Source organism: Metopolophium dirhodum, chromosome 3, assembly GCF_019925205.1.
Source record: "Metopolophium dirhodum isolate CAU chromosome 3, ASM1992520v1, whole genome shotgun sequence".
NCBI lineage: Eukaryota > Metazoa > Arthropoda > Insecta > Hemiptera > Aphididae > Metopolophium > Metopolophium dirhodum.
Window position 1 is genome coordinate 35688637 of NC_083562.1, and position 72089 is coordinate 35760725.

The following is a 72089-nucleotide window of genomic DNA, read 5'->3' on the forward strand; positions in this document are numbered from 1 at the left end:
TTGCCCCCCTCTATTGAAAACTGAAATGACGCCACTGAGGACTAAGATATATCTTAGTGTAGGTATAAACTTATCAATAATAAATTATGAAATATGATTTAAAAAATGGTAAAATGTTGAAATATGATCTTCAAACTACAAAATCACTAAATGTTCAAAAATACCTATACACAATAAACGTTTATTTCTTTTTTCGTAGTGTCGTATAAATAATTTCAAGCTTACTTAGCAATACATCTAATAGCCTCCCCTGGCCCCTCCTAAAAAATAATTAAATGCAACAACTGCCAATCCTTAGAGTCATAATAACCCCGACGACAACTTACTATGATGGTAGTCTGTCATTATACACAACTGTCGCAGTGGCGAGGCGAACTAAAAATTTTCCAGAGGCATTAGTTACAAATATCTCAAGGTTTAAAAGTTATAATATAACTAATTATATTTCAGATCGTTATTGACTACCTATTTAGTATATCATATTACATTTACTAGGGGACCCAACGGCTACCACCCACCTCTATATTTAAGAAAAATCTCAGAGGCAATTGCCTCTGAAATTACCGTTTGCCACGCCACAGTGACTGTCGCATATTATTCGTTCAAAATGTCAGTTATTCGACCGATTGTTTTTAAGTAATAAAAGAACGATACAATTATTATATATTAGTTATTATTTGCTATTTGTCGTGTATTAACGATATTGAACAAATAACTAATAAGTAACGAAAAAATCGTGGAACGTCATATTATTTATTTTGTTTTGGTTTTGGCCGGTTATCAGTAATCTTTAATCGCGCCCACCTCCTTGGCAACTTGGTGATAGTGGGACGTTTACATTCCGCCGAGTCACCGCCGCCCCACTCCTAGATACACCAACACCTTGCCAGTCCCCACCCGCCGACAAGTCGAGTACAACAGACTACAGGTCCGACCGCCCGTCGGCCATCATCATCAATCGTAGTTCAATAGTTGGCACTTGGCGTTGGCGGCTCATTCGGCGTAATAGCAGGGCAAATAAGTTGTAACGCAATACTTTTTGTCCGTTTACCACTTTTTCCCATTCCCATCGCGTAGTTTCGTTCGAGTTCCAGATCTTGATCGTCGTGTGCGCGTGCGTACGTGCGCGTGTTCTGGTGTTAGTTGTGTACCTGTATTGTGTGTCGACTATTGCATTCTACCATTCTCGCCGTGTGCGACTGGATTGCGTTTGAGCGTGTACAGAATAATATGCGCTGTACGCCGCGGGACGACGTCTGGTGGTTGTAGCTCGACGACGATTTTGGGCGAATACAGACTCTATTGTGACGTGAGTATTACGCCGTGTCCAGCACAGAAATTTAGAGTTGTAACAATGGCCACGGACAAAAAAAAAAAATAATAATAATAAATGAACGACCGAAACCGACCGCCTGTGGACGCGCGTGGACATTGTGGCAGTCGGTCTTCGTTCGATCGCCATTTCCCCGGTGTCGACGTCGTGACGTGGACTAGAACGCCGACCGTAGGTATTTTGGTAACGAGCCCCAATGCGTCCCTACTTGCCCATCAATTCCTGTCGTGTTATGGTGAACCTATCATCGTCATATTTCCCAACATTAGGTAGTTCGATACATCTCCGTAAACCCTATGCGTTTCGTTGACGTTAGCCCCATCTTTTATACCTTCCGTCTTATATCCGATAGGTATTATATTATAATTGTGTTTCAAACTTAGGGCCGTTCTTACAGTGTCCGGTTAAAGTTAATCGACACTTAACCAGCCGAATTCTGCCGGTAATAAAATCTGTTATCAGTCGGTTAGCGTTAACCGACACTTTACCGGACATTGTAAGAACGGCCCTTACTACGTTTTTCCCCATTTGAATCGCATCATTTGTTTCCTTTACTCTTCCCAGATTTTACTATATTTCTAATACCCATGATTGTTTCGACACATCTTAACATCTACTAAACAGTTTAATTATTCAAATTTGCATAATATTATCTTTTGCACCTACAGAATGAATAATAATCAAACTGTTGGTATTTAAATGTTGTACTGTTAGGTGCATTATGTTATACCTATATGTAATACTTTGTTAGTAATGGTATATTACAGAGATATTAAAAGTTAGGCAATGGATACATATGTAATTTTGTTTTGTTCCATTAGAGAACAGATCCTTAAAAAAATCGACAACAAATTCACTCCATAGTATTAACATTAGTTAAACATTTTACTAAGGTACCTACATTATCATCATTTTATCTACTGTTAAGTACAAGTACCTATTATTTATATAAATATTTAATTAACAATACTTATCGGCTTTCATTTAAGTTGTTATTGTTATCGATATTCACATTGATATCAAATTTAAACCAGGACAATTTTCGTCCAAAAATATTAATTAGTAATTACTACTTTAGGTAGGTACCTAAATTAATTTTATATTTTAACAAGAATTAATGGTGTGGACTAAATTAGAACTTCCAATTAATGTCCGTTTAAGTTTATGTAAACTTTACCTTTCAACAATAAACGGTTACCTGCGTATTTTTAAATTTAATCTTGTCATTTAGGTACAAATATATATATTCAAAAAACAAAGGTTTTTTTTCCATGAACCCAATACATTTTAATATTTAACTTTTCTAATCAATATTCAAGGTAATAGTTTATTAGATAATTTATAATTTTTGTAAGTAGATACCTATTGTAACATAAATGGTTACAGGCACATATTGCGATGGACATTGTATAGATAAGGTGTATAGAAAATATTATAACATTAACTGTAATATTTTATTTATAATAGGTAGGTATATTTAGAAATCCTTCTGGATTTTACGGAGGTCATTAAGGGCACTTGCCTCGGCCACCACAAAGTTAAATCTTGCAATGTGTAAAAAAAGTAGTTTAAAATGTGTATGCAAACAAATCTATCTAAAATAAAAAGTTATTGGTACCTAATTTAAATAATCAACCCCCGATAATATTATCTATAATAAAAACATATGTAATTACTTAATACTTATTATATTCAATTGTTGATGTTTTGATAGTTTAATATCAACTTTGTTTTTTTAGTAAATTCAAAGTTGGTACATTTACAGTAAAATTGTTATCATCTGAGTGTTTGGTATTGATTTTTTTTATAATAAGGTCAAGGTATGATAATATCATGAAAACATAAGTAACTGATTACCTAAGTCATTATTATTTTAACATTGATCAAAAGTTTTATTTTTGGGACGTATACCTATTGTTTTTAACTTCCTACATAATTGCCTATTTAGGTATTTATTTGATTTTATTATATTTTATTAAATCATTTCTAGAACAAAAGTATTCTTATTGAACATTTAATAGTGTGAAATCAAATTTTTTTATAAATTGATTTATTTCTCATTGTTTGTAAAACCACACTTGGCACTTTAGTATAATACTGTATAAATTCAGGATAAGAATAAAATTGTAATACACTTTTTTGTTTTATTAAAAATAGGTTAAGTTACCTGAATGAAAACAATTTAAATCTCAACAATTATTTACCCAACTTATATTTTTATTATTAACTGTAGGTACACTGTTTCAAAAATCATCATAAATAATGTTTTGTATACATCATATGTTTTCTTTAATATTAATTTTAGTAAAAAAGTTTTATACCTACACTATCAAATGTAAATTTAAGGGAATTTATTAAGTATTTTCTTATCTTTTAATTCACTTATTACCTTAATAATAATAGTATTTCATGTCCAAAAGTCTAGTTTATATTGTTGTCTACTATACTATCGGATTTAAGTTATATATAATTGTATTTATAATATGTAAGTAATCATAAGATTGTTGTTTTTAAAAATGTAAGCCAAAAAACCTTTTGTAGCAACGTTATAATCATAATTTTGCGACTTAATTCAATTTTTTTTTTTATACAAGAACAAAAAAAACTGATCAAGTATGCAATAAAACTTTTTTTTAATTAAATGAATTACTCAAAATAATATCATTTAGTAATTTTTGATTACTTGCCATGACCTTGATATAAAAGTATATAAATTTATTATGAACCCAGATTTCTGCCAAATAGTTGGATATTACATTATACTTTGTTTTTATTTTAATATGAAATGTGTTGCTCTTGTTTATATTTTATCCATTAAATATATTTTTTAAATTATTTTAGAGTTCATTGTACGATTTTTCATAAAAGATGGCTGATGTTGATCCAGAAACTCTTCTGGAGTGGCTTAACATGGGCCAGGGTGATGAAAGAGATATGCAACTCATAGCACTAGAACAGTTATGCATGTTACTATTGATGTCTGATAACGTTGACAGATGTTTTGAAGTGTAATACATTAGTTTGTTTATTTTAATTTAATATAAAGTTTTAAATTATTAATGAATAAAACTTTATTTTTTAGATGTCCACCCCGCTCATTTTTGCCAGCACTTTGTCGGATATTTCTTGACGAAAGTGCTCCCGATAGTGTACTTGAAGTGACTGCTAGAGCGATCACTTATTATTTAGATGTATCTGCTGAATGCACTAGACGTATTGTGGCAATTGATGGTGCATTAAAAGCAATTTGCAATCGATTAGTAATTACAGATATATTTTCAAGAACAAATAAAGATTTAGCTGAACAGTGTTGCAAAGTATGTTCATTTTTAACTGTAGAGATTTTCAAATAAGTAATCCACTTTTATTGTTTTTGATAATCTAGGTATTGGAACTAATATGCACTCGTGAAGCAGGTGCTGTTTTTGAGGCTGGTGGCCTAAGTTCTGTATTATTATTCATTAGTGATGTTGGATCTTGTGTGCACAAAGATACTCTACATTCTGCTATGACTGTAGTTTCTAGATTATGTACTAAAATGGAACCAAATGAAGCATCATTACCGACTTGTGTTGAGTCCTTATCTACAATGCTTAAACATGACGACTCTCATGTTTCCGATGGAGCTTTGAGGTGCTTTGCTTCATTATCTGATAGATTTACACGCCGTGGAATTGACCCAGCTCCTTTAGCACAACATGGACTTCTAAATGAATTGATACTTCGATTGTCTTCAGCAGCTGGACCTACAGTAACAAATATAGGAACACCTGGTACATAATTTTTTAATTAATTCAAAAATATTTAATAATAATAATTATTTTCTGATTATTATAAAGTCAAAATATAACAATAAATTATTTATATTTACCATTTTCAGGTCTAAATGCAAATACTTCAACTACCGAGGTTAAATCTTCTCAGTCCATATCCACAGTTATAAGCTTGTTAACTACTCTTTGTCGTGGATCTAAGTCTGTGTCTCATGTATGTCATATTTACTAAAAATTACCTTTTGAATACGTTTTATGTTATGCAATTTGCTTTTAAAGACTATTTGTAATAATAAAGTTAAATATCTTTAAGACAGAAATAAAACTAAAAATTATCTAAATAATACATTTCTTTTAGGATTTATTTAGATCTAACTTAGCTGATGCAATTGAAAAGGCTCTGAAAGGAGACGAAAGGTAATTATTCAAATTTTATATTTTTATTCTTAAGTATATCTTTCAGTATGTAATTTAGTTATTGTTATAAATAATTTATACTAATTTATATTTTAGATGTTGTTTGGACACTATGCGTTTAGTTGATTTATTACTAGTGTTACTTCTTGAAGGACGTGATGCAGTATCATGGAGTACAGTAGCATGTACAAGTAATAATCCTTTATTACCAAAACTTCGACGTTTAGATTCTACTGCTGAAAAATCTCAACGCCATTTAATTGACTGTATCAGAAGTAAGGACACAGAAGCATTAATGGAGGCTGTAAATTCTGGTGGTATGTAACTTAAATCTACAGTTAATTTTATATTGTAATAAATAATATAATTTTGGTAATTATCTTAGCGATTGACGTAAATTTTGTGGATGAAGTTGGTCAGACTTTACTTAACTGGGCTTCTGCATTTGGTACTCAAGAAATGGTAGAATATTTGTGTTCTAAAGGAGCTGATGTCAATAAAGGTCTCAGGTCATCTTCATTGCATTATGCCGCTTGTTTTGGAAGGCCATCCATAGCTAAAATTCTTCTAAAAAACAGTGCTAATCCAGAACTTCGAGATGAAGAAGGCAAAACACCACTGGATAAAGCACGAGAAAGGATGGACGAAGGACATCGTGAAGTTGCTACTATATTGGAATCTCCTGGTTAGATGTTTAATAATAAGTTTTCAATAATTTAATTTAAGTTAACACTAAAAATAATTTTGTAGAGTGGTTGATGTCTTCCAAAAATGAAATTGTTCAGTCAAATGAATCCAAAGAACCAAAAGGAGATCCTGAGATGGCTGCAATTTATCTTAAACGTTTAATGCCTGTTTTTTGTCATACTTTTCAATCAACTATGCTTCCATCAATTAGGTAATTTTTTTAATGAATTTTAAAAATATTCGTCCATTTTTAATATATTTTATGTAAAAACAAATTTTTAGGAGAACATCTCTGTCTTTAATTAAAAAAATGGTTCATTACATTAAACCAGATTGGCTGGAGGATATATGTAGACCTGATTGTCCAAATAATCTTGCTCCTTTGTTGGTTGAAGTACTTGCTACTGTTCTTGATAATGAGGTAATATTTAAAATTGATTTTATTATAATGTACTATATTTTTTATTTATTTTGTAATATAGGTATTAGTGTTTTATTGATATATTTTACATTCCTTCTCATTAGTTTTTTTTAAATTCTGAACTATTTTATTATTTAGGAAATTAAAGTGCTTTTATTTTGCCAAATTCAATTTATTCCAGGATAAGACTTGGCTGTTTTACTGTGATATGAGTGGTGAGAGCCAGAAATATTTGCCTCGAAAACTCTACAAGATGTTAATTGTTAAAAAAAATTATAAATCTTTGATGGTAAAATAACCTAATTCTTTTGCACGCCTCTTAGACAATTTTATTTTAGGACTGCATAATATAATACATTTAATTGAATGATTGATTTTTCATAATAATATTATACTTTTTAAATCTTAAAATTGGTTATTTTACATACAAAGTTTTAAATTTATGTTTATGAATTATATTTATAGGGAAGTCCTTCTGACTTCAGAAGAACAAATATGTAAGTGCCCCCCTTCCCAGACACTACCTAGTGGTAATATAAAGTTATGAATTCTCAATTTCTAAAGAAAGAAAATTTTAATTTCATAACTTTCACTACAGTTATGTTGTACTTAGTTTGATTATATTCCTATTAGAACAAATTGTATACTTGTTTCAGAAAGTCAATGCAACTATAGATTTTCTTTTTTATTAAGAAAAACGAATATTAACAATCTGTTAAATCAAATACAATAAGTAATACCATTCATTATACATAGTATAGATGTCTCACTGGCCATAATTATGCATTGCGCTAAATTTTAGTTTATTTATTGACAATAGATAGCGTTAGTAGTCGTAATGAAAATAATAATTCAATTCAGTCAACACTAGGCTCATCCAACGGCAGTATCCGGAACGATTTTAACAACTAGTGCCAATCTAGCAAACAAATCCATAACTAGTAAACTTCTAGCGCTCATCTAGTGTTTCTATCCAGAACTAACGCCGCGACTGCAGTGATGCGTTATGGCTGTATCCATTTGAGCATAGCGTGAAATTCCGCCAGTGAGACATCTATACTATGTAATAATCAATGGTAATACACAGTATAATCCACTTAATTGGGGCGCATGGCAGTGCTATTTGTCACCATTATCCGACTGTCCCGGTTAACCGAATACATTTCGGGACTGCTAATTTGTCCCCTTTATGCATTGTCCCAACAGATTCTACTATATATATAAAAAAAAGTTATAAAGCTTGAGTGAGGGGTGTCCAGTAACGCTAGGTACTTCAACTGTGATAAATGCAATTAGATAAAATTATTTTTTTATTTTACTTAAAATAAATTGTTATTAATTGTTATTATTTTTAATTAATAAAGGACCTAATATCTAATAGTATTAATATAATATGATCTATTAAGGGAATTTGATACCGATTGTGATTTTAAGGATTTTACTCTGCTATTTTCTAAGTGCGTGTGTGCTAGTAAGTGATCATTATACCCTATTCAGAATGAGATTGTACCTCGGGATGATCAGTTTTTGTCCCTGACTGCCAGATGCTTCCTCCAGTAAGTTGAACCTGGGAATAAAGTCATTCTTGTTCGCAGAAGGAGGTCCGGCCGCCGAGATATAATCTCGTTCTGAATAGAGTAGATATTATATGTATATAACTTTATAGTATAAAAGAATTAGCTGAGCACTCTCAAACATATAAATATAGTGTTTAATGAATATTAATTATTTTTGCTAAAAGTGTCAATATGTTGCCAATCGTTTTAATTAATTTAGTTAAAATTTTTGAAAAATTTGAATTTGTCTATTAAGTTGAAATTAACTTTTTTAAATTCTTAATAATCTGAAAGTTTAAAGAAAATTTTAATTTCAAAATACTGTAATTGGTATAATTCTATTTTGGTAGAAAACATACCCGGGATCGAATCTCCTTAATAGATATAGTTGCAAGTGTATTTAACAATGTATTAATCCTTGCATTTTTATCTTAAATAATATAATGTGTTCAATATATTTTTATGTCAATTTGTTTTGATAAAGCATATTTAAAAACTTGATACTGTTTAATTTAGGAGGATGATGATGGACATGTCATCGCTTTACAAACCATTTATGATCTTTTGAATAAATGTCAAGATACATTTCTTGACCATTTTGCACGTCTGGGAGTTTTTTGTAAAGTACAACAGCTTATTGGACCTGATAATAATCCAGAAAAGGATAATGTTCCGCAAATTGATTCAAAAAATGTAGGATTTTAATTTGATGTATTAATAATAATTTTTTTATTGCTTTGATCGAAAGATCAAAATAGAGCGATTAAATTAATAATTATTAATTATTAATATAAACAAATTGCTCTCTATTGCTGTACACATAATGATAATGAGTTGTGTTTATTGATTACTCAGGTTCTAATTGAAGATGCTAAAGAAATATTGCCAGGTCATGCATATCATTGGAAAGATTGGTTTTTCTGTCGTGGTCGAGATTGTCTGTATGCTTGGAATGATTATGTTGTGTTGGAGTTGTCGAATGGTAGTAATGGTTGGTTTAGATTTATGATCAACGATAAATTGTCTACAATGTATTCCAGTGGAAGCCCTGAAGGACAACCTGATACAAGTAAATTTATGCATACAAATTATTTTCTTTTGCACTTTCCTATATGGCAATGTGTAAATTTTAAATTAAACTTGAATTTGATACAGATAAAACTAGAGTTTCTGATCAACCATCTTCTGATGGTAAATATGCAATTTAATTAATAACTATTATTATTAATTTAATTTAATGAACTTGTTAATCGTAATATTAAAATTTTTAAATTGGTTTAAGTTCCTAGTTTTAATTTAATAAAATATATTTATTGTTTAAATCTCAGACTTTTCTGTTACTATCAGCCCAAATATCCTACTTTTTCTAAGACTCAATTTTTATTTTTCTATTCTACAGTTTATTATCGTATATATAGTTGCCCATTAAAATATCAAATTATTTCATATACTCCAAAAGATTTTAAGTAATATTTTCTGTAACAATTTGGACATTGATGGTTTGTGCTTAATTTAAGACTTAAAATCACTATCACATATAATTGTCTCAGCCGCTTTTACTTTTGTTTTGTGTTCTTATTAATACATTGTGATGTCATTTGTATCACTTAATAAATTCTGCTCTTCAGTATTTACTTAATATCAAGAACGTTCTGATTTTAAATTGTAATAATAGATATTAACTTGTATTGTATAATACTCTTTGTTTTGATTACTTAGAAATAAATAAAGCTTTATATTATATTTATGACTACATTAATATTGCATTTTTATTATTTTTAGAAAACAAAACTGAGTTTATTGAAAAATATTTAAAAGCCAAAGTATTTGTTAAACTGAACACAGTTAGCCAACCAATTTTAAGTGTTCCTGGTTTAAATAGAATAGCAGTTGGTAACTGGATTCTTATTTCAAAGAAAGATTGTGAACTTAGCATACAAAACTCTGATGGCTTACAGGTAGATATATTTTTGGGGGTATTATTTATTTAAGAATTATTTTAGTGTGATACTTGTTTAATTTTACAGCAAATTACAACATTAATATTTGGAACCAATGGATTTTCCTTCCAATCTAATCGTGGCAATCAACATATGTTTACTGCTTTGATACCACTTAAAAGTGATTTTACCTCTGGTTGGGAAACAGTTAAAAAAGCAAATATAGTAGCAGCAACAGCCGAAAGTGTTGGACAAAAGGTTGGTTCCTTACAGCTTCTTGATTTTATTTATTTAAATAATTTTTCAATTTATTGTTTAGATTCGTAAACAAGCACAAGAAATATTTGACACATTTTTCAAAGCGGCCCAGGCTCAGCCAAGGGGTGTTGTTGCCAGGTTAAGCAAAATTGTTAAAGCCATTGAATTAGCTATTCATAATCAAGTATGTACATTTATTGTTTAAAATATGGCAATCTTGAATCTATAGAAATAGTTGCAATTGCTTAAGTAATAATTTTGTATGCTTAGTGCTTACCTTTAAATATACATTGTTTTAATAAAAAAAATAGTAACACGATTCTCTTCTTTCCCCATGTTTAATTAATAACATGTTTTAATAATTTCTCAGTCTTCTGTGGTCAAAGACAGCTCGAATAAAGATTTTTGGGCATCAGCTCTTTGCAAGGCAGTATTAGACTTGAAAAAATTATTAATGGAGGATGAAGGCAGTGTTTCGGCGTATGAAATATATAGCAGTGGTTTAGTTGAAGTTTTATTGAAGCTTTTAACTATCAGTAGTCATGAACAAGGTGATGAAGCTGTAGAACTGCAGAAACTTAGGATTGACATTTTTGTTAAATGTTTCAAAGTAAATAAATAATTATTTTATATCTAATTTAATCTAATTTGTTTTTAATTGTTGATTAGGAAAAGAAAAATGAAAAAGGATTAGAGACTTGTGCTTCTGTTTTAGTGCAAAAGTTAATATCTGTTTTAGAATCTATTGAAAGATTACCTGTGTACTTGTATGAATCACCTGGTGCTTTTCATGGATTACAAGTATAATAGTTGATTACTAATCCATGTAAAATGTTATTTTGATGTTAAAACATTTTTTTTTAGATATTGTCAAGACGTGTCAGATTTCGTTTGGAAAAAGCTGTTAAAGAAACCACTCTTGTTGACCGTACAGGTAGAGGTTTAAGAATGGAGCCTCTAACCACTATACATCAACTTGAAAAACATCTATTAAAAATGGTTGCAAAACAGTGGTATGATCATGAACGCATCACATATAATTATGTTAAAAAACTCAAAGATAAAAATAATACACCCATGAAGTTCAAACATTATTATGATTTTGATAAAAATGGGGTCTTATATTGGATTGGAACAAACGGAAAAACTACTGTAGATTGGGTTAACCCAGGTCAATATGGATTAATGCTAGTTCAGTCTTCGGATGGTCGTAATTTACCATATGGTCAAGTAGAAGATATTTTAAGTAGGGATTCTGTTGCGATTAACTGTCATACTAATGATGATTGCAAGGCATGGTTTTCAATTGACTTAGGATTATTTATAATCCCAACTGATTATACACTTAGGCATGCTAGAGGTTATGGCCGTTCTGCTCTACGAAATTGGTTATTCCAAGTAAGATAATCATTATATAATTTATATCAGTATTTTTTATTATTACATATTCAAATTTTAAACAGATGTCTAAAGATGGTACCAATTGGACTACATTATACACACACATTGATGATACAGCATTAAATGAACCAGGAAATACTGCTACTTGGTCCATAGAAATAAATGATAAGGAAGAAACTCAGGGTTGGCGGCATATTAGAATACAACAGAATGGTAAAAATGCATCAGGGCAAACACATTATCTCTCATTATCTGGTTTTGAGATTTATGGAAGTGTTACTGGTGTATGTGAAGACTTGGGTAGGTTAATATTTCATATTATTTTTTAACCATAAAATAAAATAAAATTATGTACTGTAGGTAAAGCAGCTAAAGAAGCAGAAGCTAGTCTAAAACGCCAAAGACGTATGTTCAAGGCTCAAATGTATAAGCAAATGGTGACTGGTGCTCGGGTTATGCGTGGTATTGATTGGAAATGGAGAGATCAAGATGGAAATCCACCTTGTGTAGGGACAGTTACTGGAGAATTGCATAATGGTAAATTCAGTAACAGTTAATTTATTATAATTATATGAATTTTAAGTCTTAAATTTAAGACTTTAATATTGGGGTCAGGTTGGATAGATGTTGTGTGGGATCATGGAGTTACAAACTCATACCGAATGGGTGCTGAAGGAAAGTATGATCTACGGCTAGTCAATGAACCCCAAACTACATCTGCCTGTATGTGATGAATATGATAGTTGTGTATAACCTCAACAATTTTGTCAGTTTTGTGTTTTATTTGTAGCATGCAGAACCCTTTGTATAAATGTATAGTTGAAATTTATCCTCTAGAATTTAGATTACCCGTAAGCATTTATACTCGATTTAAAATATGATTATAGCTTGCACCATAGCATAACCAGTGCTCGAATTAGAAAAGATACAGAAAAGAAGATACAAATAATTAAACACTTGTAATTCACAATAAGTGTGCTAAAATAATTTAATATGCTTTAATATTATGAAAATAGAATGAGTGGTACACCTTTCCAAATCAAGCACTATTAAGGCTAATTTGTTTAACATATTTATATTTATATATATTTTTAATAGAAAACCCGTTGTGTTAACCGCATGTTATTATTTGCAACCATTATAAAAAATCAAAAAAATCTGATTATTAATTATATATTTTTTGTTTTTATAGCTTCTAAAATGTTCAAAAATATTCCAAATACAACCTTATCTAGCATCATGACAAGAATGTCTAGTTCCACTCCTATTTTACCAGAAGCATCTAATGATAATAACACTGTTGCTTCTGTAACCAGTACTGATCAAATATCTTCTGCAGAGAACTTGGCAGTAAAGGTATGCTGTTGGAACCCATTATTATTTATAAATAAATTATTATTTTGTAAAATCTTTTGTATATATTAAATTATATTAAATATATTATAGCAAGCTGCTCAACAATTCACTGATAGTATAATGTCAGTTATGAGAATGGAACCCTCTGCTGTTACCCCAGTAACTACAAATTCATTGGATAATTCACTTCGCATTGTAGTCCACCCAACTCCTTCTGTTGATCTCGCCACAATTGTTGAATCTACATCAAATGGTTAGCAAAATAATATAGAAATCGCTTATATAATGTTAATATGTTATTTTAACCCTATTATTTTTTTTTCCAGATGAAACTCAACAAAATATTGAAAATAATAAGAAAAACAGTAATTGCTATGAAGAAGAATTTTTACCAGCTTTGGGAAGAGTGAAACCAACATACAGGCGTAGTTCTGTTACTAGTTTAGTTCACACTTTGCAATCCATTCAAATTGATACACCTCCTAACAATAAAGTAAGTTATTTATTTTTTTTTTTTATGTTTTGTATGTTGCATCTTCATTTACAAACTTAAAAAAATAATGTTCAATGTTTAATCTATGTTCTAGGTAAATTCAAAAGATAAGCCAATAATAATTATGCATCATAATACAACAGATGCTTCCAATGCCCAGACCCAAGATCTATCTACTGATACTTTAATAAACAATGCAAATAATTCAGCTTTTAATACAGAAATATGTAGTCCAAACAATTTAGGTATTGCTATTTGAAAATTCTTAAAACTATAAACGATGAACTGTTTTAAAATTTTAACCTGGTAACTGTTTGTTAGATTTAGTGAAAGAAAATAAAAAGGAAGAGAACCGAAATAATTCTTCAAATCACATGAGTGTCAGTGTACCAAATTTAGCATCTAATGCACCACCTAGATCACAAGGAGATATTCCATTACAAAAGCCGTTAGCTGAAACATATGCTCCATATCAAAAGTATAGGAATTTTGATCGAAACAATAGTCATAACAATCAAACTCAAGTCGCTAACCATATGCCTCAACGAGTACCTACTTCAGTATCTAGTCTTGTTCGTTTGGCTCTATCTACTAATTTTCCAAGTAAGTAATTATAACAATAATATATGTATTGAATTAATAATTCACTGAACCACCTTATTCACATCTATTACGGTCTATAAATAACTAACTAGCTTTTCCTTCTTGAAGAAACTATAAAAAAAGGTAATCTAAAAATCATCTCCAAAATACCTACAAAATCTAATATCCACTAAATTTATTAGGCTAGGTACTTAAAAGCTTAAAAATATTTAAAGTAATTTGTTGTGTTTGATTTAATAATAAGTATCAAGCCAATATTATTTCATTTAAGGTGTGCAAATTAAAAAATAAGTTTAGACTATTAGTATATTCAATATTGTATCAATAGTTATATCATTATTCCTGATTTGTTTATTTTATTTTTATATTTCAATAATAATTTTTAACACATTTAAACAAAATTATTTTTTCAATATTAAATTACTAAGATAGTAAATATTCAAATTTATGTTTTAGGTGGTTTGCTTCAAACGGCACAAAGTTATCCTAGCTTATCGGCTAATAATACTACTAATAATTCATGTTCTATTACTACCATTGCAAATAGAACCTTTTGTGTTGGCGAAGCTCTAACTATGAGCTTAGCATCTACATCAAGCGATAGTGAACAAGTCAGTTTAGAAGTTAGTGTCTGTTAATTGTATCGTGGTTTTTTTTATTTACTAATATCTTGTCTTTTATAGGATTTTTTGGACAGTGTTCGTGCCCCAGCTTTGTTTGCAGAACTTGAAGATGACGAAGAAATTGTTGAAGATGATGATATTCCAGATGATGATGAAAATGAAGATGAACAAGAATACGAAGAGGTAATGGTCTCCAGAAATCTACTAAGTATGGTAAGGATTAAATGAGCTGATTAATTATCATATTGATTTCTAGGCTTCCTCAACGATATACTTTTAAATATCAATATCGTTTTGTTTTGTGCAATATTGAATCACTATTAAAAAAATGTAGGTATCGATATTCCGAATTATCGATATCTTTATGACTAGTAAACAAATTGTTTTTAAAATATATTATATAAGTTCATTGGCGTTATAATCAGTTGGTTTCCGGAAACCCGAACTCCCAATAGCCGGGGGCGATTAATTAAAAATTAAAAATTATTTTTGATTAACGATATATTTTGAGTATTTATACGTTTATATATTGTACAATATATTACTATTATCGATATTGTTAAAGAAGCCTATTAATTTCTATTTTCTTATAATAATATCTGAAAGATATCTAATAATATACTTGATTTATATTAATATAACCTTTCTTTTTTTAGGAAGATGAAGCATTTGCAGCCCAACAGCATGCTGCCATTGAAAGTATTGTAGGTGCTGATAGATGTGGTAATCCATATAAAAGGCGCTCTTGGGATGATGATTATGTGCTTAGAAGAGAATTCACAGCATTGATACCAGCATTTGATCCTCGGCCAGGGCGTACTAATGTCAACCAAACATCTGATTTAGAAGTTATTGCTCCACCTGATGATGAAAATGATGAAATTCCTGATGTTTTTACTGAAAATTCAAGTACTGCTAACAATCAGACATCATTACCAAGAATTAAGTTGACTCTGAAAGGACCTAATTTGCCAGGAGTAAGATGTGAAACTTAATTTTCAAATCGTTAAATATTTATTTATAATCATATTTACAGATTAAAGATGTAGAAGTTGAGCTCAAAGATTCTAATTGGACTATTTTTCATGCTGTTCAAAAATTAGCTCAATTGGCAGACCTTGGTAGTCGCCAAGAAAAATCTAGACGAATTTGGGAACCTACTTATACGTGAGCAAAAGATTTAAATTATACTCGGTTCGCTGAAAAAGTTCGGTCATTTCACACAATGTGGGTCACTCTTATTTGTCACCCCCTACAAATCCCTTCCGTGATGTAAGATTGGTAGGGTTCAACACATTTATGTTCGTGGGCAGATGGAGTAAAAGTCTAATTAAGTTATTCCGATATATTAATTAATTATACTGCAAGCTTTTGAACAATAGTGAAATATATGATTAATAATTCTCACAACTAAACAAAAATTTTGAGATAAAATGAGCATTTTTTAAATTTTAGTATAAAGCTTATTTAAAAATTGAAATAAAGTAAAAAAATCCATCTTCAAATATGGATAATTTTCTTAACTAAGTTAAGTAATAGTTTTCACTCTAATAATAAAGCTAACAACACAAGGTTTGTTCTACAAAACGTAAATTTGCTATATGGCGCGGCAAGAGAAAAAAATCAAATAAGTGCACTGTCCTCTTAATAGTATTCAAGATATTTTTAATGCACACAATTAGATTCATAGTTCAATGTGGTTTGGTGAACTTCTGCCTGTAGAGTAATAGTGTATCTTAAAATAAATGTGATTTATATCTGCGTGAAAACAAAAACTGATTAACATTATAAAATTCATGCAGATGAGTCCAAAACTATTGACAGGTGTACTATACTCTACTAATTTTTTTTATTTTGAGACTAATGAATTAATAACTTTTAATGATGTAAAAATATAAAACCTTCACTGTTATGACAAATAATTTTATTTAATTAACAATAATATGATGTTTTGTACAAAAAAAAAATTTTACTCCATTCTACTTATAATGATAGGTGAAAATGCAATGACTGCATATAATCGGTGTATAAAAAAAATGTAATGTATTATATTATCTAATATTCGGTATGTCCTTGTAACTTGTGAAAATCATAGAAAAAATGTTAAATGTTAATACTTTTGTTTGAGATAACCAGGTACGTACTGTTGCAACATAAAATAATAACCCAGTATACAGTTTATTTTTTAATATTTTTAAATATTGTTGTTTTACTGTCAAAAAAATTACTCATGTAGTAATGTGATATAGGCATCTATATCTTTATAAACTGATAACAATTACAGTAATTGATCTCATTCTGATCAAAGTTACAACAAACAACTAGTATGTCTGCATAAGACGCTCTTTTGAGCTAGTCCCATGAAGAACGTATTAAACGTGTTTTACTGTATTTTAAAAGCTTGTTAATTTAATAGATAGAACCTTTTAACAACTATTCTACTTAATTTACTATTTAGACTAATCTACAGCGTATAAAGTTAATTAACATTTTTTGTCGATTTTGTAATAATCTCATTGTTAATATTAAAACATTGCTATTAATGTATCATGATAATACTCATATGCATAACGATCATTTTGATGCTTTTTTACAGAATATTAGCATGATATAAAATGTATTTTAATAACCTAAAAATCTAACCCCTGATTATAACTATATATTTATTATTATAATAATATACATATTTATAGAATCTTGTATGAAGAATTGACTAACAAAGATCAAAGACTCAGTGTGGGTCCTGATAATCAGTGGGATTCTGATTTACCTATATTTTCAACAAGAACTCAATTAAGTAATACGGGTTGCACTGTTGATCATGTACTTCAACTTTTAAGGCAGCTTCATAATCTTTCCATTAATCCAATGATCTCTTTACTTAAACCATACACTGATGACTTTTTTGAAGGTAACTAATTTTGTATAATACCTAAATGTTTATAATATTTTCAGGGTAGGGTTAAGCAAGTGAAACACACCCTCACCTGTATAAGATGGAAGAAAAAAGAAATATAAATATTTTAATACAAGTTTTTCATTAAAATATTTTTTCACATTCCAAAAATTATTTTCATGATTTTAAATTGTCTATAATTATTTAAATTTTTTTCCGATTATTCATAGTTTGAACTTATTTTATTTTTTTGTAAATTAATTGGTAGAAATAAAAAAAATAACTGAAGGTTCTGAAAATTTTATGATAAAACGAGACAGAAAATATTGCTTCCAGGGTTAGTTTACTAAACGACAACATTTAACCCTAAAAGAAATCTGTGTCTATGTCCCAATTCATGCAATTCTTAAACGATTGATCTTTATCATATATTTAGCATTCCTCATTATATCCTTATGGATTTATAAATGAGAAGTTTTTGAATATTTTCTTCCAGTAATTAAGCATATATCTGCCACACTACTTTTTAAATTTCATGAGCCACCATTGATTATATTATTAGTCTATAATGTATACTAATTTTCAGCACATATTAAAGATGATGGAGAGCTGATAAACAGCGAAATATTTAATAGCAAAAAAATGACTAATAAACTTGTTCAACAAATTCAAGATCCTCTGGTATTAAGTTCAGGTGCACTTCCATCTTGGTGTGAACATTTGAATCTTTCATATTCATTTTTGTTCCCATTTGAAACGAGACATTTGTATTTTAATTGCACTGCATTTGGGCCATCTAGGTAAATAAAAATATTATACAAGTATTTATTTGCTTCTAATTTCTGTTATATAAAAAAAATTCATTTTAGATCTATTGTATGGTTGCAATCTCAACGAGAGAATGTGGAACGACATCGCACTGGTTCAAGTCTTCCTCTCAGACGAGAAGAAGAATACAGAGTCGGTCGTTTAAAACATGATCGTGTACGTATACCGCGAGGAGAAAACATACTTGCATGGGGTAGACAACTTATGCGCGCTCATATTGATCGACAAACAGTATTGGAAGTTGAGTTCATGGGTGAAGAAGGCACTGGATTAGGTCCCACATTAGAATTTTATTCATTAATTGCTGCAGAGTTTCAGCGAAAAGATCTCTGTAAGTATTAAATATTTTAATAATTTTCTTATTTAATATTTATTATATAATAAAAATTTAATGTATTTGTATTATAGGCATGTGGATGTGTAATGATGAAATGCCTGAAGAGACCCGTCAATGTATTTGGCTTGAAGAAGGAGCCAAGCCACCTGGCTATTATGTTAGACAAACAGGTGGACTTTACCCAGCACCATTACCTCAAGATTCACCGTGTTGTGATAGAGTTGTAAAACATTTTTGGTTCCTTGGCATGTTCCTGGCAAAAGTTCTTCAAGATAATCGCTTAATTGACCTTCCACTATCATTGCCATTCCTAAAACTATTAACTAAAGCAAAAAATAATGAGTAAGTTAACTTACTAATAATATTATACAATTTGATATTATATTAATCAATACAATTATTTAATTAGATCGGGTAGAGTTCTAAATGAATCAGACTTGTTTGACATTGACGAAGATCAAGCAAAGTTTATAAAAGATTTAAAAGTGTTAATTTCGGCAAAAGAAAAAATTTTACTGGATCAATCATTGACCGATGAAGAAAAAAGTGAACAAATTAAAAACTTGCAATTTCAGTGTGGTGAAACTGGCAAAGTGCACCTAAAAAATCTAAGTTTGAGCATGATTTACTTACCATCATCTTACTGCTTTCCATTTACCTACATTAATTTAGTTGATGAGGGCCTCAGTCAGGATGTTAACATGGATAATGTAGAGCAATATGTTAGTTTGTTGACTGATTTTATATTGGAGACAGGCATTAAGAGACAAATGGATGCACTAAAGGCTGGTTTTTGCCGTGTATTCTCAAACGAAAAGCTAAATGCATTTACTCCACTTGAGGTTAGACGAATGTTATGTGGCCAACAAGAACCAGAATGGACCCGAGAAGATCTATTGAACCATACTGAACCCAAATTAGGATATAATAAAGAAAGGTATAAAAAAGAAAAAGTATTAATATATTTTAAATTTTAATGTATTTTAGATGTAGTTTAAATAACCAATGCAAGTTAGTAAATATTAATGAAATATAGTACAAACTTTTAACATAGATAATCAATATCTGAAGCATTGAAGTTGTTGTGTTTATAAATAACCACATACCTATTGAATTATTAAAAAATTTTAATCTATTATTAGACAGCTAACTTTCATCGTCATTAACAACATTAAAATTTTATTTCAGTCCTGGATTCTTACGTTTGGTGAACGTCTTAGAACAAATGAATTCTGAAGAACGTAAATCATTCTTACAATTTACTACGGGTTGTTCGTCATTACCACCGGGAGGTCTCGCCAATCTATATCCAAGGCTAACTGTAGTACGTAAAGTTGATGCCGGTGCAGGTAGCTTCCCATCAGTTAACACTTGCGTCCATTACTTGAAATTACCAGAGTATCCTGATGAACTTACTTTGAGGGAACGCCTGTTGGCTGCAACTCTTGAAAAAGGTTTCCATCTCAACTAATAACACTGTTGTTAATAACAATGTAATTATCCTTAACTAAACAATTATATAAGTATCTCGCATAATAGCATCTTTAAAATGATATTTCTTGTTGTGCACATTTTTTTTTATTTACATAATTTTAAATTTCTGTGGCTACAAACAAATAGTGTTAAAGGTCTTAGAAGTTCCCTCTCATATGTACCAGTGTGATAATATTTTTTTTATTGTTTCCGTATAATGATTTATCTAATACATATTGATATTGTGATGTTAAATATTAATATATATTTTTTTTTTAGTCTTAAGTGTAAGTGTTTTGTCATAATTATAGATCTAAGGTTTTAAGAAATTAAATATTAAACTGACGACTTTTTGTTTGTCTTGTGAACATTAGCAGAATTATTAAACATTTATAAAAATATAAATCATGATATATAATTTAATTTGTAGACTACAATATGTCTTATTTGCTATTATTTCTCTCATTTGAAATCTTGAATTTGCAACATCAATTGAAAACTATAAAATATTGATACTTAAATCACTATTTGAGTTGATTGCAAATAGTATTTTAAAGCAAACATTGTACAAACTACCATTTATTTATTTTAGTTGTTAAATATATTTGACCAAAATGTATTATATAAATTATATATGATAAAAGTTGGTAAATGTGTCAGCTGTCTGGTAGCTGACTCGTAAAAGCACATGTGACATCTGCCTTGTCTCGTAGCACTGTAACAGCGTTAAAAATCTGATTTTGCTACTACTTTACTAGGAACAATCCTTGAAATAATGTCATGGACGTCGGACAGACAAGTATACAGGGGAGATTTAAGGATTCAGTTTTCTCGTAAACCATTATTGACACCTCAAAATATATATTAATGTCTATAAATTGTTATTTTGGGGGACGGATCTAAAAATTCCCCATTGAGTGTTTCTAAGTAATACAAATTAATAAAATACATTTTTTCGTAGTTCATAAAAAAATTATTTTAAATGATTGTTGGTTAGTGAAATGAAGTATTTATAACATTTTAAACAAAGTGTATCTACTACTACTACCAAATTTGTGAACGATGATTTTTGGAAAACACCTAAATATTTAATGTTTCGTAACTATTGTGATAATAGTCAGTAGTATAGAAAATAATACAATAATATAATGGGAGTCTATGACCTTGACCTACTCTTTAGTTTATTGTTTGCAAATGATAAATTATTGTCGTTGCTACTTTATCAAATCAGCTGTTTGTTATCACTTATCATTTATCAATTTGAATTCACATTTCACTGCCATTAATCAATGGCACCTGGCATCTGGGGAGTTACGATTACATTTAAATTTTTAAGTATCGAGTACTATTTAGTATTTACTATTAATTACTAAATTACCTACTATTTTGGTTGTTTTTACTATATTATACCTAAATCGCATGATTTAGATGATTTCATTTATACTATGCCTAAATGTCTAAAATGCTATATACATAATAATATAATACATTCAAGATATTTTTCAATTTGTGATTTACAAGTTGATAGTTTAAAAGTGATTAGTTACTAGTTACTGATTATTTACACACCAAAAAGCATATTATAAGAGTTTTTTTGTTATAATTGTCCAACGTTAATAAAATATTCATTCTCAATACCTACACATAATATTAGTATATTATTATGTTTAAAATTTTTTATTAAATCATATATTTTAAAATAGAGTAAGTATGGACAAATCTAATTCTACGTTCCGTATAAAATGTCTTCCAGCCATAAATTTTGTGCAAAAAATTGGAGTGTATGAATCTAAAAATGTAAGTATATTATAATTTTGTTGTACAATTTGTAACTTATCAAATCCTTCAAATTAATGAAAAATTAATTAATTTCCATTTTCAGAGATATTTTATTGTTGGGTCCAATAATGCTCGTACAAAGTATCGCATTCTTAAAATTGATCGAACAGAGGGTCATGACTTGACAATTGTGGATGACCGGGTTGAGTACACTGAACTGGATATGATAAATTCTTTGAATGTTGGATTACACAGAAATACCAGTCTAAGTAAAATAGCATCAGCGTTCGGGATAGTTGGTAAAAATAATACATTTTTTATATTCAAAATAATCAATGTATATTACTATTACTATTATATTTATCATTTCTGTTAAGGTTTTGTTAGACTACTAGAAGGATATTATATGATTTTAATTACGAAACGTCGTCGTGTTGCTGTAATAGGACGTGAAATCATATATAAAATTGAAGATACGTCTATGATATATTTGCCTAATGATGCATATCGCATTCCTAATGTTAACGAACCACGTTATTTGAAAATATTTCAAAGCGTAGATTTATCAAGCAATTTTTACTTCAGGTAAGGCTGGTTAAATGTGTTAATGTAATGGCGTAAAATTATTTTTCTTCAGATGTATAAAACACTGTGAATGATTGAAACCATCCCTTGTATTTATAAAAATGAATAGTATACTCTGTCCAACGAGAGAACGCACAGGGTTGCGCATGTAGACTGACAATTGAGAGCTCGTCGAAGCTCCGTTTCCCCCTTTCAAGAACCCCAATCGTCCAACACTATATTATGTAAGTGCCACTCACGCAGCCAATTCTCTCCGACCGCCGATGGTTATGGTCATCAGCCGGTGGCAGGCATGGACATGCGCAGACCAAACCGATTTTCGTCGGGCGGCCTGTGCGTTTTCTCGTTGAGCAGAGTATAGGTATGTGTTATAATCTTAATTGCATTTAATAGTCCAATTATTTTGGAATACTTATATACATTTTAAGGAGGTATGTGGGAGGTGTCTTTCTTTCCCCTGTAAATTTGTGTCATCTGTGTATCTTATAAATTATTATAATAATCACTTACCTATTTATTTTTCTTTTATTATTTAGTTATAGTTATGATGTTACGCATACACTTCAAGTTAATATGTCGATTGCACAAAATATTCCAAACGGTTAGTTAATTGTTCAAACTATTTGTATTTTTACTAATATTGCTATTGTTGTGATTTTTTTATATTTTATCTAGAAATAATATATAAAATTACTAAAAGTTACTTGTAAATTTGTTTCTAATAAATTATAATATGAATAGGTATTTGAGATTTTTTTTGAACTTTTAGAACAAATTATGTTCAGTTAATTTTTATAGTGAATTTTTGCATTTAATATTTATTTTTTGAATTGGCATTAAAAATATATTTAATTATATTGTCTCATAAACATTTAATTTAAATTTATACTACTAAAGTAAATATAATTTATATCATTGTTGTAGATTTGTCTAATGGAGAAGGTGTATTTGTTACCAGAAGTTATCCAAATAAAATATTTGTTTGGAACGACTATTTATTAAAAGATGTGCGTGACAAATTACATCCAGATTGGATTTTAAATATAATGCATGGCTTTATTAGTCAATCGAATGTTTCAATTTTCGGACGTCCAATATATATTACATTAATTGCTCGTAGATCAAATAGATATGCTGGTACACGATTTCTGAAGAGAGGAGCTAATAAAAATGTAAATATTTATTTGTTCAATGGTTAATGTTTAACCATTGACATCTCACTAAGTTATTCCTGCAATTACTATTATAAGACAATATAAGGTTTTATTTTTAATGATTATAAACACCTTACCAATTCTATAACTTTTAACCCTGCATTACACGAGTCCAATTTTATCACATGCACACAATAATTTTGACCAGGCTACTCTAATTCAATATTTACAAAATTATACTTTTTTTTTTATCATTGTTACATGTTTTTTTTAAATAGTAGGCCCACACATTTACAAAATACAATTTGATAAAAAAAAAAATAAAATAGGTATAAACAATAAAAAATATTTACAAAAATTATTATTTTCAATTTTTATATAAAATTTAATTACAACTTTTTAACATTTTTTTAACTGATTTAATTATTATCTCGCATTATGTTTTGAGTTAAGTTGATAAAATACTGACTTATCAACATATTTTATCTACTAACAATAGTAACGTTGTTACAAACACCATTTGTCAAATAGATAAGTAGATAACTTTACTAACGTATGATTTGTGTTTCACTATAATAATTGAAAACACCAAATTCATAAAATAATATTTACAAATGTCTAATACAAGAAATTATAGTTGTATTAAGTCGTCAACAAATATGAGTTGTGTGTATAAAAACGACCTAACTCGGACATTTATACAAACGTGCATGTAATACACGGTTAAAGAAAGTTTTAAAAACTTAGTCCTTTATTCATAAAAATAGTATTAACTTTTCGTTTTAAATGACAACTGTACCTAATGTTTTGTTTGATGTTCAAATCATTTTATTTTATGAAGCTTCTGATGTAAAAAACTTAGTACATTATATTATATAATATATACATTATATAGGTAACAAACAATGTATTAATATAACTATTATTATTTAACGTTCAGGAGCATGTTAGAGTTCAAAAACAAATATATTATTATTTATTAAATGTTTACTTTTTCCTTTAGTCTATTTAAAAAAGCTAATAGTAATGCTATTTTTATGAATAAATTTGAGAAGTGAGTTTTTTTTGACTAAATTGAAATGCCTTATACATTTATACGAATATAAGAATAAAAAATTATACAATTTATTATAATATGTAGATTGATTAATGTGTTTGTAAATATTTTTTTGTAGGGAGAGGTTGGGAATGAAGTTGAAACCGAACAAATAGTTCAAGATCATGGAGCTAGTTGTCAAAATAATATGTATATAAGTTCATTTCTTCAAATGAGAGGTTCAGTTCCTGGTTTATGGAGCCAAGATATAAGTAAAATGGTACCAAAACCTACAATATCATTTGAATTAAATGATCCGTTCCATGAAATACCTGGTTGGTAACTTTCTCTGTATAAACATGTTGTTTCTTTTTTTCTTTAAAAATTTATATTTTAATGATCTAGCACAATGCATATTAATTTGTTGTGTTGAATATTTTGTTTGATTTTAATCAATCATCAATTCTTATTTACAAACTAACGCACACAGTTTTTTATCTATTCTAATAGATAAAAGTGTTAAAATGTTTCATAGTTGTTGGTATTTTAATAAATTGCTATCAGTAGATTCCATTTAATTTAGATGTTTGGTTTAATATTTTCAAGGTGCTCATTTTAATAATTTGTATAAAAGATATGGTTCACCAACAGTAATAATAAATCTCGTGAAAAAACGTGAAAAGAAAGTTCATGAATCACAACTAAGTGATCATTTGGTATCAGCTGTAAGATATTTAAATAAGTTTTTACCACCTTGTCATCACATTCAGTACATACATTTTGATATGGCAAGAATGAATAAAAGGTAAAAAAAAATTTTAAATTGTTTAGTATTATATATTTTGTTGGTACCTAAATATTTAATTTGTACATTTTATCAGTAAAAATGTGAATGTTATGAGACGCCTTGATGAAATTGCTCGTATGGCTATCTTTAAAACCGGCATGTACATTAACTGTCCACGGATTATGGAAAAACCTACTTTTGGGCAAGATAAAAATGGTACCATACTTCAAAATGGAATAATTAGAGTAAATTGTGTTGATTGTTTAGATCGTACTAACACTGCTCAATTTGTTATTGGGAAATGTGCACTAGCATATCAAGTATGTATCTATGTTGCATTAATAAATGTAGCTAATTAAAGCTGTAATTACAGACCAGTAGTTCAGTGACAACTACAATAGTCATATAGAAAATAAAGTTATAACATTTTTAAAAAATCGAACAATGTATGTTATATTTTAATAAGATGTACATAGATTGTTTCACAAGTATATAGATATTTTTTACAAATTGCTTAAGGGGCCTGGTGCCAATGCCATTGTGTCCTCAAAAATACACTCTGTGGGAATAAAGATACCGCCTTGTAGAATGAACCAAATTTCATAATTTTTTTTTTAATTACTAGAGAAAAATATTCTACAGCTCGCATCTATCTCTGTTTTTCAATATTTTATTCTCAAACTTTATAATATGTCTAAAAAGTACAAGATATAAAGCATTTTTTACAAATTTTTTAGTACATTTATTTTAAATAAAATACAAAATCAGAGATCGATGCGGGCTGTAGGAAGTCTTCTTCTTTCAGAAAAAAAAATAGCCATCAAAATCCGACAATTCTACAAAGCTTGAAAGTTATTCCCGTAAAGTCATTTTTTTGATAAGATACACCCTATCCCCTCCCCCTTAATAGGTATTGGATAGTAAATTAGTGGGAAAAGTTTTCTAATTGAGGTGGCAACTCATTTAATTTTCAAATTTTATAGAATTGTGGAAAATTTGAAAAACTGGCACCGGAACCCTTAAGGAAAAATGCTGACTAGTAGTATTTAGCCTCATTCACGACACAATGCCATAACTCACGACGTTTTCCAATTCCAGGATTTCATCGCCTTTGGATGGGATACCCATCACACATGCCCTTACATTCTGAATTTTGTTCTCATTAGTTATCAATTATTACCTTTTCACTAAGTTTTTTTGCAAAAAATATTTGTCTGACATTAAATACTGAAGATGTGTAAGAGACAGTTGTAAAAAATCTAATGAGGTGGAGTATGAGCTCCTTAACTCTAGTAACAAAATCTGGTGCTATGTCCACAAAAATGCAGAGATTTGAATGGTGATTATGTAGACAAATAACGTAATACCTATGGTAGGTACTTCCCTGTATATTTCATGAAATATATTCACTTTTTGATTTTTAAAAATGTTGTAACCTTACTTTTTGTACGACTCTTGTATATGCCGAGAAATTATTATTTTGGTTATTATATATTATATTATAATACCTACTCATTATAATTATAACTTTCTTTTTCAGCTATATTATTTAGGATTATTGCACAAACCACTTTTAGAGTATGATACTGACTGTGTTAGATTATTAGAAGTATCGTATGAAGATCATGGAGACACTTTAGCTTTACAATATGGAGGATCTCAATTAATTCATCGGATAAAAACTTATCGTAAAACCGCCCCTTGGACATCACAAGGCAACGACATTATGCAAACATTGAGTCGTTACTATAGCAATACGTTTTCGGGTTAGAATTTAGTTAAATGATTATTGCTTGTTCTTGAACTTTAGTGATAACATGTTATACAATAATGTATATTGGTTATGCATAGATACTGAAAAACAAAATGCCATAAATCTATTTTTGGGATTATTTTGTCCAAATGAAAATGAGCCTGCCATTTGGGAACAAAATTTTGATTACTATTTACATCATCCAGAAACAACTTCATTTCTCTCTAATGACTGGTTAATAGTGATTTTATAATTTCTTAAATGATTAAGTATTAAGAGGATGTCTACTCATTGTTTATTTTCTCTCTTTGGCCAATGCACAGCATTGACATGACGCATATTTTGTACAAAATCATTCTCATCATGTTTTTAAGTATAATCTTAGAGTAAAATCACACTTTACAAAAATTATATAGAATAATATTTTTGAAGATATAACTTTCATTTATCTAAATATTGTCTCAAAACAATTTACTATCCATTTAGCCTAAATTTACTAAGTTATAAAAATAAAGTGAAATTTATTATTTGAATAGTAAAAATATAAAACCAGTATGCCAAACCCTGAAAAATATTATCCTCTATAAATTTTGTAATAGATAGTTACCTAATTATTAATTACTAGGGCTCGGATTACAATGTATTTGCTTCTTTTTTTTGGAATGTCATATGATGCTTTCCAAACTACAAATATATTTATTATTCTCTGATTTTTATTTTTGAGGCATTTTTTGAATTTCAAGCAGTCTTTATACTTTTTGGGGTATTTTTGTTTTTAATATTTAAGTCAATTTTTTACTAAAAACATTGACTTCTTTGAAATATAAACATAGTATTGTGTAATATAAATAATTTTAATTTTGAACTAACATCAGGTAATCTGGTTTTAAATTAGACAAGGCTAAAATTTATCTTTATGTCACACCAACAAATTAGCCGATTTAATTGCATACAACTTTTATCAGAGTATCTATTACAGTGTAATACAAATGTAAATGTTTACTCATTTTTATATTTTAAACGTACCTACACAATTAGGTCATAAATGCATTTTTTTTTTTAGGGCAATTAAATCCGAGACTTAGTAACTAGTAATTTTATTTTAATATCACTCAAATTACCTTTAAAAAAACCGATTTTATTTGGTTGCGTTAATCTATGTTGTGTGTGGGTTTGGAGGAGAAAAAAATATTGTGCCGACTTGATTTTAAGTCTTTATTATTGTCTATAGCAGAGTGGTCTAATCCCATTAATATAATTCAAATTAATTTCATAAATATGATATAATTTATTTTTTCCAGTGTTCCATTGACAAGATGGTGGGATGAATGTGTTATGGACTGTTTGCCGTTATCTTGTATGGAAAGCCAAAAAAAGTACTTAGAAATATATCCAGCTAATACATTAAATATTGATGACTATGACAGTTTTAGTCACTTCTATAAAACAGATGAGTTTAGTGTAATGTCTGAAAGTTATACTTTTGAAATTAGCCATTCTGTGAGGTATAGTATTTGTAATTCATCAATCGCTACAATTTATAAATAATAATAAATAATTTTTTATTTAGAGATTTTATGCCAAACTGTGTAACAGATTTCAGTCCATTTTCTATGCGTATTAGACCTGGTAAAAAACGTGAACAAATCTCTGACAAAACTAGGAACCCTTCCATGACGGGCCATAGCTCTACAAATTCAATCAACACAAGTAGCAGGTACCTAATAAATTACTAAAATATAAAATAATATATACAATTGCATTGTTACATTATAACTTCTGAATTAATATGTTTATTTGTTAAATATTAAATAATATGTCTGTTAAGTTGTGGCAGTGGTGAAAGCGACGAAGATATTTCTTTTTCAAAACGTATTGATTCGATGAGTATTGCATCAAAAGATAATTCTATCACATTTGATCCTCTACAGACTGAACAAAGTATCTATGGAATTAATCTATCAGTCACAAAGCCATCAGAAATTGCTATTTATAAAAAGTAATTTTATTATTATATGATAAATAATAATAGTTAAACAAAACATTTAGTATGAGTAAGACTCTACATATAATGGGTATGCTATGCCACCATTTTGCAACTCATTTATCAATGATAAAATAAAGAGTGGAAAATTCATATTCACATAACATTATTAATTGCAAAATGGAGGCGTAGCATACCTACTACCTAGTATCTATAGTGCCCTAGTATGAGTTAATATTATAAAATAATCTTATAATTTTGATTATTTTGGTTAGTGGTTTATGGTTCTTCGGGAGAATATTTTGAAGTCTATGTTTTAATTATTTGATTAAACCTACAGAAAAATTAAATGTATTATCTACCTGATGAGGTGTAGGTCTTGAATGATAGATCAAAAAAATAATTGTCAATGGATATTGAAGACTTATACAAATTTAATAAAAAGAATTCTTTCTTACATTTCTTTACAAAATGTTTGAGTTTACACAGATTTTCTTTATTGAGACAATAAAAGATAACCCAATTGGTTACAATTAAATTACATTTTTAATCACAAGATACTTAAACGCTTAACCTTGGTTTAACTTACTACTTGAAAAAATGTCTACTAAAGAAAAAAATCTATTATTATTGCTTTTGCTTTGTTTAGAATCTAAAACTATAGTATCAGAACACACAGAAAAATTGTATTTACCTATACGTATAGATTGTATAAATTTGTTTTCAATTATTAAAAATTGATTAAATAACTAGAATTTATTATTACTACTTTACAGGTATATACTAATGGCAATAAATCCATCAAGTGTTTTGGTAGTAACTCCAAATAGTCAATCCAAATACAACAGCTCATTTAGTATTCCTGTTCCAGAAGTTAGTCCAACGAATATAACTCTATATGAATCGTATATTGAAAAAGGTTTAATTGGGGAACTTATTTGTAGCAACAAAATGATTTGTCAATATAAACATTATGTCCAGTGTAATTAACACATAATATATCATCATCAATGTACTATTTTTAAAAACAAGTAATAATTAATTGTATGTAACATTAATATTCTATAAACAGATTGTAATATAAATTATTAATTAATATAAAGCAAAATTATATTATGTATAATATAAATTGTATGTTGATAATAGCATTGGTTATGAATACTAGTATCCATAATCAATGGTAATAGGTATAGTATATTAGTATTCATAGACATAATAATGTATGGTAAGTAATCAAGAAGATACTGACCTCTAATGTATTGCTGGTGTTTAATATTCTATTATATTTGATATGCCAATATTTGATATTGTACTTTTAGCATATTAAATTAATTGTACATACAATTTTGTCTCTATTAAATTTGTGTACTTGTGTACAAATATTATGTTGCCCCTTGTTTATGTATTGTATACGTATAGAACAAATTATGTGTAGGTAATATAATACAATATATTTTGGCTTAGAATATTATATTATGATATACACAAACTTAAAAATGTTGTTTTTATTTTTTTTTCCAAACATGGCAAAATGTATACTTAATTGGCTACTACCATTGTTCATTTTTGATAAAAAGTACTAATTTTATATATATGTATTTATAAAAGAATAAAAATTAATAGATCTTTGAGGTGCACTGCTATCCTATATATTTTCATAATCACCACAAATAGGGACCTATAAATAATAAAATAGATAACTCATAATATAGTTGAAGTCAAAATCCACCTTTTTCGTGAGAATTGTGGGTTTTGTCACCAGAGCATTCTGGCCCCTGCCGCTACTACTTATTTTCATACTAATATCAAAAATAAAAGAATATCAATTAATTAGATTATCATTTTTTGTCATTATTAATTAGGTATTATATTATGATATGATCATATTTTTGTAGGTTTGTATACTGTTACTATGTTTGAATGGAATCACAATACAAACTTCTGAAATTTAAACATCTAAAACCAAAAAATAAACTAAATAAAATGCATGTTAATTTTTTTTTTCATTATGAGGCGAGTTATTTGCACGTGACCTGTTTTTTTGCTCAAAAACATGCCTTACACGAAAAACTCTCACTCCTCGGAGAGTGATTCGATTTCGATAATTTTTTTTTTTTCTGCAAGTGAAACACTTCTTACAGGGCGCATTGGACTTGGATTTTCAAAGTTCTATTTCTAAACCATAAAATACGATTTTGAATATGATAAATTTCCACAAGATTTTATTATTTTTATTATGTTTGTTATAAGCAACGAAATTGAAAATCGAAGTCCAACGCGCTCTGTAGAAAATTCTCCTCTTTCTAACAAAAAAAAAAAAAACAAATCAGACCCCTCTACGATGCGTGCGAGTTTTTCCAGTAAATCGTGTTTTGAGAAAAAAATCATGCATTTTATTTTTGGTCGGCGGTGCCGTTGACATGTGCGTAGAATGTAGATAGGTACCCGCAAACGGACTACGATTTAAGATACACCTAGGCAAAATGGTATATCCACCTTGCTTTCTCTCTTCCCGGTTCCGGTACAATTCCATCTATTTTATTAATATAATCATGGCCTATCCATTCTTTAATATCTATGGATACATTTCTATTTAATAGGTCTATGATACGGACGGATGGCAGTTGTCCGAAAAATTATATGAATGATAAGAATGGTTAAGAGAATTTCTATTATCAATTATTACCGGAGTAGTAAATTGCATACTTCACGCACATCAGAAATATCAAATATTATTAATTTTATTCTTCAGTGAAGTTCGCGTACATTTCAACATTTGAATATCTGATGCGTTTGCTGAAATCCTATTCGACTATTCGTACTTTGTAATTTTAGTTTAATTATTCGTCTCATTTCTTGAATGAAGCAATATTAATATTATTATGTCGTCCAAAAATTTTTTAGATGTCGACGAGTCGATTATTGAAAAAAGCCTTTTAATTCAAGTACACGCATATACGATATATTTGTACACCTACTTGCACATTTAAAACGAATACTAACGGGTAATGTGATAATTATTATTTTCAGAGCAACGAGGAACAAGAATTCGAACAGTTTGTGAATGGTTTCCTTAATCCCAATTCAGGCAAATTGGTCAAACCAGCTCCAGGTATGACTTTAATTATCTTTAGGTACTTAATTTTTAAAAAGTACTTACATTTATTTAAAAGTTTGATTGAATATTTTTAAATCTCGTATAATTACTTACAGGACTCTGTATAAAATTATTGAAAACAGATAAGTCAAAAGTGTTCATAAACCTCTGCCACCATGCAGATATTCCACCTCCAGATGATATTACAAAAGAAGAACTTGTAGAAGTTTTCAATTCTAAGGATCCTGAAAAATTCTGCATTCCGTTAAGTATTGGTATAGAACACCAAGAAACTGATAAGTGTAAGTATAAAAATGTAATGTCTATAACTATAGCTAAACGTTAGATGTATAACATACTTAAATACATAACATAATATTTTCAATCAAAAAATTAAACACTAATTAATAATTTGTATCTTTCATTTGAATATTACTACAATCATTCATTAAAGAATAGGTAGAAAATCTATAGATGAAGTTTTATTTTTTTCTCAATTTATTTAGTTTATTTATAGTGTAGGTACCTCTGCTGTATAATTTAATTAAGTTATATTTATGTATGAATTTATTTAATTAATAATTAATAAAAAAAAATATTGTTTCCCAAATGTTTTAATATTATTTATATATTTTAATTCAAAAAAAATTTTGATATGCAGGCATAACAGATACATTTAATATTAAAAATTATAACACATAGGTGTAGAGTGTAGGCCAACAACAATTTTTTCATAATTAGGAAATATGATATTTCATTCTAAATGTATTGAATGTTGTTAATTTTAATTTTATTTTTATGTTATAGCTAATGCACAAGTTAATGTTTACGATGTAGCAGTAAATTCAGAGTTTTTCAAAAAGTGTCAAAATGATGATGTCTTTCAAACATTCATTGTTTGTGCTACTATAGAGGGAGTTGCTGAAAAGTTCAAAATCGATATAAGCGCAGAAAGTATTTATTAGCTTTAATTATCTAATATCTATAATAATGCTTACCATTTTCTGGGGCTCTCTTATTTGCTATTTTTATTCTTAAAAACCTATGAAATATTATAGAACTATTGGAGTCACTGTTCGCATAGCCAATCATTCATTTTGAAAACTTATTCAAGTCTTCTGTATATACTAATTATTGTTGTAATTATTTTGTAGCATAATTACTAATTAATTACAAAATTATATACAGCCGGACTTTTATTTGATGTGTATTATAGTAGCGAGGAACTATGTTCCCTTAAGTGGTGATTATCTTGTACTTATCTATTTTAAATAACATGTTTTTAATATGGTTGTTTTTATGTTATGTTGTAGATCCAATTTTATTGAAGAATAGAAAATGTATTGGATCATTGCAGCAACACAGAATTCAACAACGACCCCCTAGACCATCAACATTTAAAAAAAAACCTTTGATTCAAGAATTAAATTCAAAAGCATCACTTTCTCAGTTAGACATACATGTCAAACCTGAGTATAGGATTTATGTGCAACCAGAAGATATTCCAAAAAATATCTTTTTAGATGTTTGGCTGCCAGATGTGGTAATTTCATAAAAATATAACATCTAACATTGTAGCTTTGAATTTTTATTTTATTTTTTTTTCTACAGCATAGTTCACAAGAAATTGATTTAAAATGTGGTGAAGACTGTCTACTGTTAACTACAAATAAACAAACAAAATATGAGTTGGATATTTTTTTACCATGCGTAATTAATCAAAAAAATGTTAATGTTACATTTAATACTATAACTAAAGTAAGTAATTTATACTTATAATAACTTTTATAATTAACTTAATTGTATTTTATCGTTATTTGTTTATGATAGTAACGAGACTAATACAAAACATTATTGTGTCTAGATGAAATGTAAAAACAAATAATAATAGTTATAGAAGTAATACATTTGGTTAGCCAAAGATAGTTGTAACTTAATTTTAGACATTTATTTTTTAATGTTACAATTTAATATTAAGGAAGATGATTTATTTGTGACATCAGTATACATTTTACTATGTAGGATTTATTTATTGTTTACCTAATAGATATGTTCAAAAATATAATTAAGTATTTATTTTTCAGTTTTTATCAGTTATGGCAACCATTATTCCAAGCAATTGATTTTCTCATAGTAAGTATTATAATACTTTTCAATTCTGTGTTTCTATGAATGTATGTATTTTTTTTTTTTTTCACTACAAATTATTCTTGTTTATATATATTTAAAGAATAACTAAAGAAATTCTTGTATTAAATAAAGAAACAAAATATGTAAAATTGTTTTATAATTTTAGTTTTGTTTTTTTAAATAACTAATAAATTATTGTGTGGCTCAGCGCAGCGCAGTGGCTGAAATCAATTATGCAATGTGATTGAGAGTAACTGGTATTCACTTGATTTTTTTATTTTTTTGTAATTCAAAAACGAATAACCGTAGACACTTGACATTTTTATCATATTATGTTTGTTTTATTCAATTCCTATACTTGATAAAATGTTCAAAACATTTTGACTGTTTTCGAACTGTTTACGGACATTTTCAATTTTTTTAATTTTTTTTCCTATCAATAAAACTATTTGTTGGGTTGAAAAGCATTAAAATTGAATATAAGGCTTGTATTGTTACAATAGTGGTTAAAAAATATTCAAAATACAAAAGCACAGTTATTTTTTATAAGCATTTAAAGTTTGATTTCTGACAACATTTATTAAATTTGAAATTTAAAAATGTATAAAATATTCAACTTATATAGCTATAATAATAATAATATTATAATCACGAATCATATTATTATAATGTTATAATAATATTTTTAGTCAAACATTTGCTGTCTGGGTAAGGATTGAAAATTTAAAACAAGGTTGTCCGTAAGTAGTTGTTTCTGTAACTAAAATATATTTATAAAAACATTTTTTTTATAGTTATCTTAAGTTAAAATTTGGACAAAATTACGTATTAAATATCCAAGAAAAACGATTTTAGTTATTTATTGTAATTTTATAAAATTAATTCAAATTACTGGCTACGGTATTAATAATAAGTAGTGACAATAGAAATATAGTATAAAATATCCTAGACTGACAAATCATCTCAATTCAGAATTGTTTTTCGTTTACAATATGATATTATGTCATTGAATTAAAATTTAATACCAAAATAAAATACCAAATACACAAAATTTGTTAATTTATATGGTTATCGAGTTATGACATGTGCATGCGCATACGAGAGAGGCAACTGCCGATACCTGCATGGCTGCATTTAATTTCACTCACACTAATAATTATTTACAACCAGTGTTTGTCGAGTTCCTTAAAATAAAAAAGAATTCGTTCCTTTGGAAAATAAACGAGTTCCTTTTTTAGTTTCAAATAAAATAAAAACTCTTATTTAATGTTTTTTTTTTTCATATGCATACTTCTTTAATTTTTAATTATAATATATAACTACAAGTAGGTACATATTTTATAATTCTATTTTGAAATTTTCTTCAAAATTAAATTGTTGGACAACGTATGTCGATTGTCTTAACGTCGATAGGTACTCGATAACGATCACTAATTAGCAATATACATTATACACATTAAAAATAATATACCTCAATTTCAATTATTTGGATAATTATTATCTGTGTAAATTATTGGAGCTAGAAAAGAACGAACAATATTTTGTTATTATTCCTTGAAAAAAAAAACTAGTTCATTTTTCTCGTTTCTTTTTTTATAAAAAGGAATTCGTTCATCGTGCCGTTCTTTAAAAAGGAGTTCGTTCCAGGAATCCTTTCCTTTTGGAACTCGTTCCTTCCAAACACTGTTTACAACTAACACATAGATCCCGGGGAGCTATGAGAAGATTATAAATTGCCTAAATATTGCCCCTTAAATAATGATACTTCTAGTTGTTCGATTTAAAAAAATGTAAAGATGTTTGAATAAGTATACAAGTTTATTTTGCATCGGTCGAAGCACTTTTCAATTGTAGAATTATTTTGATGGGAATAAATATTTAAAATTTTATAAATTTGTCAATTTTTAATACTATATAATATATTAAAATATATTAAAAATATGCTTCTACCGATGCAAAGTCAACCTGTATGTCAATTCAAACATAGAACTTAGAAGTACTTACATTTTTGTAAGGCGTATAGCTATTTTTCCTGGTAGGCAGAAAAAAAAGCCACGGAAAAAAAGGATTTATTCCATAAAATAAAATAAATAAATAAATTTATAATCCCATTTATAATACATAAAGCTTAAAATTTAACTCCCGTAATATTCAATTTTCATATAATATAATATATTGTGTTGTTATGTATTGTATTTATGTTTTAGGTATATTTATAACGACGAGATTTACAACTGATGAATGGAGACACCGAGACACGGAGTACGGACCACAAAGGAATTAGCACCCTTACAGACATACTGCAATACTTATCATATAATTTTATTATTATATTATGTGCCTAACTTCCCAATTACTTTTATGAACCATCATAAATCATAATTATAAAAATATCTTGGATTACACGTAAATGATTTAGTTCAATATTACGTGGGATGGCATAATAATATTAAACGGGTAAGGAGGACTATTTATTACTTATAAAATTGAGCTTTTCTATTTATATAGGTGCCTCATCGGCCTATGGTAGATACCTGCCTATTATAATTTTCAACCAAAACAAATTGTCGTGTATAAATAATTAGAGAAATGATTTATACATACCTATAATTATAAATTAGAGATGTAAAATATACGTAAATTTACCATACATTTTGTAAATGTAGTAAATTTTGATAATTTTGGTATGTTACCATAGGGACATCCCCAGGCACTCCTCTTTACTGCATTTTCAATAAATTATAACTATGGTAAAATTGATCTTGTTTATTTACTGGATAGTAGGGTGTTCAATTAGGGTGGTCCTTATTTTTAAATGTTTAAATTGTTGTGTCCGATCCCCTAATTAGGATCCAATATGTATTGAAATTATATATATAGGATATTTGAACATAATCAAATAGGTTTAACCGGTGCGGCAGTGCCCCAAAGCCCTCAAAAGTTTAACATCACTAATATTTCAAGGAAAAAACAAATTTTAATTTAATAAACAATTAATGATAATTTCTACATTTTTAATTAATTTTAGTTAATATTTTTTTTTGCTATGTATTATAATTATTCCATAAGTGCCTTTGTTGGAATTTAAATAGTTGGGGCGTTTTACATTTTATAATATCAACTATTCCATTCTATTAATATGCTATGACTGATGAATATTGGCCTCATTAAGACGTTTAAATTTAAGTGCCACATGCTAATTCTTTTCGGTAAAAAAATATTAATCTCTGAAAATATAGTTGTAAATTTACCGAGCTTATCTCTAATAATAATATCATGCCAAATTAAATAATATATAATAATTTCCTAATAATATATAATTATATACTTTAAAGTGTTAAAATTTCATTAAAACAAAAATAATATGTCCATCGTAGATTGTGGGTAGGTAGTAGGTACCTACCTAAGTAATTGATGCTTTAATAAAGGTAGGTTATATACTTTTCCAACTAAATAATTGACAAAATTAAAAAAAAACCATAACATATTTTGTAAAATAATATAAATGTATTTGTTTCTTAACATATTTTATCTTTACTATGTATATTAGTTTAAGTTTAGTTTATAATGTACATTTATATATCAAGCTATATACATATAATATCCATCACACGTTTATCAATAATACTTAATTATAATATTTTATACTATCTGTACACTTATAATTTTTACATAAATACATTACACATTTACCTATAATATTGACGTAAAAACAATTGTTATGAATTAGTTTACACGATTTCACCATAATTTTTTTTTTCATGGAATGTTCTTTATATTGTTTGCGAACGGTTGTGGGTCTGATTGGGCTTCACTGTTACTCCTCGTCAATCGTTCCATCGATGCGTTCGAAGCCTTTGTGTCTTCTCTCTCGTCATTTTCACTAGCCCCTTGCAGTGCTCGATATTTCTTTGCAATGGAATCCCAGTCCGTGACGGTCTCGATTCGGTTCGACAAGCTCGCAAAGCTTATCTGTGATCCGTACGGACTCAGATGTACGACACTGACCGATATCGATTCTACGCGGCACACGTTTAATTGATATTATAATATTATTATGCCCTACCGTTTGGTTTTAGCAAAATTTAATCGTTTTGTCTTACCTCTCGGAACTACTTGAGCTTTTTTCACTTTTGATAGCCATTTATTGCCCATTCGAGTTCTGGCACTTACTCGTCCTTTCGTTTTCATATCGACCATCTGTGATAAACTTGGGCGCTTTTTTTGCTTAACTGTATTTAACAGTTTAGAAAAATTCGTAAGTGTATCCTGAATATTTTTCTTTCGCGTATTTTTACCTCTTTTCTTGCATATCTCTAGTAAATACATGAACCATGTAGTAATTAAGTTCAAAGGCGAGGGCGTTGTAGTCGTTCTATGCATATTTCTAATCAATTTTGCCAATCCAAACTTCCATTCGATATCAGATTGTGCCTATAATTATTCAATATGAAACGTGTATTATATTACATCATATTGTACAACTAGTGCCTCCAACAGGTTATTTACATAATTAAATTGTTTTTTTAACAAGCATTATCTACTGTGTTCAATTTACCTGAATTCTTTGATAAGTATCACTCATCATAGCAATGAGCAAGTTAATTAGTACGACAACCGAAACTAACATATATATACCAAAAACAGCTTTAAATAAGTAAACCGTCCACGGAGGTTGATCCGTGTTAGTAGCCTGTCTCAAGTCGTTATGTGTTGCCATACCAAAAACAGCGAAAAAAAGTAATTCAAATGCATCTACTGGGCTCATTAGGACTATAAACAAAAACAAAAAATCAATTAATTTCAGTGGACGGTGAATATAATATATTTATTTTCGTAAAACTGTTTTTATTTTTCTATTGGCATTACCTTCTGTAAAGACTTCTGGTTTGTTTTTTTCTAATTTCTTAGTGATAGGATGGTTCATGGCAACAATTTGCATAGAAAACCCAAACACGAAAATGCTCAGTACAACGAGGAACCTCGCTAAATCCTTCATCAAATCGCCAATTATTATAGCCCATGGTCCGAACAGATGATGGAATGATAGGAAGTCCAGAATCTGGACGCACGCCATCAAAAATGATATAGCGAACATTTGGTTCCGAAGATACATGACAGTGGGAAGATATGGGTTGGAAACTAGGCCACAAAATCCGACTAGATGAAATGCTACTCCTATCACACTCCATAAGAGAACAGCCAACTTCACCCAACCCAATCCACTTTTGTCACTTGGATTAGTTAGTTCAAACAGTAGCAAACCACTCAACCAAACCTAATTAATTGATAGACACGTAAAAATGTTTGCAAATTGTATAGCTTTGTTAACGACGACTTACCAAGAGCAACCATTCGTACCAATATGGAAATAAATTTTGCCGCGCTGCTTTATAATACGGCGTGATTGCAACCATTTGTAATAGAAGCATCAAGTAAACATGAGACGTCAAGTACGACATAAATTTTATAATTGGAACTTTACTATAGTTGTGCCAAAGAGGTAACGTAAACACTATCCATAATGGAGGACACGCAATAAATCCTAAGAACATAAGTAGTGTTTTCCAACCGGCCCAATTCAGTCTTCCTTGCCAAAGTTCCTAAAATTCAACACATGTTAACTGATACATATAGGTATGTATTATTAATTATTAATGACTAACCTGTAGGTACCTTTGAACAACAGTATGAGCGATTACTTCTTTTTGCTCATTTTCAATAAGGACGTCTAAAAATTCAGTGTTTCGTCTGTCTGAAGCTGTTAGGATGCGACCTGCTGAGTCTTGACCAGCAGCTAAGGCTAAAAGTTCAGTTGCCATAGTTTCACATTGTTTTCCCGCAGCTATTAAGTCTTTTGCTCTCTCTTTTTCCTAGTTATTATACAATATTGGATAAAACTACACATTACATAAAATATATTTTTAATAATGCGTCTTGATAGAACACGTATTTAATATAGTAGGTATTTAGATATTGGCAATTAATTTTACAAATACGACTTCTAACTTAAGTAAAAAAAATACTTTAGGGTGAGTTAAAGATTTTAACCAACACTAGCAATTTACATTTTATAGTTACATATTGTATTATATTATATACCAGTGCTTCCAAAACTTATTTTTCTCACCACAGTGGGTACATTATTATTTATTATTACCTAGCTTAGGTACTAATAGTTGCAATGCACTTAGGATGAATATTTTGTACTCTAAAGGACCATAGACCATAGTGATTTCATAATAATTACACAATTATTAGGTCATGGAAAAAAAATACTCTGACGAAACGAGAATATTAAACTATCTACAATAAAATATTATAGCAAAAATCTGTATTATTTTTATAAATACTTATATCCTGAGTTTAGTTGTATCTATATTTATATCGAAAAAATTATAGTAAACTAGTAAATAATGTTTTATATTATTTAAAAAAAGTCCTAATTTTCATTAGATGAATCATGAATCATAATATTAAAATCTGTACCTATTGTTTATGCATACCTTATTTGATAAGTTAATGTATATACTGGAAAGTTTTGCTGCAGTGTCTACTGGTGCAGGTGATACTAAAATAAATTCTTCGATCGGTTTGTTATTATGATTTTTGCTGCAAATCATTAGATTGTAGACAAACTAAAACGAAAGAAAAAATGTTGGATATTTATTAATTTGTTTTTCAGTAGATTTCGGTTTTTTGTACCCTTCTATCATCCATTAAACTGTAAGTGTCGTGTTCTTTTGTCATTAAGTATTCTAACACATCGTTATGGCCCTCTTGAGCTGCAAACCATATCGGTGACGCTCCATAGTTGGTTTCAGCTTTTGGAGAGGCACCGGATTCGACTAAGAGTTTTACCACATCCAAATATCCAGCACGAGCAGCACAGTGCATCGCCGTCCACCCATTCTATTAATTTTATTTATTCGTATTATAAACAAGAAAAAAATCAAATTCAGTTTTTTTTTTTTTAACACAAACTTTATCTGTGGCGTTAATTTCGGCACCCTGTCCTAGCAAGACTTCGACCATGGCATAATGGCCATATGAGGCAGCAATGTGCAGACACGTTTTACCATTAAGATCAGAACTGTGTAATAAGTCTGCTGCTCTTGATAACAGAAGTCCAACTACGGTCACATGGCCGCCAAAACACGCCAAGTGAAGTGCGTTGTAACCCTAAAAGTATATAGGTATAGTTTAATAATTTGATATATTTTAATTTTTACCTATAGACACATCATATAGTAACTCATATAACTAATTAAACGCTTACAGATTCAACAGTAGATGCGTCGACTTGAACTCCAGCCGAATTGAGCAATAATCGGACAACGTTTTCATTACCACTATAAGCAGCAAAATGTAACGGTGTCATTCCAGATTCGTTACCCAGTACACCCAACACACTGACACCAGACGGAGGATCAGACTTGACTGTTGCTGGTATATGAGACAGTAATTCTCGAACAGTATCTAAAATTAGCAATAACATAATATTATAATATAATTGTAGTGTCTTATTCACATTTATTATTGTGAAATCGTTCTTTTATAGGCTAAAGGTACCTGTTTGACCACAGTATGCTGCCATATGAAGCGCCGTCATACCAAGCCTCTTGCTTGAAATTTTTAGCGATTGGGACGAACGTAATACTTCTAGCACAGCTAAATGACCATTTTGCGCTGCTAAGTGGACAGCTGTGAATCCTGCCTGGAACATTGAATTGTTGAATTTTATAACACGTCAATTAATAAAAGAAACAAGTGTCTTTAATTCGCAGCTATAACCACCTTATTTTCGTCCGAACACGATGCGCCTGCCCTGACTAAAACCTTCACCACTTGGGCATGACCGCCTTCGGCTGCTAATTGAAGTGGCGTAGCCTCCGTGATACGATTTCGAGCTGAGATCACACCGTTTTTGTCGAATTTCATTAGTTCAATGATCACAGTAACCGATCCCTGCATTGCTGCTATGTGAGCGCACGTATTTCCATCCTAACAAAAACAAAAACAGAATTAATTGTGAATTCAGCTACTGTCCACGGTAATAATATTTACTTTAGTGCTAGCTAAGACTAATTGAGGATGTTGTTGCAAAAATAGATGAACAACTTCTGGAAAATTGTTCTGCGATGCTATATGAATGGGTTTTTGTCCTTGGTCATCTGTCGCGTCTATATTCGCTCCCAAATCTAACAGTAATCGACACACTTCTAGTTGACCTGCTGACGCAGCCAAATGCAGAGGCGTTTGTTTTCTCAGTGTGAGAATATCTATTACAGCATTGTGATCGTGAATCAAAAACCTTTCGTAAAAAAAAAATCAGTTTCGACTATTATAGGTAAGATGTATTTAATATTATACAAAAAAATTAATATATCAATAGTTAACCTGCAAAGATCAGCGAAACCGTTCATAGCCGCTAAATGTAGCGCAGTCCAGCCAACTCTTGATTTACTGTTTATGAACGCTTTATGTGTCAGTAGAGCATCACATACCTATAATATAATGAACATTTTTATTGCTAATAAATAATAATAAGGCATTCGTAATTGTTTATTTCCATACTTTCAGGTATCCCCTTTCGGCAGCTAGATGAAGTGCAGATCGACCTTCGTTATCAAACACGTCTACTCTTGCATGGTTGTTTAACATGGTGTTCACCAAACTCATATGACCCCTATGACAAGCGATCAACAAAGGGGTCCAACCAACGCTGGATTGGCGGTTCATCGATTGTTGTACCTCGGTTGGTGACATGCCGTCCAGCATTGCTGTAAGTACATCGTTGTTACCAGCTACAGCACAAAAGTGTAAAGCTGTTTCGTGATGCTAAAATAATACATAATCTATGTTATTGTGATATGTGTAGGACGTAGGTATACGTTATTTTATACGGTTTTTTTTTTAAAATTCTAAGATTTATTTTTTAACCGGGTTGACTATATTATTACGATTAAAAAAAAAATTGTTAATTGCGAATGGTTAATGTATCGATTAAATATTCTATACAAAGATATTGTATACATTTTAATCATTAATTATAGTTTTAAGAGCCTTGCTCAGTGCTCGCGTGTCTTTAATAAGGAGCAATAGTGGGTGTAAAGTGTGCACATGATTTTGAATAGGCAATTTACATATATTTTTAAGAAGAAATAAACAATTTAACATTTAGAATACATTCACAAAGTAATTTCAATTTGGCCTCGTATCAGTGCTACTACTATTGATTGTTGTGTTGTTATGAAATAATTTACAAACGCATTTTTGCCTTTACCAGTTACCAACACCATCAAATAAATATCTATATTTATATTTATTATAAAACAGAAGCCCCTTTTTTGTATGTAAGCGAATATCTCAAAAAGTACTCATCCGATTTTAGTACAATTTTCCCTAAGGATAGGCCATTTCTTGGAAAGGATTTTGATGTATACAATATTAATGAAAAAAAAATAATTTTATTGCCGAAAATAATAAAAATGTAAAAAATAATCTAACTATCCGTATAAATAAAAATTATATTATGCTGTTTGTATATTGGTTGGTAATTGGTAGGTACGTAAACGTATCATTTAAAAACGGCTTAACCGATTTGGCTCATTTTTTTTAAAATGTTCGTAATAAGTAGTCCGAAAAAGAAATACCGAAATTACGGAAAGAAACATATTGGAAGAGTTTCCCGGAAAATTCGGGACTACCTGAAAGTGCTTTTTTGACTTACTGATCAACGTAGGACGTAAACTATGATATCTGGAGACTTGACATTTTCATGGTACCTTTAAACCACACATTATGTAAGGGTGCACTTGAAAAGGATTTTCAAAAATTCGCATTTTAAAGAGATGCTCAAACACAAGAATTTTGAGATTTACCATGGATTTGTGTATTAATGGTGGCCATTGGTCACATTTTACAGATTATAATCTATAATAATAGTATTAGTAGAGTTTAGTATTATTTTTATTTATAAGTGGTTGCCACTGTTTACTCGGGTAGATGAAGTAAAGTATGCACTAAACTATCACGTTTATGGCCTCGAATAAAGAAATTATATTTTAATACAAATATGAGAGCTTATACCTACTATCAGCAAACAACAAGACCGTTTTTGTGAAAATTACAAATTGGTCTTAGAGATATTAGAAAAATGTAGAGAGCAGTTTGAACCACGTTCGATTTATATCAAGTGCTAGGTAATCGGCTACAGGCAAATTTTATTGTTCATCTCGGTCAAATTAGTTCACAAAGCTAGGTACACCGATGCCGATTTGCCCGTAAACTGAGGTACACTAAAACCAATATATACACCTGTATAGAGCTATATTTTATATTTTTTAATTTGTTTATGGTTAGAAGTCAGGTTATTCAGCTAAAAATTGTTGTTGAATGGTTACCATTGGTTACATATTATTATATTACTTTTATAATTAATGACACTTACTTTTTTTTACAGTTATATTTATAAAAATAATAACAAATCTTTAGCACTGATAACGCCGGGTGGGACAGTTAGCTCATAATAAAATAATTTATTACCTTTATAGATAGCAACTATATTTTATATCTGTGATCTAGACTTTAATTTTTTTAATACCTAGGTATAACTTATCTGAATTAATGCAAATTATTATATTCTTTATTTAAAACATAAAAACTTGATACGATTGCAGTTAATATTCTTTTCTTTGAGTATTGGATAGGTTCATAGGTACATATTGTCATATTACATTCAAACTTCCGCGTTTATTATGACTACCGTGATCATAATATTATAAAGTATAATAGATTGAACTGTGTTGACGACCAGTTAAAAATATACCTATATGTGTTTTGATTTCAATTACTATAATCTTGATAGTATTATAATTTGTTCATTTAAATTCAAATAATACTGTAAAAAGCCTAATATCAAAGTAAAGTAAACAGTTTAATATTGTGTTACAGGCAGTTTATCGTTTAGGACTTTAAGGTAATACGCGTAGTTAGTATAATGTTAGTAAATCGTACAATTACCATTAACCATTTATATAAATAGCAAAGGTATCATGTTACTGAATAAATTAGAATAAATCAATATTCAAATGAATTACTGCTGATACTTTCTTTAATTTGAGTGTGGCATTTGCATACGAACAAAATATAATATTATACGAAGAAATGTTATAATATTTAAGTGTAATAAACACGTCAAATTGAACCTTACCAGTTTCGTTCGTAAATTGATGTCGGCTCCTCCTTCGAAAAGTAATTTTATAACTTTAGCGTCGTTGTTCGATTTGGACTCATTAACTTCGGTTTGTTTTATATTGGCGGCATAGTGTAGCGCGGACGCACCGTCTTCGTTCACACTGTTTACATACGAATTAGCTACTTCATCTCCTTGTTTCGACTTTACGAAATCGACAAGTTGTCCAACAATATCGGCTTGACAACTTCTGCAAGCCAAGTGCAACGGGGTCTCTCCCACCTATAATATTCCACGTCAAATACGTCAATACGTTGGATTAGAGAAAGACAATTATTACGGTCAAATATATGTTGACATTTTGTTTCATTGCAGCTTGCCGCGATGTGGATTTTTTTTACAACGGTCGTGGGTACGATAGTGTATATAACTTACTTTGTTCTTGAAAAGAGGATCGCCTCCGTCGTCTAGTAATAGCTGAAGGGTTATGAGATTTCCGTACTGGGCGGCCACGTGGACGGGTGTTTGTCCGTCGTCCATGGCCAGATTGGGACCGGCTCCAGACTTGAGCAGCATTAAAGCACAACGGTCGCCGTCTTTCACTCTAGCCGCTATGTGTAAGGGAGTTTCCCGAAGTTTGCCGCCTGTAAAAAACATAATTTAACCTAGAAATTAGTACCGGAAAGTGGAAACTTCTCCAACCCTATCTATGTCGGTTGTCCATTTACTAAAATTAATGTACCTATACCTAACGGCCAACACTAACCTCTTACGTGAACATCGGCTCCGTATCCCAATAACGTTTCGATCACTGCCGGCTTGACGGATTCCACCGCTATGTGTAGAGGAGTATAGTTGTCCTAAAAGTTAAACAATATAATATAATACTGTATTATTATGACGTGTTAGCTTATAGACGATGTTTTATCAGTGACGTATATAGGATTTAATTTCAGGATGGGGGGGGGGGGGTTATAAGTCCCGAGTAGGGATTCCCTACACTCTACAGCCCACAGTATAATAATAATTCTACACACATGCGTATTTTCTGGTGGGGTTTTAATCCCTAACACCCCCCCCCCCCACCAATATACGTCCCTGATTATTATGACATGGTTGACCCATTCCCATTATAATGCGCGTACGTTGGTCGTGACGTCAACTTTTTCTCCTTTCTGCAACAACGTGTTGATGATTCCCACGTGCCCGTATCTGGCTGCCGTGTGTATACTTCGGGCGCCGCTCTTGTTCGGCATGTGCAGATAAACACCCTTTTTGAACAACATCATAGCACAGTCCGCGTGGCCGTTTAACGACGCTATGTGCATCAGAGTGCTGCCGTCCTTTGTCCTCTCGTATATGGAAGCCTTGAACTTGTCGACCAACAGCTCGATGATATTTGCATGGCCGTTTTCAGCGGCCAAATGCATCGGGGTTCGGTCTGTAAACGACGCAAAATCAAAACCATTATTAAAACGATACACAGCAGCTGCTGGTATGGTTAGGATACGAGAGGATGATCTAAAGGGCGTTTGACCGCACACCGCGGACGAACTCAACATACAAAATATATTATTATCTCTATATTTTATATTCGAATAAGGCGTGTATTATACTAAAAAATATTATTATTATATAATATAGGTAGGTAATAATAATATAATAATATACAAAGTAATTAAAGTATGTACCTTGATTATCTGTTATAGAAGCACTAGCTCGTACGCCGTAAAAATATTTAACCAAACTTTCGTCTCCATCGGCCGAAGCTATATGAAGAGCTGTCTGCCCTTGGCCCTATATTTGCCGAATGATCGATTCGTAAGGATATATTATAAGCATGTGTAGTTATTGTATAAACGAAATGTTAACTGATACCTACGTTTTGACTGTCTACGCTAGCACCGTAGTCAATTAGTATTTTTATCATGTCTATGTCTTTTCGTTTGGCAGCTAAATGAATGGCCATGTCGCCGGACTTGGTCTTGAACTTTAGCTGTTCCACTGCTTGGGTCGACAGTAGTTCCCGGCACATCGACTGGTTACCGGTTTCCACGGCCAATAGCAGTGGTATTTTACCGTCCTATACATATGACCGCAGAAAACAGTTGTCGATCATAATATAAATAACAATAATTGTGTTTCAAATAATAACTTAAAAAATAATAAACGATAATGAAATTACCCCGTCGGCAATGGTACGAATGTCTTTGCCACAAGACCCCAGGAGCACTCGGAGTATGCTTGTCGCCGTGCCCGTCTGCCTGCTCGCCACCATATGCACGGCTGTCTGCTGTTTTGGCTTTAAACGAACATTTTCGGTGAGTTAAAATGTTTGACCATATTGGTTATAGTATTATAGTGTCATAAAAATCTAATAACATACACCTCCTGGAGAGTAAACGTCCACCCCTTTTTTCGGCAGTAACACTTTTATTACGTCTTCTCTGGAGTATGTTGAGGCCAAATGCAAGGCATTAAAATTTTCCTGAAAATTGTATACACATGAACTTACTGTTATACAAAAATAATAGCAGAATACTCCCAAATAGGGGCGTAGTTTACTGTATGTATATTAACGCAAGTCATATTAAATTTATGGAAGACAAACGATCGAGTATTTTCGCGTGACCGGAATATATTTATAAAAAATACTATCTACACAACAGTCTTAATAAATTCGCAACCTGACGATAAGTCTTGCGGTATGGGTAATAACTCTTTTTCATGAGCCATCCGTTAAGTTTTAGTAAGTTGTTCATAAAAATAGCTTTCAGATTATGGTAATAAATACGTTCACTGACAATATTGGTAAATAATAAAATAATAATATAATATGGCCAGTGCTTACTATATTTCTGATTGTAACATCAGTTCCGAGGTCTACCAAACGTTCTAGGAATGTGGTCTTGCTTTCTTTGACTGCGTACATTAAAGGCGTCATTCCATTGCTCTGTATACATAATATAACATTATTATATAAAATGGTTCAACGTTGTGAGAAACATTTTATTACAAATGTATAATAATATTACATAATATATTTTACATATTATTTTGTTTAAATAATACATTTTTTAACTACTAATTCATTAATTCAATAATTTATCGATGAGTCGTATACATCAATAAGACTACTGCACAGTGCACACTATACTTTACTTTATTATAAAATAAAGCCTTTATACCTAATAGAGGCTCTACGAACACCTATACAATATTATGTTGTTGACTTCTTTGTAACATTTAAATTTCGCCAAAAGATAAAGTAGGATAAAGTAGATAGACTATTATTCTTTTGATACGTTTGCATAAACCAACCAGTGGCGTAATTAGGAATTTGTCCTGGAGGGGGATATACATTTTTTTACACACAAAATATTAAATTTTCAAGTACATTGGTGAGTATATAATATTATAATATATAATATTATGAAGGCCCTGGGGGGGGATCTATCCCCCTCATCACCTACCTTAATTACGCCCCTGAAACCAACATTTCGTTATGAATAATAGTTGCGTCATCAATTCAATATGTTAATATTTTATGTTTTATTTTCAAACAGGTTGGGTTATTATTGTAATATTGTCTTGAAATCAGAAGAATTATTGATGTGATTTTTTGTTTATTTTTCTATAATATATCTTTCGTAAAAATATGTATTGGGTATAGGTATATCATGTGTGCGTTATAATTGTTCGAATTTTGTCGCGTTGAGGTCAAATAAATTTTCCTTGTTAAGTTTGTTTAGCCCAATTTAGACAATTTACTTTAATCATGTAATGTATGTGTTAAGTTCAAGTTGTGGCCTTTAGGGTAAATCGCGTGTCGACGGACCATGACGCTTTTCCGGTTGTGCTAGTTTTCCAACGTCCACGCGTATTTTGGAATGGACATCAACCTCGGGTTTTTTTCAACCATAAAAAATATATTGCGCATCATGTGTAAAATTAAAACTTTATTATTCCAATAAAGCATACAAAACCGAAGTAACTATACCTGATCCACTACACCGGCTAATGGCGTTGACGTCACATCCTCTCCCCCGGCCGCCACTAATTTTTCGACCACCTTTAGGGCCTGATCTAATGGTGGCCATTCTGACTTTTGGCATAGTTGTAAGATTCGCTGGGCTCCATCTCTAATGGACGAGCCTGGACTAGGCAGAGTCGTTGGTAGTACTCCATCTACAAAGGCATCAACCGTCGAATAAATCATAATAGAATATTGTACAGTCTAAATTATTAATCATTTTTATTTTTTTGAGAATGTAAAGTCACATGTGCATTTTTAGTACCTACTAGTCCTATTTTGGATTGCTGAATTGTTATTTTTTTATTACACAGTAATTCGTTGTGAGGTATGACAGTTACCTATGTTATATTATATATATATAGGTTAAAGTTGTTAGTCCAAATAAATAGCTATTATTTTTATAATATTTCTTTATAATTAATGTATAAAAATATCAAATATGATATATTATATTAATCAACAATACTGCTTTAATATTTAAATTGCATGTCAATATGTCATATTCTGCTTATCTTACCAATAATTACAGCATACCTATAATTAATTTTTATAACAAAGTTATAAAAAGTTTTTCAATTCATTAAAATTAAAAACTAAATTTTTAATTTCAAATGGTTAATGTATAGTTTTATGTTTTATAGAAATTATTTTTGCCGAAATTATTGATACTCGTCAAACATATAGATGTGTAAATTAAATAATAAACCGATATTGCAGTTTAAAAACAAACTATAATCATATTTTACTAATAGTAAATAGTTGTTAATACAATTTATTGAATAAGAATTATATAATATAAAGCATTGACATTTTTGCTCATATAATATGTATATATTTCATACTAATTTCATCAAACATCAAAAACTTAAGTTTATATATTTTACCATTTACGGTTTACAGATTTCCTGATACCTACTCATAAGCATTTTTTATTGTGGAAATTATTGAGTAGTGACACAATTCCGTGTTTTATTATTGAATGGTTATGATGATATTATAATTTGCTGCACTTACGTACGTGACACGTAGAGGGTATAATGGGTACTCTACTGTTGTTATGGTATATTCAAGTGGATTAATCGGTATAATACTATAATCACTGTTCATATTTATCTTAACTCCTGGGTGGAGTACCTATTTTCTAAATGTCTGAACTATAACAAATTTAGAGATTTTTCAAAGTCTTACAACAGCATATTTATGAAACAGGTAGGTAGGTATCTACTGAGATACAAAGTTAAGATGTAAGTATGTAATTGAAATTTCTAGTACTTATATTCTTACAATCTTATATGTAACTCATTTGTATTCAAATATGAATTATAGTCGAATAGAGTATAGCCTGCGAAAGTATTCCAACCGGCCCGTGAAAATGTTATAAAATTAGAAATTTGTACAGGTACGTATAGTATAAATAAAAATAAACATTTTAACTAGAATGAAAATATTAAAAGATAATATTGTATTTATTGTATTTATCAGAATGAACAAAAATACCGTAAAGCATATTCGGCCCGCGGTATAAATATTAATTGCTAATAGATTATAGGTAATACGCATCTAATTTCTAATTGAACCATTGATACGTCACTTATACATGGCCATATACTAGGTATACTATATAATATTGGTCAAATGTAAACTCCTACACGAATAACCTTTTTACCTGAAAATCAAAGATAGTGTAATCTCCTACATGGACATTTTCACCAGAAAAAAAAATAGGGTAATATCCTACACTCCAAATTTTATTTGAAATTTTAAATACACGATTTTAGAATTGAAAAGCTCAATATAATATAATATAATATTATATATTATTATTTTCAACTTATCATTTTTAGCTTTTTGAGCTTTTCAATTCTAAAATCGTGTATTTAAAATTTCATATAAGTATGCTACTATGCTAGGAGGAAACAACAGCGGTACAAGCAGTCCACCTTTTTAAACATTAATTTGACTTTTTTTAAAAACTTACTCCCTATTATCTTACCATCGTTTGTAGGAGTTAACACTATGTTTTGTAGGAGTCAACACTATCTTTTGTAGGAGTCAACACTATGTTTATGTAGGAGATTACCTACATTTGTAGGAGTTTAACATTCCCCATAATATTATAGGTACCATAGGCGCAATTTGGTTTGAATTTATGGGGGGCTAGATTTATGTCGACTAAAGTGATCAGTTAGGCTAATCTTAATTTATTATTAATCTTAATATAAAAAATAGACATAACAAAATACATTATTATTTATATTATTGTTCTGGTATTATTATTATGAAAATGATAAGGTCTTAGAAATAACTGTATCCAAATACCTATGGTATAATATTATAGTCAATAAAAATTCGATGATGCTATCTAATATTTGGCGGTGCTCAGCACCTCCCAAATTGCGACTATGATAGGTTCATATTATTTTAACACTATTTTTCGAAAAACATAATGCATACTAAAATCATTGCTGTAATATGGTAATAAAATGTATTATGCACGTTCCCCAGAATCTTTAACTCTAAAATATATAAAAATAAAATGTACAATTTGATCAAAAAAAGTGGATAACTATTAAAAATATATTATTTTATTTCGAGGATTAATAATAAAAAAACGTTATCTGCTTGATAATACTTTTTTAATGAATACAACGGAATTAACAAAAAAAGAAGCAGAATTTTATTTCAATTTGTATCTAAATATACAATAGTCGTATATTATATTCATGTATATTCAAGTACCCAATACATAAAATATAAATCTCTCTGATTCGGCTGAACTTCGATTTGAGATGTTACACCACTACTCTCTAGCATAGTATTATATTATATAGATCGATCGGTATGGAACTCGCAGTATTTATTGAGGACAAATAATTGTTCACAAACTCTTTGAGATTTGTTCGGGTTTCATATAATATCAGTATGATAATATTAAAGTTTATAATATTGAATAAATTTGAATATTAATAATTTGAATACAAATCCCGGGATGTAGGAGGTAATGAAAACTCACCTTTGGTCTCGTCTTTTTTGTCGTCTGTCTTCGACGTTCCGCCGGTGGCGGCAGCCGACTTGTCGTCGGCGGCCGCGGTGGTGGCCGTGGACGACGGTGGCTTGCTGTTGCCGGCCGCCGAGCCCCTCTTGCCGGAACCGCCGATCATGTTTTTCGCTGACTTAACAACAACAACAACAACAACAACAACGACGATGACGAAATTGTGCTCGCGAGTGGTCTACATCTCAACAGACGACGGCACTACGCGAGAAGTCGACGCGGAATTTCTTCACGAACACGCGCTCACCGGCGGCGGTGGCAGTCGCGGCGGATCGATAGATCGCTCGGGCGGACATGACTACGACGATCTACAATAATATAACGGCGAATTGCGGGTACAGCAGCTGACGACGCTCGGGGAGTTCGAGGACTGCACTGCACCGATACACCTAACAATGTACGGTCACTGGGTTGTTTATAATTATTATACCTAGACAGGTACACGCACGCCGACCACGACGAATCTACGGGTTCTCCGGTGCTGCGAGCAGCTTTTTCGTCGCCCGCGTCCCGAGTTGCTCCGTAACTGGCACTCTGGACGATTACAAACGTCTGCGTAGCGTACGATAATAATATTGTACGGATATTACCGTGCTCGTGCAGTGCGATAGGGTATACTGCTCTACGAACTGTTATAGGTGCACCGGCAGGTGTACGTGTGGCAGGGCGCTACGCGGCGTGTTCTTTGGGATTTGCATGTCTCTCGCAGCAGACCAATGAAAGCGAACTTGCCCGGACGGAAGGTGGTGGCGGCGTACCTGTATACCTGCTACCTATGGAAGTTCGCATGCTTACGTGCTCCTTTATACGACACCCCGCCCCCCCCCCACCACCACGGTCACCCTCGGGGCGCCGGGGCTGTGAGGTCTCGCCCCCCCCCCCTCGACAGCGCGATCGCTCTTTCGCCGTCGCCGTCGCCGCACGATCCATACCTATATACCTAATGTTATATGCCCGCGTGTTATCCGCGCGCGCGGCCTTTCTTCCGTCTGCAGCACATAACTCTACTTAATTTGGGTTAGGAGTGAGTGTACACCCTTTTTCATTTTAGCTTTATATATTATATACATGTATATAATAATATAATATGTTTCGCAGTTTATTTTTTCACCGCGTGCGCGTAATTCAACCCGTTTAATATACTTAGGTAACTCTAATAACTCTAACAGTGGTCATCAGCTGATTTAGGAATACATATATTATTATTAATATGTTATTGTACATAGTCGTACTTCTATAACTATAGGCGTATACCATAATATGGTATGATTATTGTTATTCCGTTAAATACCGTTATGTATATTTACTGTTCGAAACTTTGTAAGGATTGACGATTATTCCCGTAAACACGACACTATCGTATTAGATATGATATTATAATACACTTATTACTTATGTTGAGTGAGAGATTGGAAAGCATTCATCATAATATATCATATTATACATATTATTATTGTGAATTTGTGTGTGTATTGAAATTTACAAAAAAACTATACATTTAATACATAACTGTAATTAATCATGACTCATGGCTCATGATTTAGATTTGTATAATATAGGTAGGTACTGCTTGAAATAGGTAAATTTGAATTTTTCAGAAGTGATTATAGAATTTTTTTTAAATTTACTTGCACAATCTCAGTTGTAATATATTAATATACATTATATAAAATAAGACAAATTTTCTGAAAGTACCAATATATATATATTTTTTGGACATATATAAACAACGTGAGGGGAGGCTGTGCAGTGACATTGAAGATATAATTTAAAATTCTCTACTCTATTTACTCTAGGGCTTATTAGACTTTGGGGGGGGGGGGGGGGGGGGTAACCCGGGTTAAGGACAATTTCCGTTTATTTTTTTTTTATAAGTTGAGTAAATTTGGTTAATTTTGTTTAAGACCATTTTATTTCCATATAGAACGATTTTGAGAGATTTAATGTTAATTTGGTTAAACATATTATAATTTTTAAGAATTATTTTGTTTATTACTGTTGTGAGTGATTGGATTACATGACCGATTTCAAGTTTGAATTCTGTTAGGAATGAGGATATCTGCAAGTATGCGATGCTATTTTTGAATTCGTTGTTCTGAGTATTTTGTTTATTAGTATGGCAATATTATTAGAGGGCTGATTTTGAGTAAGATTTGGTAAACATATTTTGACTTAGATATTCGGCGAATCAATGAGAGTTCTTTCATTGGACCTTCGATCCTCAGTATCCGCAATATTATTTATACTTTTATTGATATTATTTTGGGATACATATTAATTGCACTTGCTGTGTTACAATGTACGTCTTACAAACTTGCCTTACGTTGTAGATTTGTGTGTACTGTACAGTCATAGGGAGCAGGTAAGTTGTAGTACCTGACATTTGATGTAGGCACAATGAGATTGGATGATAAGCAGCACACATTTGGAAGGATGAGTATCAGAACAGTAAGATTTGGCCATATTCTTGGTAGTTAAGACATTGGACTATTTCACGTGATTTATTCAGTTCTTCGACTTTAATTGTTGTGTGATGAGGTAAGTGTTTAAATTGAAAATGCCCTTATTACGTTTGACAAGCTCGAAGTCAATAAATAATAACAAATAATAATGGGGTTTTATTAAAAAAAAAGAATAGATCATTCTCGCAGCCTCCTGAGCAGCCAATATCCTCGATGACACAGGTACCTGATCTCGACAACTGGCGTAGCGCGTAGATGGATGGAAGTTTTTAATAAAGTGATAACTACAGGCATTCTCAATTTTTTAAATGTGATACTCAATATTTTGGTTTTACTGTTGTTGATGTAGATGTTGAGTACTTTTGTTGCGGTCGTTGTCATCTAAGTCGTATATTAATGTATTTATTTTTGAAAATTAAATTTGACATTTTTTTTTTAGCTCTAGTAAAATTTTCTAGAAGACGATATACGACAGCGTTTGGGTTTGTTACTAAAGAATGAAGGCTAATTCGATTATGTTCGATATGTATCCACATAACCACATCCGTGAAATTATCGAAACGTCACTTCAGCCACTTCCTATGTGTATTGTAGGTATACTAGGTATACGCGACAATTATTATGAAAACAATTGAATTTATAATGTTGATTTAGAATCACCTAATTAATTGTATATATTTTATTGTTTTGACGTGGAGATGTTTTTGACTTTGAACTAATATTATAATGAGCTAACGGATAAGACCAGTTGGTGTCCGGGTAATCAGTTAACAATTATAGACTGAATAAAATACCTACTATAATATTATATATCGGAAGTCTAACAGGCACGAAAACATGTTACATAATAGCATTGATTATGAATTCTATACTGTTCGTAATAAAATCAATTGTAATAGTTAATTAAATAAATTATTAATACTGAGGAAGTTTTTCAGATATTTGGCTGAAGAATAGTTGGATTGGCAGTATGTTTACAAATATACAAACGACTTTTTAACGCGATTTAAAATGTCTAACGATACAATACACCCATCAACTGTGAAGTTATACACCGAATAGAATTTCGTTAAATCATTGAAATACTATGAACGTTTGACGTACGTGTCATAACTGGGTTAGAATCGTTATTATTATAATTATTATCAAGGTGTAATTGTACAGCATAATCAAGACATACCGACTATACATGCAGGTATATAAATCTAGACTAAATGCACTTGCTAAGGTGTTCCTTCTTTAATCTAAAACTGTTTTCCAAGTTTTGTCTATATCGAGGAATAAAATTCGTTCAGTATCAAGATTTAAAATTCTAAAACTTGACTAATTTTTATATTTAAATCAATTCAGATATTACCTGACCATCAAATCACACTTGTTGAAATGTTTTTATAAATTCATATAATTAATATACATTATACCTAAATGTTCAAAAGCAATATTATGAAACAAACTATGCATATTATAGTACATGCATACTACATGTACATATATACATAATATTATATACATATATGCAAATAGGTATAATTTCATTTATATTTTTTTATAGTTGCTAATTTGTTAATTTTGTCCATGATCCTAACCATAAACAGAACTATAGTTGTAGTTGGATTAAATTTATAATACTTTTGGACTTTGGTGTGTGTGAATTTTAATGATTTCACCAATTTTTTTTTTCCATTACACAGCAAATATTAAATATTTAAATAACGCTTTTTATATTATTATTTATTTATAATCAATAATATAACCTAGATTAAAACTGTAACTCATACCGAACGTATTAATACAAGCGTATTTTATCGATAAGCTTCGACTGAAGCCAATCAGCAGTTAATAATAAGTAAACATGTATTACCATAGGTAAGGTACTCAACTATAGGAAACGCTATTCATGTATAATTAAATGATCGATAGTTACACCAATAGTTTTTTTTTCTTGATTGATAATGGTTTTTGATTTAGTATAACAATGTAGAATATCAATCGTTTTTCATGAGTGCATTTCAATTACATCAGTTCGTGCACAGTGTTTCATTTAACAATAAACGGGATTTTCGAACGAAAAATGTCGTACATTTTACAGATTGATATTATAGGTATCTATAGGATCTAGGTAAGTACCTATATGTTTCATGCTATGTATATTAGTATGTTTTAATGTTCCATGTGCATCGTACATAATATATATTATTTACTACTAGACCGGGTTACGTGTAGTCATAGAATTAATAACCGTACATCAGCACAAATCATAATGATATCACGTTCGCGTCACTGGATGAGTATAGGTAGATATATATTTAGAGTATAAGTTCGACAATCCTATGCTTAAAATGAATTCGGTGAAGATGCAGCAAGCAGCCTGTGATAAATCCAGTGCATTTATTAAGGGTATTAAATGAAAGAAGGCGTACTCCCAGCTCATAAAATTAATCTAGGTCTCATAATGTAGGCACTGAATCTAGTAGGTGATATCTAAATACTCATTATTAATTAATACTGATTCGTTAGAGAAAATATCTTATAGGTAGTTATAATAATATGTAGAATTTTTATTAAACAATCATTAATAATTTAACACTTACAGAAAATAATTAAAAATTTTTAAAAATATATTCAAATATAATATAACTAAAAATATAGGTAACAACTAATAATTATTGTAGAATTATAGTAATTATATAATATCTAATATAATAATCGAATAATTATTGTTATTAAATTATTTGTGTATTTAATTTTCGTAGAAGAATAATTATTGTGATGTGTTTTTTCATTGTTGGTACCTACCCTAAGAATAGTAAAAATTATCTTATAGTAAAATACTACTTATCGGTAACCTACTTTTATATTGGTGGATATGTACATACCCATCATAATACGTTTTTCATCAACTTTTACAATATGTTATTCATTTATGAAATCATCGATTTTCGGTATTTCCGAATCTTCATTAAGTTGTTGTTATCAAATGTCATTCGATCATTTTTTGTGCATATTCGGTCGTTTTTATTGAAAAAAATGTTTAGTACATATTATCTATTTTGTAATAGTTAAGAAAATTATAAACACTAAAAATGATATCCAACCTAACCTATATTGATGTAAATCCCGGAGGCCAACGATTTGTACGATTGTCAATTATTATACCTTATTATTGTTTCTTAATAATTAATAACTTTCGTTGGTCTCGTTGTTTACAATATTATTATTGGCTATCGCAGTCAATCAGTTCTCAAAAAATATCGGGGAACTCGCTCAACGGTACAGTGTATATATGTCAAACACGTTACAGGTACTACGTCATTGAGTAGGTAGGTTAATGTAATGGACACATCAATCATACATTTAAAGTTTTTAAAGTGTTTTACTCATGAATTAAAACACATGAACAATCACGATTTAGGTAGGTAGTTAAAAACGGGTTTAGCTTGAAAATTCCCATTAATTTCCCATTTTCTTTTTTCCCTCTGTTATTTCAATAAGTACTGGGTAGTTTTATTTTCAGCCGCCTAAAAGTATACCGACTAGATCCAATTTTCTATCAGAAACCACACCGAAGTAGAAGATTGAAGCATTTTTAGAACACACGCACACCAATTTATGACCAATACATTCATCGTTTCATGCAGAATCTAAAATTAGAAACGTACCTAATCCCAGGGCTTCAAAACGTTTTTATAACGTTATGGGTATAACGTTGAACAATTCAAAAAACGATTGAAATCGATAACGGATAACATATCGGTAAACGATAAACGATTGAAACGGTTAACGGATAACATATCGGTAAACGATAAACGATTGAAACGGTTAACGGATAACATATCGGTAAACGATAAACGATTGAAACGGTTTACGGATAACATAACGATTGAAAACGGATAGTGGTTAACGAAACAGAAACGATAAACAATTAAAACATATAATTGCCTAAAAAAAAATATTTATACAATATTATAACTATTAGTAAAATATATATTATGGTTATTTTTGTAATATTATATTTTTCAATCACTCTGTTTTGTGTAAGAAACAAGCTATATCCATCAGATAACGCTAAACGCTTCATAACGTTTAAATTTGTAAAACGTTTAAACGCATAAATTGAATAACGTTTGAATTCTTTATAACGTTAAACAGTCATTCGATCATAACGTTTAATATCCATACAGCGGTGAACGGTATTATTATTTTTGATTAAGGCCCCGCCTAATCCCTTCGTTTTTGAGATAATTTCCACTAGATATAAGGCGCAGTGATTAGACCGATCCGTACTAAACCATAACGTTATATTGATAAAATATAGGTAGCCGGCACAGTGGCGTGACGAAAGACTTTATTTGAGGCACGTTCCCCAGCTTAAGGGGTGGTGGATGTCCTGGAGACTATAGACGTTTCACATAGTATAGTGAATAATTCATTAAGTATACACACAGAGACTAAGTCAATCATTCTCAGTCACCATTTACGTAAATACGTAATTATTTATATATAAGTATTTATAGTTATTACTAATATAAATGATTGTGCCTCATAAGTTAATGAAGTTCGACACGTCACTGCTGCCGTCGTATATATCACTATACAGGTACATTACTGCACTGTCGCGAAAAACTTTCCGAGAGCCGCAGCCGTAGGTATACAGCCTGCTGTACAGTACCTGTAATAACATTATGTGCCTATATTACTTTTTAACAATAATAAACTGCAGTGATATTATTGTATTATCCGGGAATTCATCCGGAAATACGAAAGTGTTTTAAATGTACGTGTTGTTTTGTCAATAATTTTTGTTTCGAAGGCCTAATAACATGCAATTACCGGAAACCGTCCCTCGATACGCATGCAATGTTTGACAGCTACAAGTATAATCCGGGCTTGATATCATTCCGTATATAATATTGTCGTCGTAGACGGTATATATATATATATGTATTACACAACACACACACACACACACACACACACACACTTAAACACTTTTATATGTATATTCATATTATATTTAAATATATAATATTACTATATACGCACACGTATGTATATCATGACGTATCCCCCTGCAATATGTACCCGGACGACGCACAAGGCACCCCCGAAGAAATTAAACTTTGACAACCCTCTCGCGTTTCGTGCGTTCAAACAAACGATTACCCGGTCGGTGGTACGTCGAATATCATATACTACGGAATAACAACAATATTACGTATTCGTGTGTATATTGTTATTACTACATACAATATGACCTATCTATATAGATACGTTCGCTAGCGATTCTCGGCGTATATTTACATATTTTACTGTTATTAGGCAAGTATATCGATAGTATGTGAATGTGTTACTTATAAAATTCGACGTTTCATAAAATAAAATATAATAACGCGTATAATACCATATCTACTTGTCCTGTTATAGGCGCGTTCACTTTTGCATAATACAATATGTACTACGTGTACCTCTCCTCGACCACGTGCAGTATTCGTATATTATATACTGTATAATATAGAGCAAAACATAATCATATCTATTGTTATTATTGTATTATATTATTCACGATGCCGAGTTAATTGTTATCTTTACCTTTTGCCTGTGTGTATATCCACACATACCGCTATAACATGCAGTAATTATATAATGTGGGTACAATAATATTATATCGTCGTAATATACCTAATATTAAAATGATATAAAATTATGCTTATTGTTTTGCATTGATTTCCATCAATGGCCAATGCCACGTCCCTATACAGTACACATTATGTTATAATACGACCTTGTATTTCGCTATTAACAGCAAAAAGTGCAGAAATGCATAGTGTACCACCCATACACAATAATGTATAATGTCATAACAAATAAGTGTAATATAGTTTGACACTCGGTGTATAGTTCGAAACGTATAGTTAAATGCGAAAAATATTATCACAATAGACGGTCCATAATAAGAGCTGTTTTTTTTTTTGTTTTATGATAGGTAGGTACTTGCAACGCTTTTATTGTTATTTGGTCTACAAACCTCCGAGCGACCATCGTACTTTGCATTGTTATTATTTTATTGTTGAAAATGATCAACTTTCACCCCGGTAGGAAAACGGCTGTGTTATATTATATAGGTACCTTATAGATGTATACGCCTATGCACAATATCGTCACGTGCGCGATGAAGGATTTTATGTAAAGAAACACGAATATTATCAGATATAATGTATTTTGTTCATTGTTTATAGTGTGGTTATTATTTTACGTGTCCCGCTTACCTACCCGCAATTTCGATATAATAATACCAAAACTGTACAATATTATATTATAATAGCGTATGTTGTTGTAGGTTTATAGTTTTATATATTTATTATAATTTGGCGATCGTTAACAAAACTAAACTTTAAAATAAACATATTTTGACTAAATGTATGCTCGCATATTATATTTAACTACCATCAATATCCGTTGAATATAATATATAATACAATTATTTATTTTGTTATTTTATTTCATAGAAATATTGTGGGCCTTTGTGAGAAGAAAAAATTGTGTGTGGGCAAAAATATTGTATGCATACAGTATACAAATCGTGAACATTAATCATACACTATTAACATTATAATAATATTGTCGATTGAGCTTACATACAAAACGCTCAAAAAGTGTATTTAGAGTTTAGACTTAATTGAAATTTCAAAAATCGACTAACAAAGTGTAAATTAAATTCTTGAGAATCACTTAACATGATATCATAATAGTTTGGTCAAATAATACGAAACTATTGAATACATTTAAATTTTAAATACCGACGAACATTGGCCGTATTTACTAAAAATCATCGTAAAAATAATGTTATTCAAAACCATTAAACGCATTTAATAATGTAACAAATATTACTAGTTTCGAATTGGTTATTTTTCGAACACAATTACTCGTATTATGTAGGTACCTAATAACTTAGTCTTAGTTGTATTCGTAAAATATGATTTTCATAGCACCGATTTTAACCTAAATTGTTGATATAACACAATTATAAATTAAATTTGATACTATTGTCTATTTCTAAATAAACTTTTGGCCCAAGTGCCCAACACGATTTCCCTCCAGTAAATTAATAATTTCAAACTTTACACTAATTATAATCTAACTCACAAAAAACACTGAGAAAGTTGAGTTGTAAAAATATTTAAATCGTAAAGATTGCAAAATATAAGGTAAGTAAATAACCTAATATTTAAATGCAATTTTATTCTACTGTACATAAATCGTATGATAATACCTATTTTAACATAAACAACGATTGTAAAATATTTAATGACGAATTTCGATTGTTGCACATTATGTAAGTAAAAAATTAATTTAAAAATACTTATTTTTTCTATAATATGTTTGTTGAATCTCATTCGAAAAACTTATTATCTTCCAGTGGATCGTGTATTAATGTATAATAGATACATTTCTATAGGGCTACATTACTGTGAACGAAATACTTACTGTGGGGCCACAACCCCTCGTAATCACACTTATAACTAACTATCCCTTATTGTTTTTCAATAATGTTATAATTACTACAACTATACCTAACCTTTTGAATAATAATATTAAATTACTTTAATAAACTATGGTGTTTGTATTAGTATTATTCTTAATGATATGATAAAGGTTTCTACCAAAAAGTATTTTCGACAAGGATTGGTTTCGATGTTTGTAATAAACACAAATAAAAGGCTTAGTTGAAATATAATCAGCTCTTTGTCGTTTTCCGACCAACCGTATTTTTAGCAAGCCATCGTACCTACAGCGTTCCACTGCTATAATTCTAGATAATATGTTAATATTATATTATCATACAATATTATTAATTAATTATTAATGTTATAGCATTGTTTGAATGTTGATTAATAACCGGCTCATGTTTTTACTACCTATCAACAATAATTATTGACCTTTAAAAATAATAATTGAATTTAATCATACTTACCAGAACGATGATAAAGAATTTGGTAATAAATAATGTCTAATAAGTAATAACTATAATAAATACTAAATAGTAATGTATAAGTATTATAGATATCCAGAGAAGTGTAATTTAGCATACGTGTTTTATTGGTACTCGTTCGAAATGCTATCTTCCCTGAAAATGAAATAAAATGTAAATATTTAAATTTCGTGAAGTTATATAGGTACCTAAGGTACGTACCTACATTGTAAATTAATTCTGATAAGTCTAACATTTTTTTTTTCATTTTTTTTTTTGAATAACAACAACGATATTTAGTTTCATATTCCTAAGAATATCCTAATGAGAATTATTTTTATTTATGAAATCGAATTTCCAACAAGTAGCTAATAATTACTTACAAAAGTTAAAAATATGTCTATTCTTAGGTACTTTTGAGTGGAGCGGAGTGGCACAAAGATTCCCGCAACATGTTTGTCTACCACTCATCAGCTTATCAAAACATTAAATATTTATTATAAAGTTGTAACTTTTAACTACCTAATTAACTCCTTGTTTAAAATTTTATGTTCGTAGATAATGAGTATTTAATAGTTGAAAGAATCACTCATTCATATAATGATAAAAAAAAAATAAAAAAATTGTGTTTGCCTATATGTATTTTTAAAAATGTTTGTTTTCAGTATGAACTATACTTGTATTAAATTCTTGTTTTAAATTGTTATGCTTTAGCTATACAAATTTAACACTTCATAACTTTATTAATTACCTACAAATTAATTTTTAACTTAAAATTCTTATAAAAAAAATTAGTGCCTATATATTTTTTTGATGTTTTTGAATAAGTAGCTATAATAAAAATTGTAACCTTGTGTTAAATTTTGAAGCTTTTTGATCAAACAAAAAATTGTTCATCAATATGTCAAAATATTTGGAAATTTTTATCTTGTATAGAAAATGGTAAGTAATCTAAACACATTTGTTGAAAATGTTCCACTCAACATTTAAAATGTAATCTTTATTAAAAAATACCAACTCTTTGGATAAAAAAGAAATAAGTATGCATTATTTAAAACTGCTGTAGTGTTATATAACTTATAATAATAAAGTTTTATACTATATTAATTATTCTAACATGTTTTATTATTATTTCGTATGTGTAACTTGGAAATATATAGCAAACTTTTGAAATCGGCTAACGACAATTAATAAATTTGTGTAATATTCTAGAGTACTTACTGCAGGTTAACTACGTCATGTAATTTGTTTTTTTTTTCTGAGCACTAAATAGTTTCAATTTTGATGATTAAAAATAAAAACTATTGCACAACTATTGCACAGTTGACTAAGTACTTAGTCAATTTTTATATTAAATTAATGTGAATCAACTAGGAAATCGTTATTTTAACCTGGTTTTGAGCTAAATCTGCTAAATAAATAATATAATATAGTTTTTAAAATTCACCGATTCATAATTTTTTCAAATTTAATATTGCAAGTTGCAACACAAGTATATTTTATAACACACCGGGTGTAGTGGCTCTTCGAACGGAACTGTATAAGATATTTTATGACATTAGATAATTCGTTTCTTTTTAAGTTTGAATTAGGCAAATGTTAATCTATGTTAATGTAATAAAAAAAAACACACACATTTTATAAATATTCATATTCCTCATTGGCCATTGTGGGACAGACTATACATTTTAATAAGTCTATACAATTATTTATAGTTTAAACTTTCTGCAATATTATATTTAAAATCACTCTGGATACGTTTGGTTTTTCATTGAATAAATGAAACTGTTTTTACTTTCGTTCACCATTGTTAATGAATAAATCTTAAAAGTAAAACACTTTATTTTACAGCTGTATACCTACGCGTTTACTCATTTCGATAACATCGCGAACACGAACGCGTAAAAAGTAAAACTCGGTCAGAACTGTATACATTTTTTTTTTCGTTTATGTTCTTATTTTTTCTGTATTGTATAAACATCTTAAATGTATAATTATATTCTATACTTTAGTATCTAGTTTAATAAAATACCATTTAATAATATATATTGTCAATCAACTAATTACAAAACTTTCACTTTCCTTCCACTGCGCCTACTTCGCCATGCTCAGTCAAATTTATTCAGTCATTTTTTTCAGTTGGTGTTAAACCAACTTAATATGTTTAGATATTATTCAGTATATATATTTTCAATATAACTGATGATCTAATAACATTAAATAATATATTATTTTTAGATTATCAAATAATACTGACAGCTGTTAGTCAATTACAGAACGTCTATACTATATGGAATCATAAGAGGTAAAATACGAATTAGTTTTTAAGATTTTATATACGAAATCATTACAGTTATACCGTTTAAACGATTTTTTTTCATTTTAGGTGACCGGAATTGTTAATAAAATGACCAACTGCTCGTTGTTTAAAATAACGAATCTGAAAGGATTAAGTGCTATCAATAGACATAAAATGTAAGTATTTAATGTACTTACTATAATTACTATAATCTTGCGAATGTAATCGTTTATAATTTACTGTACAATTATATATATATATTTATATAATCGCTATATCAATTCGGACAGTACTGATTACAAAAGTTCAAAATCCGGTTTATAACAATAGAAGTCGATTATCAGTCATATAATACGGCTCGTAGGCACATCATACTAAAATTAACGGGGCGTGTCGTGTTTTTCCGTTTTAAGTTTTAATTGTGTGTAAACCGTGCAAATACGAATATTAAGCTGCAGCGTTAAATTATATTACCGAATGCAGAGGGTAGGTACTTGTCACGCGTCGCCCTCAGGTTTTCTAGACTATTGGATATTTTTTTCGGTTAAATGTACCATGTTTACCACGCAACTAGGCCATTTTCGTACGAGTGGCCATGACCTACAGAGCTTCAAGTCTACGGTATTTCCGTGCCATATTATATAATGAATGAAAACAATTTTGATTTTTTAACGATTAAATAAACCTCACCAATGTTAGGCGTATTCGCGTATTACTCTTTTTATATACATAATCGTCTGACGATTGTATTACGCGCAATAGATGATGCCGATTGCAGAATATTTATAATAATAATAATTGTTATTAATATTAGTATAAGCATTAAAATTAGTTATTATAGCCTCTAGTGGCGAATTTATTGTATATATAATATAATCAGCCATTTGTGTTAACTATAGTTGTAGTGCCTTAACGTTAAACGTACCTAAACGTAAGGAGTTAGTTATTTTTAAATTTCATAAAAGATATTTTGAGAAATTCCTGAGATATAAGGATTTAAAAATGTTTTTTTTTCTCTGATTAGATTACCACAAGTACAATAATTGATGGGTAATAATAATTATAAGATGCCTCGATAGCGTGTGAGTGGGAAGGAATTACTGCACTAGTAATTGGTATACCGCACAACACGAGTTATTTTAGCTAGGTATCTATATTTACATTTATAAGTGCAGGTGTCTGTAGTGTAGGTACTACTGCTAAGTTGGAGACGTGAGGGATATGAGGTATTTGTACCAAGTATAACGTAGGGTATTATTAAATACTTCGCAAGAAGGGAGATTTGGTGATTTGCCCGAGGTTTTTATATCGGTTGACGAACTTCTTAATAATTTAAACATGTACTTTTGATATGGCACATACCCTAAATTGAAAAATAATATATAGTGACGTATTATACAGTATGATTTGTATGTATGATGTTGTATAATTTATTATAATACTAGCTGATCCCGTGCACTCCGTTGTCCGTTAATTGTACCAACTCTATAATGTGACTCGAACTTTGTTCGATTCGTCATTGAATATTTTGGTGTATATTATGGTGTTTAAATATTCTTAACATTCCGGTGACCGAAAAAAAATTCTGATTGTTCAACTCCTTTCGGATGTAACACACTGTGGAAGCAATGTCTTATTAAGTGTAAATGATATTATATATTTAATGTATGCGTTGTCCGTGAGATTCGAAGCAGTAAATTATCAGGTAGCCCAGGTATAGGCAATCAAACTTTGTTCAATTCGTTATGTAATATTCGGTGTATGGAGTTCAAAACGTATCTTAACTTTTCCGTTGCCCGGAATAAAAATTCTGATTCGCAGCAGTATATTATCAGGTTAGGCAATCTATACCTGCGGTCAGGGCTTGCAAACGTTTTAATAACGTTATCGTTATAACGTTATATTTGACAAAAAAACGATCGCAATTTGTAAACGTAATTATATTGGAAAGCGATGGTCAAAAATAATTAAATACCACAAAACAAAACATAACGATTAACAAAATATATTATGTATCATTAAACAAAACATAACGCAAGACGTAAAACGATAAACGCAAAACGTGTATAACGTATTAGTTCTGAATAACGATAAACGCAAATCGTGGATAACGTTTTAATTATGAATAACGATAAACGAGTTGAATAACGTTTTAATTCTAAATAACGATAAACGCAAAAATTGCGTAACGTTTTAATTGTAGTTATAACATAAAACAGAATTGTTTTTCAAATGCAAGCCCTGCCTGTGGTAGATCGCGGACCCCGTGCTGTTTGTACGTAAGTGTATGATTTAACTCTAAAGTATCAAAGTTATACCAAATATGTCGTTATTACGTCTTAATTCAACCTATACGGCGAATTAATGCGATCAATTAATTCAAAATCCTAACTTAACCTAACCGTACTAAAATCCAATGAATAAAAAAAATCAAATTTAACCCTTTTTAAATTAGCCTATCGTTTTCCCAAAGGTCTAATCTACACACAAACATTCATTTTTATATAATATATATATATATATTATGTATGTACATTATTATTATATATATTGACAAAAAATAATAATTCAAATCAACAAACATGCCCGATTAACCAATAGCAACCAATAAACTACATTTTTATTTTATTATTTAGTTTTTTTGGACAGAGGTCACCACTGTTGTATTTTTGACATCCAGACTTCCTACTTTTCCGGTAGATTTTCCTAAAATTTTCTTTCATAAGAACCTTGTCCCGACAATTACAAACACAACAAAAAAAAAGAACCAGCGAAATCGGCTCAGATGAATAAAATTACTATACATTTTTGACATCATTTATGTATATATTATATTATATATAGATTACAGAAAAAAAACCTGACAAAAACTAATATTATAATAGACACAAGTGTTGTATAAACATTGCCGCATATGTCGGGCTTTGCATGAAAAATGTATTAACTTAACGAACCATTAAATATTTAAAAAAAAAAATAAAAAAAAATTCATAGATCCACATCTATACCTCCATATTTATTCGTTAAACGTTTAGTGATTGTTGTTTGTATGCAACATGGCATTTCTAGTATATTAAAGTATTAAACACCTAATATAATATTATTGTCGCTTGTAATAATACTCAAATACTGTACTATATTATAATGTCTCTCCTCATTCATCGTTTGCGTTTCTCTGCAGCCATCATAGATTCTCGAGAAACACTCACTGGTCGAAGTACAGCTACGTGTGTGGGGCCTCGAGTGACCCACTCAAAGCTTATACGGTCGGAGGAGTGTTCAATGACGTCGTGCAACAGACTCCGGACCGGGAGTTCTTGGTCAGTCGACATGAGGACAAACGATACACGTTCGCCGCCATGGATTCCGAGGTCAGCGAAAACTAAATAACACAATAATATTACTATCGGTTTCATCCAAAGCGATGGTTTTGATATTTTGTCCTGTATTATAATATTGTCAGCTGCAGTACCCGCATACTTCACCCGTTGCGTATGCAGTTAGGCACGACACGCACAAAAATATTATCATGTGCTCACATAATAATATACTGTAAACGTGCATGTTAATTGATTCATATTATTCTTTTCGCAGGTGGATAAGCTGTGCAGGAGCTTTAATGCCGTTGGCCTCGAACGCGGGGACCGGGTCGGAATATGGATGCCCAATTGCGTGTTATACTTTACGGCGATCATCGCGACAGCCCGCCTGGGACTGATTTTGGTATCGATTTATTAATTAATTATTTTTTAAAAAATAAACAATGACGCTTACACACTTTCTTTCCCATCCTTCACTTTGGACCCGGGGAGCAACAGAAATTCAAGTGTGTTCCCAGTGCTCCTGAAATGTAAACAAAAAAATGTTTAATTTTTTTCCCCTGTTTAGGCTTCTACATTTTATTGTACCTACACTTTTGATTTTCTTCTATGGCATCTATGAAATGTGTTTGTAAGTTTGGTGTATTGCATGTAACGTGAACAGGTTGGCGGATCTTTACTGATTGAAAAAGGGCGTGTGTCGTATAAATTGATAATGTATATCCAATCCGTACTATGTAGGTGATGGAAATATTATTGACGATGACTTAATTTATAGGTATGGTGTGACTGTGTGAATGTCATTTTTTTACTGTTTTTAAAAAATGTATTTTTATTTAGTTTGTTTGTTGGTGGTGTTAAGTTCCTGTAGTTTTGCCAGGTTGAAGGGATTTCATTGTGAGGAAAAACTATGGCGTTGTTTGTCGTTGATTTAATACTGTTTTGCTAATTTTGAAATTAAAATATAAAAATATAATTTAATATAATGTAGGTATATTACCTATATATTATATAATATGATATAAACACTCGTCATCAGATCCGTATTGACAATGTATTATACATAGTTATTCGTAACTGCTGCAAACTGTGATTGTATAATTATATTATATTCGCAACAGTGTAGTAAATAAATTATTACAGTCGGTAGAGGTGTAATGAGATATTATATTGCTTATGGTCAACCTCTATAATATAATATATACGTATATTATATATTTTCAGGTAAACATCAATCCTGCATATCAGAGCGACGAACTGAAACACACTTTAACGCTGGCTGACGTAAAATGTCTGTTGACCTTAGAGAAGTTCAAGACCCAAAATTATCCCGAAATATTGGAGAAAGTCGATCCGGATATTTGGAAGCGACCGTCTAATACGCCGGTCAAGTCGAAAGTGATGCCCACGCTGAAATCAGTTATTTTTGATTCAGAAAACCATATAAAGTTAGTGTTAAGATATATCTAACAGAAATTAACTTATAATAATATAGCTTTACACTTTATATCATGATATTCGTTACAGTGGTGCCTATAATTTACAAACGTTCTTTGACCTGGGTTTCAATGCCAATTATAGTATTCCCAATGTTCAACCAGACGAAGGTTGTATTATTCAGTTTACTTCAGTAAGTAAGACAGTGAATCGTTTAGATTTATATTATATTATTCTATGAATCTATGATAATATAGTAATAGTGTGATGCATTGCTTTTATTTATACAAATAATCAATTAATATAACGTTTTACTTACCACCGAATTTTTACATACTAAAATCAGACACTATTCATAGAAATGTGTACGTATATTATATTATTATAATATTATATCAAATTTAATTTATCCCCTTAAGTTATGTTAATACATTTAATAATGACTGTAAAGGCTATAGTATATAATATTATTATTATTATTATTATTATATTGGAGTTTTATAAACTACCTATATTAGTATAATATATTATATAGGTGTTACATGCAGCCTTTTAAATTACATTTGAATTAGGTACATTGATTTTTTTAACGAACGTGATTAGTATAAATATAAATTTTTTTTACAATATTGCAAAGATAAACTTTCTAGGTTAGATCCCAAGTAGGTAAGCTTTCCCTGGCTGGAGTGGCGCACATTGCACATAGCTCTTAGCTTTAATGTTTTAAAATCTATGAAATGATATTTTTCAATTCATCAATTTAAATTACTTTTAGGGTACCACTGGTAAACCAAAAGCAGCATTATTGAACCACTTTGGTCTAATGAACAACGCTTACTCTATCATGAAGCGTTTGGGTATCTACGATGGCATCAGTAAAGTATATAGTTATTGGAAATATTTTTTAATTTATTTGATTATGATATTATATTATGATCTACCTACCTATCTAATGCTATGAATATTAATTACTGTATACATTTAGGGAATATTGCACAAGTTCTGCAATCCAATGCCTTTATTCCATGCCTCGGGTTTATCCATCGGCGCTCTTGGACCTATGATTACCAAAACAACTGTTGTTTTACCGTCAGCTCATTTTGAACCGAAAGCCGCGGCCAATGCTATTACCGAAGAAAAGTTAGAAAATGCGTTTATTTGATTTTTGTTTTAAAAAATAGTTGTTTTGAGATTTAATTTTTCTAATGAATTGGTTTTGGTTACTTAGTATTATTTAAGATATATTCATAACATTTATATTATAATATACTAGACGAATTAACCGGCGTTGCCCCGAAAAAATCTCTGATTGTTGTTCAACTCCTTTTGGGTGTTGAACACGCAGTGGAAACAATGTCTTTTTAAGTGAAAATAATATTACCTATATATTTTAATGTATAGCCTTCCAGAACAGCGTTGTCCAGAATAGCAGTATATTATCAGGTAGGCAATCCACCTGTGGTAGATCGCGGACCCCGTGTAGTGGCTTGTACTTAAGTGTATAATTTAACTCTAAAGTATCAAAGTTATACCAAATAATATGTCGTTATTTCTTAATTCAACCTACGGTGAATTAATACGATCAATTAATACAAAATCCTAACCTACCGAACC

The 72089-nt window shown here is 30.0% G+C and overlaps 5 protein-coding genes across 12 annotated transcripts in view; 4 read left to right on the forward strand and 1 right to left on the reverse strand.

Moving 5' to 3' along the window:
- The first annotated feature begins 916 nt into the window (after positions 1-916).
- On the forward strand, positions 917-20818 carry LOC132941994 (E3 ubiquitin-protein ligase HECTD1). Of its 2 annotated transcripts, XM_061010275.1 has the most exons (37): positions 917-1309; positions 4175-4341; positions 4416-4650; positions 4719-5106; positions 5214-5320; positions 5465-5523; positions 5620-5840; positions 5909-6208; positions 6274-6421; positions 6493-6631; positions 8704-8880; positions 9043-9256; positions 9343-9378; positions 9970-10145; positions 10215-10385; positions 10447-10569; positions 10756-10995; positions 11055-11186; positions 11250-11783; positions 11849-12086; positions 12147-12323; positions 12402-12509; positions 12979-13142; positions 13233-13395; positions 13469-13635; positions 13730-13880; positions 13957-14238; positions 14695-14861; positions 14922-15074; positions 15518-15838; positions 15898-16028; positions 17555-17772; positions 18344-18557; positions 18627-18916; positions 18994-19264; positions 19332-19859; positions 20111-20818. In XM_061010275.1, the coding sequence occupies exons 2-37, from the start codon at positions 4202-4204 to the stop codon at positions 20391-20393; spliced, it is 7566 nt and encodes a 2521-aa protein (XP_060866258.1). In that variant the 5' UTR covers positions 917-1309; positions 4175-4201; the 3' UTR covers positions 20394-20818. The 2 variants fall into 2 exon arrangements, with proteins under 2 accessions (XP_060866258.1, XP_060866259.1); XM_061010276.1 differs by lacking the exon at positions 9343-9378.
- Positions 20819-21676: 858 nt separating this feature from the next.
- On the forward strand, positions 21677-30581 carry LOC132941995 (polyphosphoinositide phosphatase). The gene is made up of 14 exons (XM_061010277.1): positions 21677-22192; positions 22278-22473; positions 22552-22759; positions 23296-23360; positions 23684-23931; positions 25089-25284; positions 25556-25754; positions 25831-26056; positions 27277-27502; positions 27588-27723; positions 28791-28994; positions 29060-29206; positions 29318-29488; positions 30250-30581. The coding sequence occupies exons 1-14, from the start codon at positions 22106-22108 to the stop codon at positions 30461-30463; spliced, it is 2523 nt and encodes an 840-aa protein (XP_060866260.1). The 5' UTR covers positions 21677-22105; the 3' UTR covers positions 30464-30581.
- A 1521-nt stretch (positions 30582-32102) lies between these two features.
- LOC132940979 (PIH1 domain-containing protein 1-like) lies at positions 32103-38372 on the forward strand. Of its 3 annotated transcripts, XR_009664118.1 has the most exons (9): positions 32103-32418; positions 32504-32585; positions 32687-32872; positions 33378-33524; positions 33884-34113; positions 34182-34328; positions 34655-34703; positions 35390-35440; positions 36908-38372. XR_009664118.1 is itself a non-coding variant. In XM_061008817.1 (8 exons), exons 1-7 carry the CDS (start codon positions 32356-32358, stop codon positions 34691-34693), a joined length of 894 nt encoding a protein of 297 aa, XP_060864800.1. In that variant the 5' UTR covers positions 32103-32355; the 3' UTR covers positions 34694-34703; positions 36908-38372. The 3 variants fall into 3 exon arrangements, 2 of the variants coding, with proteins under 2 accessions (XP_060864800.1, XP_060864799.1); XM_061008817.1 differs by lacking the exon at positions 35390-35440; XM_061008816.1 differs by lacking the exons at positions 35390-35440; positions 36908-38372 and having other exon boundaries at positions 32105-32418; positions 34655-34979.
- Positions 38224-53784, reverse strand: LOC132940977 (ankyrin-1). 4 transcript variants are annotated; one of them, XM_061008813.1, is made up of 27 exons: positions 52947-53784; positions 49898-50085; positions 48749-48850; positions 48284-48385; positions 48083-48199; positions 47780-47980; positions 47589-47694; positions 47043-47338; positions 46664-46757; positions 46333-46541; positions 45916-46179; positions 43278-43541; positions 43101-43207; positions 42768-43014; positions 42498-42704; positions 42273-42417; positions 41980-42179; positions 41685-41882; positions 41406-41612; positions 41207-41338; positions 40367-40573; positions 40043-40303; positions 39570-39978; positions 39259-39473; positions 38999-39134; positions 38804-38932; positions 38224-38719 (listed from the first exon to the last, which is right to left on the reverse strand). In XM_061008813.1, the coding sequence occupies exons 1-27, from the start codon at positions 53092-53094 to the stop codon at positions 38460-38462; spliced, it is 5151 nt and encodes a 1716-aa protein (XP_060864796.1). In that variant the 5' UTR covers positions 53095-53784; the 3' UTR covers positions 38224-38459. The 4 variants fall into 4 exon arrangements, with proteins under 4 accessions (XP_060864796.1, XP_060864795.1, XP_060864797.1 ...); XM_061008812.1 differs by having other exon boundaries at positions 38804-39134; XM_061008814.1 differs by lacking the exons at positions 48749-48850; positions 49898-50085; positions 52947-53784 and having other exon boundaries at positions 38804-39134; positions 48286-48368.
- Positions 53785-57371: 3587 nt separating this feature from the next.
- LOC132941611 (medium-chain acyl-CoA ligase ACSF2, mitochondrial-like) overlaps positions 57372-72089 on the forward strand; it is an 18451-nt gene continuing 3733 nt past the window's right edge. The window contains exons 1-9 of one of the 2 annotated variants that reach the window (XM_061009742.1): positions 57372-57569; positions 65658-65724; positions 65806-65894; positions 68900-69089; positions 69313-69441; positions 70263-70486; positions 70566-70668; positions 71251-71355; positions 71461-71615. In XM_061009742.1, coding sequence (XP_060865725.1) covers positions 65827-65894; positions 68900-69089; positions 69313-69441; positions 70263-70486; positions 70566-70668; positions 71251-71355; positions 71461-71615 — 974 coding nt within the window. In that variant the 5' untranslated portion in view covers positions 57372-57569; positions 65658-65724; positions 65806-65826. Of the gene's footprint in view, positions 57570-64341; positions 64362-65657; positions 65725-65805; positions 65895-68899; positions 69090-69312; positions 69442-70262; positions 70487-70565; positions 70669-71250; positions 71356-71460; positions 71616-72089 lie in introns of those variants that run through there. The other variant, XM_061009743.1, reaches the window with a different exon arrangement.

What these genes read in the sequence shown, in the direction of transcription:
- LOC132941994 (XM_061010275.1), top strand. Translation starts at nt 4,202, where the DNA reads ATGGCTGATGTTGATCCAGAAACTCTTCTGGAGTGGCTTAACATGGGC. An exon ending in TTTTTGTTAAATGTTTCAAA is followed by an intron (nt 10,996 to 11,054) that starts GTAAATAAATAA and finishes ATTGTTGATTAG; the next exon opens with GAAAAGAAAAATGAAAAAGG. An exon ending in CAGAGAACTTGGCAGTAAAG is followed by an intron (nt 13,143 to 13,232) that starts GTATGCTGTTGG and finishes AATATATTATAG; the next exon opens with CAAGCTGCTCAACAATTCAC.
- LOC132941995 (XM_061010277.1), top strand. Translation starts at nt 22,106, where the DNA reads ATGGACAAATCTAATTCTACGTTCCGTATAAAATGTCTTCCAGCCATA. An exon ending in TCAAGCAATTTTTACTTCAG is followed by an intron (nt 22,760 to 23,295) that starts GTAAGGCTGGTT and finishes TTTATTATTTAG; the next exon opens with TTATAGTTATGATGTTACGC. An exon ending in TCATTTCTCTCTAATGACTG is followed by an intron (nt 27,724 to 28,790) that starts GTTAATAGTGAT and finishes TATTTTTTCCAG; the next exon opens with TGTTCCATTGACAAGATGGT.
- LOC132940979 (XM_061008817.1), top strand. Translation starts at nt 32,356, where the DNA reads ATGTCGTCCAAAAATTTTTTAGATGTCGACGAGTCGATTATTGAAAAA. An exon ending in ACACCAAGAAACTGATAAGT is followed by an intron (nt 32,873 to 33,377) that starts GTAAGTATAAAA and finishes TTTATGTTATAG; the next exon opens with CTAATGCACAAGTTAATGTT. An exon ending in CATTTAATACTATAACTAAA is followed by an intron (nt 34,329 to 34,654) that starts GTAAGTAATTTA and finishes TTTATTTTTCAG; the next exon opens with TTTTTATCAGTTATGGCAAC.
- LOC132940977 (XM_061008812.1), bottom strand. Translation starts at nt 53,094, where the DNA reads ATGATCGGCGGTTCCGGCAAGAGGGGCTCGGCGGCCGGCAACAGCAAG. An exon ending in TTCGTACCATTGCCGACGGG is followed by an intron (nt 47,981 to 48,082) that starts GTAATTTCATTA and finishes TCATATGTATAG; the next exon opens with GACGGTAAAATACCACTGCT. An exon ending in ACCAGAAGTCTTTACAGAAG is followed by an intron (nt 39,474 to 39,569) that starts GTAATGCCAATA and finishes TTTTGTTTATAG; the next exon opens with TCCTAATGAGCCCAGTAGAT.